Below are 72,089 nucleotides of genomic sequence, written 5' to 3'. Positions count from 1 at the left end.
CATCATAATAACAAATCATTACCATGCTGTCATGAACGTGCGGTGCTGTTACGTGTACGCAAATTGACGTGCTTGATGTGAACGAGCATTTTGGTTAAGTTGCGCATGCGCTATGAGCGCACATACGGGTACTTCTCAGGCATGCCGGGTATTCTGTGACGTTTCACTCTCTCAAAAGTTGGGCCATTTTATCATCATGCACTAATGAGCAACTCTCATAGGAATGAATGAGGCCCCGCCTCCCACGCTGTATCCAGTTCTTATTATACATCCATGCTCTAGGCACATAAAGAGTTCACATCCGGGTGGATCCGCGAGGTTTGCGTTGCATATCAAGGAGATGTGGCTGTAATAGCTGGAAAAGTGAGTAAATATTTCTTGAGGTCCTCTTCAGCTGGATTTATTTTTTAAATATCCCTAAAGTCCCCCAAAATAAAATGGGTGAGGCTGCTTTTATCCACTACGCTACCAAGAAATATCAGAGGCCAACTCAGTGGACATTTTTAAACACCAGCTTTTATTTTTGTTGTACCTATATCTATATGTTTACTTTATTTTATAGGGTTTTATATTGTTGCATCAATTAACTTGGTCTTGTGTCTTATTATGTATTTTTATTATCATACCTTTTACCTCGCCGTGTCTCTTAACCTTTTAAAATGTTATATGTATGTTGTTGCTATTTACCTGTAAAGGTCTTAACATCTGATCTGAGGGGAATTTCTTGTGGTTTATTTTTAACTTGTGATTGTAAAGCACTTTGAGCTACACGTGCTTTATGAAAAGGGCTTTATAAATAAAGCTTTATTATATATTGCAATATATTTAAATTCCAAAAGTTGTGAACCTATTCTTGGTTGTCAGCTTCTGTTATGTGCTACCTAGCATATGACAAGGTGGTTCTAAACGGCCGCTTCTCCGCCTCTGTTACCCTCCATCACCCTCAGCTAACATTCGTTCTTGCAAAACTTTCGAATTGGACTACTGCCCTGCATTGCACATCTTTACTGCACTGCACATTGTTTTTAATTTTAACTTATTTTAGACTTCTGCCTCCGTTGCCGGCTGCCGTTGCCGGCTGCCCTCACCCATCAAAGTGCCGGGTGGCTATTGCTATCTGCTACATCGCCTACTTGTCTGTCTCCGTCCCACGCAACAACCGTGGACTCTCTCTGCCTCCTGTCTTCATCTCTGGGGTACATCTGTCCCGTCCCGCTGTTCACATCCTCCTGCCATGTCGTGGATCTTCCTCGTCTCCACAACAATCCTCCACCTCTGTGCACCTAACCCGCTAGCCGCTATCGCTGCTAACACACTGCTCCCAGCATTCCCACCTGTCATCATGCTGACATACTCCATCTCACAGCTTCTGTCATTCACCAACTCCTCCACCCCGTCTTCCATCTCAGTCATCAGACATCTTGGACTCCTTCGTCGATCCCGCTACATTCACCGAAGCACCCGCCGCAGTTTTGTTTACTTTCAGCACGGACAATCCATAGCATCCATCTGCTCTACCCAACGCACTGTCGCACACCTGACGCGCCATCAGAACGCAACTCCTACTGCTCATCTCTCCCCCGCTCACCTACACTCCCAGCTGCATGAAATACCTGGAGCGGATCCCACTCCCCTCCGCCTCCCAACACATATAACAAGCCATTTCTCCCCACCATCAAGCCCCCCTCCTCTGCTCCACTGCCCCCCCTCTCGTGCCCACCCCCACACTGCTAACCTGGCCAACCTCATACCTCTCCAGCCTGCCACCACCCCTCCAACCCCCCACTTGACCAATTTTGCCCTCCTCAATATCCGGTCAGTTAACAATAAAGCCCACATCCTCCACGAAATAATTCTGGACAAATCCATCGACTTCTTTCTGCTCACTGAAACCTGGCAACAACCCAATGACTTCTTCTCCCTCAACCAAACATCCCCCCCTGGTTTTAATTACATCACTAAACCCCGCCCCTCACGCCGTGGTGGTGGGCTGGCTGTCATATACAACCACAACATCCGGACTACAGAACTCACCCTCCCCTCAGTACCATCCTTCGAATTCCTCGCCTTCAAAGCCCCTCCCTCACTGACAGTTATCCTCATTTACCGCCCCCCCCAAACCACACCCCTCGTTCCTCTCTGATCTCACTGAACTCCTCACCATTGCTTCATCCCTCTCCCCACGTCTGTTACTCCTCGGCGACCTCAACATCCACATGGACTCCCCCACCTGCAAACTCGCTTCTGAATTCTCCTTCCTTCTGGACAATTTCTCAATTACCCAATATGTCACCTTCCCCACCCATGATAAAGGACACATCCTTGACCTTGTCTGCTCCACCAACCTCCCAGTACTCGACCTCCACCCCTGCCCCTTTCCCCTCTCTGACCACAAACTCATACAGTTCACCATTGCCTCCCCCGTCCGCCACCCCCCCCATCCAGGAACATCACCTTCCGTAATTTACGCTCTGTCGATCCCCAGCACCTCTCCGACCTGCTATCCTCTACTCTCCCCCTGGACTCGAACCTCAGCTCACCCGATGAACAACTCAACCACCTTAATTCCACCCTACTCGCCTCCCTCAACAGCCTGGCCCCCCTCAAAAGGAAAAATGTCACTTTTAAAACCTCCTCACCCTGGTTCACCCCTGCACTCCGTAAACTGAAGCAAACCGGCCGCCAGCTTGAACGCCTAACCAAGAAATCATCCCTCACAGTTCACCATGAATCCTACAAACTCCATCTCACTACCTACAGAGACGCCCTCACTGCCGCAAAAACTGCTTACCTCGCCACCATCTTTACCGACCCCTCCCATAACCCCAGGACCCTCTTCTCCACTGTCAACAAGCTCCTCAAACCCCGTGCTGACACCCTCCCTTCCTCCACTTCCACTTTATGCAGTTAATTTATTACTTATCCATACTCGGACGTGAGAGGACGCTGGCGTTGCTTGTTCGCCGCTTCTCCGTCTGCGTTTTAACTTCTCTTGCCTTGAAAAAAAGTGTTCGATTTGACTGCTGGATCATATATAGCCTACTGTTCTGTCATAACTGTGTGATGATCGCGTTGTTCAGTTTTTCATCCGGCTACTCACCATTTCTGTGGATCAGCTGTCTGGGGCTAGCTACCTGTCAGCTGTTAGCATCGACAGCCGCCGAATCCCGTTTTCCCCTGGGTTTTTGGCTCGGACTTCCACCTCTCTCGCCACCTGGATTATCCCTAAACCGGATTGACTGTTGCCTCGAGGGCCGAACTGTCCGTGAGTTAGCTCCAATCATTGCACCGCGGAGTGCTGTTGCCCGAGGCTCGGTAGCTAGCCGGTTAGCTGCTGTGGATATGGTGCTTCAATACTCCGCTCTCCAACTTCGGAGTTTTTTCAGCTCTGCTGCACCAGTCTGCCTGGATGCCATCAGATCATCAGGACTCTTGCAGCGCCCCCGCTACATACACAGATCATCCCGCTACAAATTTATTCACACAAATTCTAGTATTCCTGTGGTACAATCGGCTCTGTACTTCCGTGTTGCCTGTCGACGTCATCTAAACACACGTCACGTGCGCACCAGCTGTCTGAAGCCCCTGGCCTGCTCTGACAGTAGCACTCCTCCTGTCTCCTCTGCAGCCACCTTCATGCTGCTCAATACCCGCTCCCTCAATAATAAAGCATTACTCATCCATGACATCATCATTGATAAGAAACTTGATTTCTTATGTTTAACGGAGACATGGCAGAACCAGCAGGATTTCTTCGCTCTCAACCAAGCTACTCCCCCAGGCTATATTTACCTCCATAAACCTCGCTCCACGGGCCGCGGCGGCGGGCTGGCTGTTATCCACCGAGCAGGTATCCGGGTCAGGGAGATTCCCTCTCCCAATATCACATCATTTGAGTGTATTACATTCTCGCTCTCCGGATCACCTCTACTCCAGGTTGCCCTGATTTACCGCCCCCCCAAAGCTTCCACCAACTTCATGTCCGAGCTGAGTGAGCTTCTGTCCTCTCTCTGCTCTAAATCACCTTCCACCTATCTGCTGGGAGATTTTAACATCCACGTCGACTCCTCCAGCTGTAGCTTTGCCACAGAATTTCTGTCACTTCTGGACTGCCTCAACATAACACAGCATGTCCAGGGCCCCACCCACTCCAAAGGTCACACGCTGGATCTAGTCTGCTCCACTGGTGCCCCCCCCTCTCATCTGCAGCGCCTAGACCTGGCAGTATCAGACCACCATGCCATCATCTTCACCATCCCCATCCCCCTGCCCAAGCAGCGCCCCAGGCGCACAATCACCTTCAGAGACACCAAATCAGTGAGTGCATCAGCCCTATCAGACCTCCTCATAACCCACATGGCCCCGGCTCTCTCCGACACCTCGCCGGACGTGTTGGTGGCCCGCTACAACACTGCCCTCTCTCTCAGCCTGGACTCTCTGGCTCCCCTCAGAAGCCGGACGGTGTCTTTTCTCCGCCCGGCACCATGGTTCACCTCTGATCTTCGCACAATGAAGCAAACTGGTCGTCGGTTGGAGCGGCTTTCCAGACGAACTGGCCTCACCGTCCACCGTATGGCCCTGGTGGACCATGTAAGGTCCTACAAGGAGGCTCTCTCCAAGACCAAGACCGCCTACTACTCCTCCCTCATCACCTCACAACAAAATCACCCCAGATCCTTATTCTCCACCATCAACCGACTGCTCCGCCCCCTCCCTGCCACGCACACTGCTGAAGCTCCTGACCTCTGCTCCAAATTCCTCCACTTTTTTCAGGCTAAGGTGATCTCCATTCATCAACAACTCCTGGTGCCCGCCCCCTCCCCCTCTCTGCACTGGCCCCTGACACAGAAATGCACACTCCCGGCTCAACCCCTCAATCCCCAATGCTCTCTCTCCTCCTTCTCCCCAGTGGATGTTCCACTGGTCTCGAAGCTGGTGACCAATGCTAAGGCCTGCTCCCTTGACCCCATGCCCACGGTGCTGGTCAAGGCCTGCCTTCCCACCCTCTGCCCCATCATAACAGACATCATCAACTCCTCTCTGTCATCTGGTATAGTTCCCTCCTGCTTCAAAACCGCCTCCATCACTCCCATCCTCAAGAAGCCTGGTTTGGACCCTGAGGAGCTGAACAACTACCGACCGATCTCCAACCTTCCTTTCCTTAGCAAAACCTTGGAAAGAGCAGTCGCCGCCCAGCTTCATCAACATCTGTCCAACCATGAGCTCTACGAACCCCTACAGTCAGCCTACAGAGCACATCACAGCACAGAGACCGCATTCCTCAAGATCACTAATGACCTCCTTCTCGCTGCTGACTCCGGACAAATCAGTATTCTCATCCTCCTCGACCTCTCTGCTGCTTTTGACACTGTTTCTCATACAGTCCTCCTGAAATGCCTCTCTAACAACCTTGGCATCACTGGCACAGCTCTGTCATGGTTTCAGTCCTATCTATCAACCAGGTCTCAGTTTGTTAGCATCAGCGGCTCATCCTCCCCCTCGGCCCCAGTCAACCATGGTGTCCCCCAAGGCTCCGTGCTTGGTCCCCTACTTTTCACCATTTACATGCTCCCCCTTGGCCAGATCATACGTCAATTCGGTCTCAATTTCCACTGCTACGCTGACGACACTCAGCTCTATCTCAGCACCTCACCATCCGCCCAGCTCCCTCCACAGTCTTTGGTCAACTGTCTCCACGCCATAAAAACCTGGATGACAGCAAATCTACTCAAACTCAACAGTAAGAAGACTGAGCTCATGGTTGTGGCCCCCAAAGCACTGCTCCGGAAGGTTGGGGATCTCCTCCTCCACATTGACGGCTGTTCCATCTCCCCGTCTCCCGAAGTCCGTAACCTGGGTGTCATCCTTGACTCCACTCTCTCATTTCAGTCACACATCAAATCCGTCACTAAGTCTGCCTTCTATCACCTCAGGAACATCTCCCGTCTACGACCATCACTCTCTGATTCCGTGGCCGAGACCCTCATTCATGCATTCGTCTCCTCCCGGTTGGATTACTGCAACGGAGTCCTGTTCGGGGTTCCCAGTAAAGCCCTGGACAGGCTCCAGTATGTGCAGAACTCGGCTGCCAGGGTGCTCACTCACACCAAGCCCTGGCAGCACATCACCCCCACCCTGATCCACCTACACTGGCTCCCAGTCAAGCACCGTATCACCTATAAACTCCTTCTTCTGACTTACAAATCCCTCCATGCCCTCGCCCCCCAATACCTGTCTGACCTTCTCCGCTACCACACTCCATCCCGGAAGCTAAGATCATCTGGACAGGATCTCCTCTCCACCCCCCGCACCAGGTTGCGGACTTTTGGTGACAGAGCCTTCAGTGTGGCATCCCCCACCCTCTGGAACTCTCTCCCCCCCGAAATCCGCAGCGCCCCAACCCTGGACATTTTCAAAAAAGCCCTCAAAACGCACCTTTTTACCAAGGCTTTCGCCACTGTATAGTTAGTTTAATAGGTTTATTTTTCCGCTACTTCCCCCCCCCCCCCCACCCCCTTAACCTGTCTGCCTTTTTTCCCCTACGACCATCCCCCCCCCCACCCAACCCCATCACCCCCCCCCCCCCCCCCCCCCCCCCCCCCCCCCCCCCCCCCCCCCCCTACCCGACTTGTAAAGCGACCTTGGGTTTCCTGAAAGGCGCTATAAAAATATTATTTATTATTATTATTATTATTATTATTATTAATTCCTCCAGTTTTTCTCTGACAAAATCACTGCCATTAATCTCTCCCTATCCGCTGCATCTGACACACATACATCTCCCCCAGCATCCACCGCCACAATTTCTCCCCCCATCTCCCTGGACCTCCCGAGCCCTCCTCCCCACGGCCGCCTCTCCCAGTTCACTCTGGTTACCCCCCCTGAAATACTCAAACTGATCAGCTCCTCCAAACCCACAACCTGCTCCCTTGACCCTCTACCCACCCCTCTACTGAAGTCCTGTCTCCCCGTCCTCTGCCCCTACCTTGTCAACCTTTTCAACTCCTCCCTGTCCCAAGGAACCGTTCCCTCTGCCTTCAAAACTGCTGCGGTCACTCCCATCCTCAAGAAACCCGGTCTGGATCCCTCCTCCCTCAGTAATTACCGTCCCATCTCCAACCTCCCCTTTCTCTCAAAAACAATAGAACGCATTATCTCCAAACAACTCCACCGCCATCTCCAAACCAACCAGCTTTTTGAACCCCTTGAGTCTGGTTTTCGTCCCCACCACAGCACAGAAACGGCCCTCATCAAAGTCCTCAATGACCTCCTCACCTCTGCTGACACCGGTTCCCTCAACATCCTCATCCTCCTCGACCTGAGTGCAGCCTTCGATACCGTGAGCCACTCCATCCTGCTTACCCGACTCCAGGACATCGGTATCGAAGGTACTGCACTCAGGTGGCTCCAGTCCTACCTCTCCGACAGATCCCACTTCATCTCCCTCAACAACCACTCCTCTGCCACAGCTTCAGTCACCCAAGGTGTTCCCCAAGGTTCAGTACTCGGCCCCCTCCTCTTCATCATCTACATCCTCCCCCTTGGTCAGATTCTCCGCCAATACAACCTGGACTTTCACTGTTACGCCGACGACACCCAGATTTACCTCAGCACCAAATCCCCCAACAACCCCCCCCTCACCCACATCGAATCCTGTGTGACTGCAATAAAATCCTGGATGCAACACAACTTCCTCAAACTCAACAGCAATAAAACTGAACTCCTCCTCATCGGCTCCAAATCCACCCTCAGCAAAACCCCCAACCTGACAGTCACCATTGATGGCACCCCTGTTTCCCCCTCCACCCAGGCACGCAACCTTGGCGTTATATTTGACCCCACCCTCTCCCTCGAGCCCCACATCCGTCAAGTTGTAAAAACCTAATTTTTCCACCTCCCTCTCTCACCCGCCCTGCAGCTGAGCGACTCATTCACGCCTTCATCTCCTCCCGCCTTGACTACTGCAACTCACTCCTCTACGGCATCAGCTCAACATCCCTCAGTAGACTCCAGCGTGTCCAGAACGCAGCCGCCAGACTCCTCACCCACACCAAATCATGGCATCACATCACCCCGGTCCTCAAAGAACTCCACTGGCTCCCCGTTTCACACCGCATCCATTACAAACTTCTGGTCCTCACTTACAAAGCCCTCCACCATCTGCCCCCCCTCTACCTCACTGACCTCCTCATCCTCTACCAACCACCCCGGTCCCTCAGATCCACCTCAGCCGGTTTGCTTTCCATCCCCAAGGCCAAACTCCAGAGCTTCGGGGACAGAGCCTTCTCTGTGGCAGCCCCGAAGCTCTGGAACTCCCTCCCCCAATACCTCCGTGAGTCCGAGTCCCTCACCCTGTTCCAGTCCCGCCTCAAAACCCACCTATTCAACTCTGTATCCATAAGCCCCCCCCCCTCTCAATCAACTTCCTTTTTCTGTTTTGTTTTGTTTCTTTTTTGGCATTGTCTTTGTTTTGTTTGTCTACCCTCTCTCCCAAATGTAAAGCGTCTTTGGGTTCAAGAAAAGCGCTATAGAAATAAAATATATTATTATTATTATTAAATAGTCAACAATCCAATAATATTTTTGTATTTTATTTTTCAGGTATTGCATTCTCAGAGTATTGGGCTGCCGCCAACATGTCCGTGGGTACTGATGAAGAAGGATGGTGCAGTCATCACAGCTAACTGCAACTGCAAGGCTGGTTTGGGATCGACATGTACCCATGTTGCATCTCTCCTTTTCTACATAGAAACATCTATACGGATACGTGATGCCAAGACAGTTACCCAGGAAAAGGCGTCCCCTCTCAAAAGAAACAGAAGTACTAATCAATCTGAATGACAGTGTATATATTTATTTGATTGAACTTGTTTATTTTACATCAAATCTATATAAAGAACATGTAAGTACACGGCACCTCTGTTGTTTCCCCGACTCAGACTGCAAGGAATCTGGGTGTGATCCTAGATAACAACCTGTCCTTCACTGCAAACATCGCTGCTACAACCCGCTGCTGCAGATACACGCTTTACAACATCCGGAGGATACGTCCCCAGCTGACACAGAAAGCGACGCAGGTTCTGGTCCAGGCTCTCGTCATCTCACGACTAGACTACTGCAACTCCCTCCTGGCTGGTCTACCTGCATGTGCCATCCGACCTCTGCAGCTCATCCAGAATGCAGCTGCTCGTCTGGTCTTCAACCTTCCTAAATTCTCCCATACCACTCCGCTCCTCCACTCCCTTCACTGGCTTCCGGTAACTGCTAGACTTGCGTACCATGCTGCGAATGGATCTGGCCCTTCCTACATCCAGGACATGGGTAAACTGTACACCCCAGCACGTGCACTCCGCTCTGCATCAGCCAAACAGCTCGCTGCACCCTCACTGCGAGGGGGACCCAAATTCCCATCAGCAAAAACACGTGGGTTTGCTATCCTGGCTCCAAAATGGTGGAATGAGCTCCCCATTGACATCAGGACAGCAGATAGCTTACACACCTTCCGGCGCAGACTGAAAACTCATTTATTTCGACTCCACTTCGAGCGATAGAATTACTAAGAAAGCCCTTATATACTAATAAAGGACTGGCTTACCTAAAGCCAGTTGAGTAGCACTTGAAATGTTTTTGCTCTATGAAACCTGATGTACTTATATGATTCTGTTTTCTTCAAGGTTGTATTTTGTTGGTCGAATGCACTTATTGTAAGTCGCTTTGGATAAAAGCGTCAGCTAAATGCAATGTAATGTAAGTGTAACAATCAAAACAAGTTGTGCAAAATGACACAAAAATCATCATTATTTAAACTGACACTCAAAGAGCAAAACCTCAGCTCAAATATCCAAAACTCTAAACACATGTTCAGTTCTGCACCCAATTTGCAATTCAACTTTCCACTTTTTGAAAAGTAAAAGTATAACAACAGTATATTTGTGTTTCTGCACATATTTTGGAGACTTGAACAATCTTTATTTGCAGAATTCTCTATATCAAACGCCATAAAACAGTGTGCTTGAGCACGATGGTGTGTAGTTGGTTTTACAAAATGTCTTGTACTATGAATGAAGTGTGTGCCATTTGGTGCAAAAGTTTGGTTTTGGTAAGTGTTTCTGTAGTTCTGGGTGCAGTGCTTAAGTCTGCAGTATATATGAGGTGTTTTGCACTCTGTGTGTATGGTTTTGTAAATTGTGTTTAGTGTTTTGAGAAAATAAGCCCTGCTTTAAAAAAATGTGTTTTAGCATTGAAAATAACTGTAATATGAACACAATGTTAATCTATCTCTGATATGTGAGGTGATCTCTGCAGCTTACAGTTAAAGAAGCATGTACTTGCTTTTCACTGGGTAAATTGAAAACCTGTAATAAATATAATACTTTGCCCTTTCAATTGTTTTTTTCAAAATGTATTTACCCAAGCTTAATCAGTCTGAGTTGCAGTGCCAGTCTCTGGTTTAATCAGTCCTTCTTCTTCCCCAGTGGCTCCCAGGACTGGTGTGGGCTCTTCTAAAGATGGTATATCAGATACCATGCTGTAGAGATCAAGTAGTGCGATGGATGACCTTTTTCTGGCGCGTTTATAACTGGCATGTGTAGCAGGGGAAGGTGCTGTAATTTTCTCGTGGCCCAATTTGACAGACGGTGCCCAGTCAGGATGATTTTTGTCAAAAAGTGCCACTTGTAGGTCAGTTATATCCTGGGTGAACTGTTAATTAATACAAATGTGACCTCTTTTGACAGGACAAGTCAGACTTTAGATATATTTAAAATGCTGGTGTCAAGACATTGGAACATGACAAATAATTGAGGAAACCAAAAGCCTCTGAAAACTGGTGCCAGGGACTGTACAGCCTTTACTGTTTACATATAATCAAATGGCCAGTAGGGGGAGGAATTAATTACAGACTGGTGTGAAGATGACCAAGGGATGACTTTACTTTGTAGATACTCCACAATCTGATATGTCGATCGATGACAGACTCCAGGATTCCTATTTCCTTGTTAAGATGCATGTCTTAGTACGTGGGTTATATGTTCATTTTGAATGTTTGTATGTAAAACCCGACACTTACCTGACGTGAAATGATCCCCACAAACGCGAGTATAGTTGTGGTTGGATGGTTTGAGATCCTCCCGTCCGATCCTATTGAGCAATATTTCCTGGCGACGCTTTGAAAGTTCATGTGTTGCTTCACCCTGGTGTGTTATAATAACCGCCGGCAGCCTGTAAAATGACTTCGGCCCTTGTTTCGATCACCTCTGTTGCCGCAGCCAACAATGGCACAGAAGTTAACCATTGTATGTCCGGTAAAAAACAAACATTGAACAGGTATGACATATTACGGTGTCTGTTTTGGTACTCCAGTATGGCCGTTGCGCTGACTTCACGGGTAACGTGACGTCATATGCAAAGCCTCTATTGAGAAGCCTCTAAGGAAACCACGAGAGGCAGGGAAATGAGTTTTAAGAGCAATGGGACGTCCTTTCCTCCGGAGCGTCACGCGAAGCGACGTCCGTTTGTGATGACGCCGCACAGCTGTTCGTCTGACAGCAGCTCTGTCCCCGTTATTTTCACAAACACCCCCGCCACACATTTACTAGTGGCGGCGCTAGGGGGTGGCTACTTGGGCTCAAGCCCCGGATGTTTTCTGAAAAGCCCCGGATGTTTCACTTTTTTTTTTTTAATTAAAAAAAGATTTTTTTTTTTTTTTAAATGTCTCGGGAGTAATGTGCAGTACCGGAGTCCACCAGAGAGGCAGCCGCTGCGGAACATTAGCCTGCGTACTGCGTAGCCTTCCCTGCCCTGAAGAACAAGTGATCATTCCTAGTGCCTGACGAGTTTTAAGCTAATAACCTATAAAGTTATGGATATTAGAAAGTTATTTTCATCGAAGCAGGCGCCACAAGCTGCAGCAGCAGCAGCTGACAACAATGTCATCACCAGCAGTGAAGAAATGGATGATGGTTCAGGTTTGTGAATCTAATGGTGATATCTGCACTCTGGCTGACTGAGTAAGAAGTGAAAAAGAGTGATGTACTGTAACGTTAATCTTATAGCTAGTAAACATGGAGTAACCAAGGTAAGGCAAGGCAAGTTTATTTATATAGCACCTTTCAACGCAAGGCAATTCAAGGTGCTTTACAAAAATGAAAGACATTCAGACAAAGGCATTTAAAAATAGTAAAAGATAATAAAAGAAACATTAAGAGAAAAAATACATGAATAAAAAGTACATGAATAAAAAGTTACAGTGCAGTTTAAGATATGAATAGTTCACACGGAAGTTCCACTTTACTGATGAACACAACAGCTCAGTTTCAATTAAAAGCAGCGACAAAAAGATAAACCACACTAAGTCAATACCCTTATATGTTAGTACTGTATGTATACAGAACATGACTACAAATTATTCTAAGATGTAACGTTAACCCTTCATACCTCAGTCTACTTTTAAGACACTAAAATAACGTATTCCAATTTTTATTTTGTTTTCGCGCGTGGAATTATACCGGCTCTCGTTTCAGTACACATAACAACGGAACCATAGCAACGGAACTGACAGGCAACGGAACTGACAGGCAACAGTCAGAAACGTGACTCTTATGCTACGTTCACACCGGACGCGATGCGACATTTGGGGGCGGCGCGATTACATGTAAAGTCAATGCAGAGACACGATCAGACGCGAATTCGCTCCGACGGCACGCATGAAGCGGTGGACGCGGCAATTGAATTGAGGCGATTGAAGGGGGCCGCGTCAAACGCGAGAGTTACATTTTTTCAACTCGAGCGTCAAATTCACGTGACGCGTTCTCGCGGAAGCCAATCAGCGGTGAGGATCTCAGCCTGCCGTCACTGACGTTCAACCAGAAAACATCAGCCATTAGCTGTTAGCAGTTAGCACACAGAGATCACAGCTCCTCATATCTGTTCAGAAACTGTACAAAAGTTAAACAAGAACAAACCACAGACTGTCTGTGTCATGGCGAATACAGTCACTGGTTTATTTATGTCTGTAGGCCGTTGTTATGAGTGTGGAGTGAGCATATACAACGTTAGCTTAGCCTGGTCGACCCGATCTTCATTCAGAAAACAAGCATTTTAAAAGGTTTTTCGCCTGCCGTCTTGTCTGGCAGCCGCGGTGAAACTCGAGCGACTAGAGCGATGCGATAGGAGCGTTTAGAGCGAAGCGAATATTCGCATCGCGTCCGGTGTGAACGTAGCATTACACTCTTTACGTCACAAACAAAGATGGTGGATGAGAATAGATCTATAAAACGATAAGCAATGCGCCAGAATCAAGGTGAGACTATCCGCATCCTTTAAAACTCTACGCACATTCGTTTCACCGAAATAAGTAAACGACTGTATTTGAGTGAGTTAAGGCATTAGTTTGCTTCATTAAAGGGTGTTAATGAATAAGTGTTCTCCAGTGCCTTTTGTCCGCTTTAAAGGGGACCTATCATGCAAAATGCACTTTTGTACGTCTTATATACATGAATATGTGTCCCCGGTGTTCCAGGGAACTCACCAAGTGTCAGAAAACACAACCCTCTCTCTTTTCCTCCATACCCAAATCTCTAAAAACGGGGCTGCAACGGATCTGATACAGACTGATCCAGATTTGAATTATTTTCTACGTCACAGAAGTGGTGCTCCGCTTAGTGGTCAATTCTCCACCTATCAGGGGAATGTGGGGTTGGGCCATTGCTGCTCGAAAGCGCTGGAGACACTGTAGTACATATGCCAGGCCTGTAAGTGGCGCTGTAGTCTGCCACAAAAGCAGTAAAGAAGACTTCCCGCGCATGGTTGCCATGGTTGCCCTTCTGTTTATTCTCCGCTGTGGCTCTTTTTCTCCCTCCCCGAGGCAAGCGTTTGCTCCCGCTGCTGTAATTCAATGCAATCCCTCCCTCGCTGTAATTCTCTCCGGTAGTTCACCAGCAGATGAAAACACCCACCTCTCCGCCTCTTCCAAGGAATGAGGGGACCGTGTGGCAGAGTTTCAGTTAGATTTTTTTTCGCCGGTCAACATGTCTGTTAAAGTTTAAATCTTCCGGACAAAATTAGAAAAGGTAGGGTTGGCAGTGGTCTGTGCATCTGATCATCAGATCAAGGGGGGTGCTGGGGAACTCCAGTTCGAAACCCACTCCTGCCGCCACTGCGTCAGGCCGTTGTGTCCTTGGGCAAGACACTTCACCCAGATTTGCTCCTGTGGGTAATGTCCACAGTACATGTATGATATCAATGTGTACTTGTAAAAGCGCCTCGATGACTTCGAGGCGTGAAGATGGACGGTGTGGCGCAGTGCGCTGTGCAATGATCATCAGATCAAGGGGTGAAACCCGCCGCTGCTGCGACACTTCACCTGAACTTGCTCCTGTGGGTATTGTCCACAGTGACCATTGCATGTATGAAAAATATGTGTAATGTGTATTTGTAAAGCACTTTGAGCATCTGGAAAAGCGCTATAATAAATGTAAGGAATTATTATTATTATTATTAATGTTGCTCTCAAAGTGCACTAGATTGATGCTTTTAACTTCAATATTTAAAAAAAAATCTTCCCGGGGGAGCATGCCCCCGGACCCCCCTAGAGGAGGCGAAGAGACCCACCTAAAGGATGTTTGGTCCACCCCCCACTTGGAAAAAAATAGCACTTTACCCCTGCACCCCCCCACCCCCCCAACAACTCCTGGGGCCTCATGTATAACGCCGTGCGTAGGTAGTAGAAATCCGAAAAATAGGTCCATACATTTTCCGCCACTTCCCGATTCACCAAACATTGCGTACCGGCAAGGAAAGTGCGTATGGCACTTCCTACGCCGGTTTCCCTTTATAAATCACAACGGACTCGAAATGCGGTGCAGCTTTTGCGGGCTTCACGTAACGCCCATATTTGCCTATAAATAGTCAAAGAAACGCCCATTCATTCATTCATTCTGACTGACTTTATGAAGAAGATAGCACAGAACAGCTAAAAAAGACATCTCACGCCGTGTCAGATGTGGGTTATTTTGGGGAGGTGGAGATAAATCATATTGTTTAGTGGATGCAGTTTGAACCAGAGTAGCAGCATGGAGGTCGGATCGTCACCAAAATAAATAAATAAATGGCCCGAAAAATGTTAATGACAAAAACAATACACTTGGCCTTCCTCAGGCAGTGTGTTTGTGCCGGGGACAGGAGACACCCCCTTGATGAGAGACTGTAAGAAGTGATCGGGGAATCCCTCCGGAGTGGAGTCATGACGACTGGATCTGAATTATGTTTTTGTATTTGGTGGTTTGTGTCCCAGCTGTCGATCAGCTGTGCGCAGTGTCTCCACTGCAGCCTGTGCGTCTCAACCCCCTCCCCCCCCTGCAGCAACTCTATATCCACCAGTTAAAGGAAATACAACTAATGTGTTGTGTTATATCAGCTGTATAATTTACCACACATGGTGTTCTTAGCTTCCATACCTCCTGTGTTTTACGAGCGACTTATCAAGTCTTGGCAAACGGCATAAAACACGATTAAACGTGATAGTATATAAAACCATGCTCGTATCTACAACCTATAGAAATGCAAAACTGCATCATTTATGAGAAAACATTTCATAACATTAACACAACATATTCGAGATGGTTTTCAATAACATATCCGTATTTATTTATTTCTCCAAGTTATGTTTTTGTGTGCACTGAGGAGTCTCAAACAGGCGTTTGTTTAATCATTTTAAGAATGGCTTTAATCAATGTTTGAAAATGAATTCTTCATGTAATGTCAATTTCCTTTTCCTGTGTCCTATATATTTTTGCCGTTACTTTCACAGAAGGCTTGAAAAGTGATCCAGACGCAGACACAAACAGATGATTTTCCGGTCCTTAGTTGTGGTTTATGATGATGTTTATTCGTCTTTACATACCAGGGTTAATTTAGCGTTCTAGTGATTCTATGAGCATCTGCCGGGCTGGTGGAATCGGTATGCTCTTCTCCTACTGTGTCCCCTCCTCTCCTGTCACCTATGACCTCCTTATATACACCTGGTGCAGCTAAACCCCGCCACCCAGTGTTCATAAATAATATTGCACTATACATATAACTTAAATAAACTGACACACCAACATCACCCACAAAATGGCTCCTACACACCGGCCCCTAATTGGCTTTAGTATGGGAAAAAAGACAATTACCAATAAATAATAAAGGAGCTATACAAAAGGTGTGTATGTGTTAGCATGTAATTCTTAAAGTATTTGTAGTTTCTTTTCTTCTCTTCTTCTCCCTTATTTTAAGGGTCATCGGTCTTTGCTGTTCTTTATGTCTCAGCTTCCTGGAGCAGACATATCTTTGTTATTGGTCTCACTAAGATGTTGCTCTTGGTTTGAAGTCGAACTGTGCGCACAATACCTTGTGCGTCTGGTTTTGTCTCCAGTATTCTGCCCATTAACCAGGAGCCACGTGGAGCAGTAGAATCAGCCACTACAACAATGTCACCTGGAGCAAAGCTTCTTTTTTCCTTTAACTACCGTTGTCTATTTTGGATTAGAGGCAGGTATTCCTGTGTCCACCTTTTCCAAAAGAGATCTGCCATATATTGCACTTGTCTCCATCTGCGTTTGATGTACAAGTCTTCCTTTACAAAGAGTCCAGGTGGTAGTTTTGGCTTGGTTTTCATCAGAAGAAGATGGTTAGGCGTGAGGGCCTCTAGGTCCATCGGATCGTCAGAAGATTTTGTAATTGGTCGATCATTCAGAATCGCTTCGACTTCACAAAGAAAGGTTTGCAATCCTTCGTCGTCCAGAACTTGTTGCTTTAGAACAGAACACAGCACATTTCGAACCATACGGATCAATCGTTCCCAAACACCGCCGTGATGGCTTCCTGCTGGGGGGTTAAAATACCACCTTATCCCTCGCTGAAGCATAGCACTCTGAATTCTGTCTTGATTCAAACCATTGAGTGATTCCTTTAGCTCTCTATTTGCGCCGACAAAATTTGTGCCATTGTCTGACCTTAAAGAGGAAACTTGACCTCGTCGACAAATAAATCGTCGTAGTGCATGGATGCAGGAGTCTGTGTCAAGTGCGTATGCAACTTCAAGATGTACTGCTCTGCTTGCCATGCAAGTGAAGATTACGCAGTATCTTTTGACAAGACTTCGTCCTCTCTTGATTACTTAAAAAACAATGATTTATTTGAAGCTTTTCAGTCTGGCTTTAGAACACATCATAGCACAGAGACAGCTCTGGTTAAAGTCACAAATGACATTCTAATAGCCTCTGACAAGGGACGTGTCTCTATTCTTGTTTTGCTCGATCTCAGTGCTGCATTTGATACTATCGACCATGATATCTTATTGCAAAGACTAGAGCACTTAGTTGGCATACAGGGAATTGCTTTAGACTGGTTTAGGTCCTATCTATCTGAACGCTCTCAGTTTGTACGTGTCAATGATGAATCTTCCACGCAAACCAAGTTAGCCATGGAGTGCCACAGGGCTCAGTGCTTGGACCTATTTTGTTCACATTATATATGCTTCCGTTAGGCAATATTATAAGGAATCATTCTGTAAACTTTCATTGTTATGCGGATGATACTCAACTATATTTATCAATCAAGCCTGATGAAATTAATCATCTAAATAAAATTCAAGACTGCCTTAAGGACTTAAAAACGTGGATGACCTTAAACTTTTTGATGTTAAACACGACCAAAACTGAAGTTATTGTACTTGGCCCGAAGAATCTACGAAACAAATTATCTAAGGATATACTAACTATGGATGGCATTAATTTGGCCTCCAGTGAGACTGTAAGGAATCTTGGTGTTATATTTGATCAGGATTTATCCTTTAACGCCCACATAAAATCAATTTCAAGGACCGCCTACTTCCATCTACGTAACATTGCAAAAATCAGGCATATCTTGCCTCAAAACGATGCAGAGAAACTAGTCCATGCATTTGTTACTTCAAGTCTGGATTATTGTAACTCTTTATTATCAGGGTGTACCAAGAAGTCAGTCAAGTCGCTTCAGCTGATTCAAAATGCTGCGGCTCGTGTACTAACCAGAGTTAGGAAAAGGGACCACATTACTCCTGTTCTGGCTGCCTTACACTGGCTCCCTATAGAACACAGGATAGAATTTAAAATTCTTCTTCTCGCCTACAAAGCCCTTAATGGGCAGGCGCCATCTTACCTTAAAGAACTCATTATACCCTACTGTCCTACTAGGGCATTGCGTTCCAAGAATGCAGGGTTGTTGGTTGTTCCTAGAGTCTCTAAAAGTACAATGGGAGCCAGAGCCTTTTCTTATCAAGCTCCACATTTGTGGAATCAGCTTCCAGTTTGTGTTCGGGCGGCAGACACCCTATCCGTTTTTAAGAGTGCGCTTAAGACCTTCCTTTTTGATAAAGCTTATAGTTAGGGCTGATTAGATCCAGCCCCTAGTTTTGCTGATATAGGCTTAGTTTGTCGGGGGGACATCTTACTTCTTCCTTCTCTCTGTCTATACCTGTGTACTCTCATGTTCCGATTAACCCAGCTTCCCCAAATGTCTTTCTTTTTGGTGTCTATATACGCCGGGATCCGGAGTCATGGATGATCCTGCGCTCCTCTGTCCTGGATCGCGAGCCCTGGATCTTGAGTCGTGGCTGTGGTCCTGGATCATAGGTCCTGGATGGATATCCTCGTGGATTCATCTTACTATTATACACACATGCATTTCCAAACATTTGGACTACCTATGTTGCAAATGTATTATCTTTTCAATTTACACACGGCATCTATTGCACGTCTGTCCGTCCTGGGAGAGGGATCCCTCCTCTGTTGCTCTCCCTGAGGTTTTCTCCCATTTTCCCCTTTAAACTGTGGGTTTTCTCCGGAAGTTTTTCCTTGTACGATGTGAGGGTCTAAGGACAGAGGGTGTCGTATTGTCATACTGATATTTTGTACAAACTGTAAGTCCACTGAGACAAATGTAACATTTGTGATATTGGGCTATATAATAAACATTGATTGATTGATTGATTGATCTCAATAGGACCGAAGTAGTCTACTCCTGTATTTGTGAAGGGAGGTGTATCTGGTAGAATCCTTTCCAAGGGCAAGTCTGCCATTTTTTGTTCTCCAAGTTTTCCACGATGCCGTTTACACACAGTACAGTTTGATATAATCTTTCTTGCCGCAGAGTTAGCTTTGATTATCCAGTACTTTTTACGGAGTCGAGACAGCATCTGATTCCTTCCTCCATGTCCAAGGTCTTCATGAATATCTCGTAACAATAGTGTGGATATGTGAAGATCCTTTGAGAGAATGATCGGATGTTTGGGCTCTTCAGGCATTGCTAGTCGTTTCAAGCGACCACCCAGTCTCAGGAGTCCATGATCCAATATTGGATCCAGTTTGTACAAGCAACTGCTTCCTTTCACATTATGTTTACCAGCTTCTAGTAAAGATAGTTCTTCTTTGAACCGTTGCCTTTGACTAAAAGAAATGACTGCATTTTCTGCTAGAACAAGATCTTCAGGACATAAACATTGTCTGCGGAGTGTTCCTTTAAAAGGCCTGTATCTTCCTTTCGACCTTTTCCTTTAATCTTCTAGGATCCTTTTCAGAGCCATTCACAGTAGTCTGAATCTCCTTTCTCCTTTGAATCAGCTTCAAGAGTGTCGTTTTTACTTTAAGAAGCCAGGCTACAGCAGTCTTCAGTTTTCTCCATGATGAGAAGTGGTTTATCAGAGAGTTTGTGGGGCTCAATGAATCTTTGACAATGACGTTCATTGTGATGTCCTGCTTTATTTCTGGATCATTGCCAGGGATATCTGAATCCACATGAGAGTTTGTCCATTCTCTGTCTGGCTTGGAGAGAAACTCAGGTCCCTTGATCCATCTCCTACAGTTTAAGAATTGGTCTGCCTTTAGTCCTCTAGAGGCTTCATCTGCAGGATTTTCCTTTGTTCCAATATACCTCCATTGTGATACATCCGTGGCATCCCTTATAAGAGAGATCCTGTTTGCTACAAATGTTTGAAAGCGTTTGTTTTCGTTTTTTATGTATTTTAGCACGGTAGTGCTATCAGTCCAGAAGACGGATTGGTCCAGTTGCAGCTGTAATTCGTTCTTCAGCATTGTGTCGATTTTGACAGCCAGGACTGCTGCTGTAAGTTCCATTCTGGGAATTGTAACTTGTTTCAATGGTGACACTCTGGATTTTCCTGTTATGAATGAAACATGCACTTCTTTGTTATCATTCTCCAGTCTTAGATATGAAACAGTGCCGTAGCCGCTTTCACTAGCATCAGAAAAGTGGTGCAGTTGTGCATGTCTGACATGACCAAAGCTTGTTGGCTTCATGCACCGGTCCACTTGAAACTCTGCCATCTTATTGATGTCTGCTAGCCATCCTGACCATTGCTGAACTAAAGCTTGTGGTATGTTTTCATCCCATCCAAGTTTCTTCCTACAAATCTCCTGCATGATCAGTTTGGCTGGTAGGGTGAATGGTGCCAGAAATCCTAAGGGGTCGTATATAGAGCCGACAACAGACAAGATGCCACGTCTTGTATATGGTCGTTCTTGTGCAGCATTTTTTAACTTGAACACATCCGTTTCAACACACCAGTGCAATCCCAGTGCTCTTTCCATTGGTAGCTTGTCCCTATCCAAGTCCAAGTCCTTGGTCTCTTTGGTTCTGCTTTGTTGTGGAATGGATGCTAATACTGCACGGCTGTTGCTGATCCACTTTGACAGCATAAATCCTCCCTTTCGACAGAGAGCAATCAGGTCTCCTACCATTTTTACTGCTTCTGACTCAGAGGGCATGGATTTTAGGCAATCATCCACGTAGAAGTTATTTTTAACTGTGTCTACCACATCTGCTGTAAAGTTATCTTTGTTGTCCTCAGCAGTCTTTCTCAATGTGAAGTTTGCACAACTGGGTGATGATACTGCTCCAAAAAGATGTACCTTCATCCGGTATTCAGCAAGATCCCGTTGCACATCACCGTTGGGCCACCACAGGAATTGCAGATAGTCAATATGCCCCTTTGACACCTTAACCTGATGCTTTGCTTTGATGTCAGCCATTAAGGCAACTGGTTCTTGTCTAAATCTGATAAGGACTCCAATGAGTGAGTTTGTTAGATGTGGACCCTGAAGCAGTTGGCAGTTAAGTGATGTTCCTTTGAAGACAGCACCACAGTCAAAGACCACCCTTAATGTTCCTTTCTTCGAGTGATATACCCCATGGTGAGGTATATACCAACGCTTGTTATCACTTGGCTTTAGCTGGTTTACTGGTACCATTTCAGCATAATCGTTGTTGATCATTTCCGTCAGAAAGGAAGTGTATTCATCGTGAAATTTCTCATTTTTTCCAAACTTGCGTTTCAGGCCTTGGATACGCTGCTCAGCGACGCATCGGTTATTTGGCATGCTAGGATTTTCTTGTCTAAATGGTAAGTCTAGGCAGTAGTGTCCATCTGTGGTTTTTGCAGAGTGATTCATAATGTTCAGGAATTGTTTGTCTTCTCTGGACATTTCCTCTGTTTCCTTACTTGTATTTTCATTGAAGTCATGATTGTATTGTTTGACCAATAGCTCCTCTAGGTGTACAATGGATATCCGATTGACAGTAGCAACAGGGTGGCCATTAGCATCTCTGCTGTCGTTGCTTCCTTTTAGGGGACCATAGAAGACCCACCCCAGTAGGGTCTTTACAGCGTACGGTCCTTCTCCTTGGCTATTGATCAGCTCCCAAGGTTCCAATACCTTAGGAGAATTTGTCCCAATGAGTAGGTCAATGCCAGAAGCAATTTCATTAATTTTGATGTCCTTTAAGTAAGGCCATTTTTCCAGATCTTCTTGTAGAGGAATATTGTGCTTGGAAACAGGCATGGTTTTATGTGTAAACACATCGGATAGTTGAAGGAAATTGTTTTCGTCCAGACTCGATATTTCCAACCCTGAGATATGATGACTAGACACAATCTTTCTCTGATTCATTGTCTTTAGGAGAATGTTAGTCCTTTGTCCTGTAAGGCTTAGCCTCCTCATTAAACTTTCTGAGCAAAAGGTGGATGAACTTCCATGGTCCAGAAATGCATAAGTTTGTAACACTTTGTCCCCTTTGTGGCTCTTTACTTGTACTGGTACAATGGAGAAGATGGAGTTTTCATCACCGGCCCCAATGTGACCACATGTATGAGGTGAGATGACACTATTACTTTCCATTGGCTTCCCTGGCTGTTTTGTGTGTTCTGCTTCCTCTCTTTTGCCTTTTTGTTCAATGTGGAGTATTTCAGGATGACTTTGATTGCACACATAACATGTCAAACGACTGTGGCAGTGTTTGCTCATGTGTCCTATTTTTAGGCATCCAAAACACACCCCTTTTCCTTTCAAAAAGTCAATTTTTTCTCTGTGTGTTTTCTTCAGGATGTGTGGACACTGCTCCAATGAGTGACCACTTCTTCTGCAGAACAAACACAAATGTAGGGAGTTGTGGCTTGATGGAGGTATTTTCATTCCATTCGTTGTTACATGTTCTAGCACTAGTGTTCTTGGGCAGGTAATAATTGTTGCAAAACTACTTGCTCTTAGGCTTGGTTTTCCCTTTGAAAAGGTAGAGATAACAGTTTTGATAGCTGCAGTTGGTTTATCATCCTGTATGCTTCCAAACAGAGGATCTGACAGTATCTTCACTTGCCTCTCTATGAAGCTAACAAGGTCAGGAAATGTAGCTCGATGCCCACGCTCTTCCTGTAGCTGACATGCTCTATTCCTCCACTTGTCTCTGAATTTGTAGGGTAGTTTCTGAAGTATGTGTTTCATGTTTGAAACAACATTCATTTCATCCATATAGGTGAGATGTTCCATTGCATTGCAACAACCTCTTAGGAACAAAGAGAAGGCTTGCAGTGCTTTCACATCTTCGGCTTTGATCATTGTCCAGGTAAATGCTTTGTTCATGTATGCAGTGGCGATCTTATGTTCATTACCAAAGTGCTCTTTAAGCAGCTGTTTTGCCCTTTGATAACCTTGAGCTGGAGGCAGATGTTGGCAGCTGCGCACTAGGTCCTGTGGTTGTCCTCTAGTGTATTGCTCTAGGTAATGCAGGCAGTCACTTTCATCATTAGTTTTCCGCTCTACTCCTCTTTCAAATGCACAGATGAAAGCTTCAAACTGCAATGGGTCACCGTCATAAACAGGAATGTCTCTTGGATGTAAAGTAGAAGTGAGATGTTGTTGAGCCAGCATAGCAGTGTTGTCATTTTGCCTCTGGATTAAGTTATAGATGTCACCTTGATTACCATTGTTGATTACAGGTGGTGTGATGTCAACATGTCCCTGCACATGTGTCTGTATACTTTGTCTGGGAATAGAGGTTTGGGCTTGATGAGGCAAGAATTCAGTGGCCTGTACGTTAAATCTTGCTGTAGGGTTTCTGTAGTAAGAGCTCATCCCATCTGATGCTCTAGAGGTGTGTCTTGATCCCATGCTGAGCACGTTTAGCCTGGCATTGGCTTCTGCCAGCTTAGTTTGTATATCCAGTTGTTCCTTTTTCCATTTCACCTGTTCTTCCAACTGTTGTTCCAACTGTTGTTCCAACTGTTGTTTCTGGTGTTTTAATTGTTCCCCTTCTACATCAAGCTCATGTTGTTTGTTCAGTGCTGCCGCCCTTTCGATTAAAGCCGCCCTTTCTGCCTGGGCTTTAATTCGAGCAGAAGAGGTAGATGATGCGTGTGATGAACCAGGTTTGTATTTTGACTGAGGGTGTGATGCCTTTGAAATGCTGTCATCAGGTCCGATGTCATCTGAGCTGACACTTTGTTCTATGGCACTTCCCACAATAGAGTGTCTAATTGCCTGTCCACTCTCAGATAACCACACATTTGCATCTTGTATAAATCCATCAAATATATGCATCTTTTCTTGCAGCCACTGCCTTTGCTTTCCCATTTCTTCTTCAGGCAGTTGAAGGTCAGTTAATGATTTGTGATTTTCTTTTAGTTCATCACACAACTTCTTAAATTCAACCAGTTTCAACTGTATTTCCTTTGCATTGTCTTCTGAGCTCATAAGCTCTTTCAGTACTTCCATTAACTTCTTTACTTGTTTGTAACTGAAGTTTCTTGCTTTTTGGCAGTTTGCAATAAACAATTCCAATCCTTTGGCAGTGTGAGTGATAATCCTTTTTTCTCTCACAGATTGCAGTCCAACAGCGCCATCTTGTGACGTGACGTCAGATGTCACAGACATGATTAATGTTCACTGTCCCTTTAAGTTTCGTTCTCAGGAATTGTCCGTTAGCTGACAGCGCGCTGTTTCAAACAGCTGACAATGCTGCAGCACCACATCCATTTACTAAGCCATTGTCCAATACAGCTTAATATCTCCAAAACAATCTACTTATCATGCTGCACGGTGCACATACCCGGCCGCTTTCCCGGTCCTCTCTCAGCCTCTTCGGTCCTCGCAGGTGGGAACAATCTCCAGCTGATTGTGGCGTGTGCAGCTGATCCGTGATGAGAAGTCGATGGTGCAATAATCCAATTATTTGTTTTCCCCGAAAACGATCCTTAATCCAATTTGAAGTGAATCCAATTGTCCAGTTTCACTCAAAAGTACGATTCCACTTAATGTAATGGCAATTTCCTTTTCCTGTGTCCTATATATTTTTGCCGTTACTTTCACAGAAGGCTTGAAAAGTGATCCAGACGCAGACACAAACAGATGATTTTCCGGTCCTTAGTTGTGGTTTATGATGTTTATTCGTCTTTACATACCAGGGTTAATTTAGCGTTCTAGTGATTCTATGAGCATCTGCCGGGCTGGTGGAATCGGTATGCTCTTCTCCTACTGTGTCCCCTCCTCTCCTGTCACCTATGACCTCCTTATATACACCCGGTGCAGCTAAACCCCGCCACCCAGTGTTCATAAATAATATTGCACTATACATATAACTTAAATAAACTGACACACCAACATCACCCACAAAATGGCTCCTACACTTCATATATGATAAATGAGAGGTAACATTTTATTTATGGTATTATTTCCACATATTTCTCTCCATTCTTCCTTCTGCCAACGGTGTCGCAGTTTCTCGTCTCTCTCGTTGTTGTGCTTAGTGCGTACGCATGGGTTAGAGTTTGCGTGGAGGACCGCACGTTTTCCCATCAAGTTAGTATTTTATAAATTGCAAACATTGCGTAGAAACTGGCGTACGCCATTTTTTGAGCGTATATCGCTTTATAAATGAGGCCCCTGGTCTAAGCCCCGGATCTCCTACAATCCTAGATCCGCCACTGACACAAACATTTGTAGGCCTATCATCTGTTCATAAAATAAGAACTCATTCTCAAAAAAGATAAACGCCATTCTTAAAATGTATAAACGAACAATAGTTAGATTAATATTGATTAGAGTGCACAATAGAAATACAATAATTGAGAGAAGAAAAAGAGATATGTTATCTATCAAAACCCAGTTAGATTAACATTCATTGGATTGCACACTTTGTTTGTTTGTGTGGATATCACATTAACATTTTAATAGCACTTAATGACTGACTGAATGGAAATGACAATAAATGAAAATGTAAAACGAAAAAAGTGATCATGAAAATGTTTCCAATAAATGAATAAAATGATTTTTGACCACTTTGTTGTTCAGATATATCACATATTTGTAACTAAATGAAACATGAATTGAAACAAAACACAGTATAAACTGAGGAGTGACCCCGTGAGGTTCATGTGTTTTCTTCACTCCGCTGGGAAACTGCTCTCATGTCAAGAAGCATCAGATCAGTGCATGCGCTGCATCGTCCAATCAGTGAGCGATACACAGTAACGGGGCGAGTATTTGAGGATTTCATCGTAGGCTGCTTCTCAGGTCGACTATTTTAATTTCCTCGCTCCTCGGTCCTCGGTCTCACCGGAAGTTGATTTGCCTGCGCCATCTTGAGTACCGTCCCATGGCTCTTATTTCTGCCGGAGGACCGAGGATCGAGGAGCGAGGAGCGAGGAGCGATCATGGAGGAGCGATAACCGAGGAACCACCAGACCATCCTCCGATGAAATCCTCAGATACTCACCCCGCCCCCTTACTGTGTATCGCTCACTGATTGGACGAGGCAGTGCATGCACTGATCTGATGCTTCTTGACATGAGAGCAGAGTGAAGAAAATACATGAACCTCACGGGAGTCACTCCTCAGTTTATACCGTGTTTTGTTTCAATTCCTGTTTCATTTAGTTACACATATGTGATATATCTGAACAACAAAGTGGTCAAAAATCATTTAATTCATTTTTTGGAAACATTTTCATGATCGCTTTTTTCGTTTTACATTTTCATTTATTGTCATTTCCATTCAGTCAGTCATTAAGTGTTATTGAAATGTTAATGTGCTACATATCCAAACAAACAAACAAAGTGTGCAATCCAATGAATGTTAATCTAACTGGGTTTTGATAGATAACATATCTCTTTTTCTTCTCTCAATTATTTTATTTCTTTTGTGCACTCTAATCAATATTAATCAAACTATTGTTCGTTTATACATTTTAAGAATGGCGTTTATCTTTTTTGAGAATGAGTTCTTATTTTATTTTATTTATTGGGGTCTACAACAGATGATACAAATGTTTGTGTCAGTAAATGTGTGCTAACAGAGGCGGGGGTGTGTGTGAAAATAACGGGGACAGAGCTACTAGGCTTGTTTGAGACGCGTTGCGGCTCGCCTCGAAAGTAGACGAGAATAGCCGATCGCAGCCGGGGGAGGTCTCAAAAAGCTCGCCTGAAGTCCATGCTCGGGCTGCTTCTCAGGTCGATTAAATTAAATCCTTGCTTCCCTCACTTGCGTCGTTTCCCTGCGTTTAGTCCCTCCCACCAGGGAAGCATGGAGGGACGCAAGGAAACCACGAGAAGCAGGGAAATGAGTTTTAAGAGCAATGGGACGTCCTTTCCTCCGGAGCGTCACGTGAAGCGACGTCCGTTTGTGATGACGCTACACAGCTGGTCGTCTGGCAGCAGCCAGCTCTGTACCCGTTATTTCCACAAACACCCCCGCCTCTGTTAGTACACATTTACTGACATAAACATTAGTATCATCTGTTGTAGATCCAAATACATGAAATAAAATAAGAAGTCATTCTCAAAAAAGATAAACGCCATTCTTAAAATGTATTTAAACGAACAATAGTTTGTTTAATATTGATTAGAGTGCACAATAGGAATACAACTATTCATAGAACAAAAACAGATATGTTATCTATCAAAACCCAGTTAGATTAACATTCATTGGATTGCACACTTTGTTTGTTTGTGTGGAGCAAATTCATATTTTAAATAGTACTTAATGACTGACTGAATGGAAATGACAATAAATGAAAATGTAAAACGAAAAAAGCGATCATGAAAATGTTTCCAAAAAATGAATAAAATGATTTTTGACCACTTTGTTGTTCAGATATATCATATATTTGTAACTAAATGAGACATGAATTGAAACAAAACACGGTATAAACTGAGGAGTGAGTCCCGTGAGGTTCATGTATTTTCTTCACTCCGCTGGGAAACTGCTCTCATGTCAAGAAGCATCAGATCAGTGCATGCACTGCCTCGTCCAATCAGTGAGCGATACACAGTAAGGGGGCGGGGTGAGTGTCTGAGGATTTCATCGGAGGATGGTCTGGTGGTTCCTCGGTTATCGCTCCTCCATGATCGCTCCTCGCTCCTCGATCCTCGATCCTCGGTCCTCCGGCAGAAATAAGAGCCATGGGACGGTACTCAAGATGGCGCAGGCAAATCAACTTCCGGTGAGACCGAGGACCGAGGAGCGAGGAAATGAAAATAGTCGACCTGAGAAGCATCCTCGGAGTCGGCTTCGTCTTCTTCTTCTTCTCTCGGTTTTTTGGCGGATTGCAAACAACTTTAAGATGCATACCGCCACCTCCGGAGTCGGCTTGACTCGGTTTGCATTTATAAAGAATGCACACATGTGTTTAATCGTTAATGTCAGATATGTACTAAATAAATACATTTGTTCCTGCTCAAGATTAGATTCAACTTTATTGTTATTGCACATATTACAGGTACTGAGACAACGAAATGCAGTGTAGCTTCTAACCAGGTGCAACAAGCAGTAAAGTGAAAAGTAATGTACACAATCTACAGAATAACATATAGAATGAATTGAATGATGAATAAACAGTGAGGGGTATGAATACACTAGATATCAGCCTGTGAGCAGTATGAACAGTGTGTATGAATATGCTAAGATATATAAAGTATGAAAACGGTAAGCAGTGCAAGTATAGTACAAAATATATGGATATTAATTTAATGATGATAAATATTGTGGAACAATGATGAAAAATGTGAATGGAAGTGGCGACGTAAAACTGACACAAAACAACAACAACATTTTGCCGAGCCAATTGGAGAGTTTCATCAGCAGCACGTGGTAAAAACCACCAATGAGCGCTCAGCTCGAGATACCAGCGAGTCGTTTCCCATCAAGCATTTAGCTTCCGCAGCCCGTAGAGAGGAGGCTTGTTTGAGACAAGCAAGACCTGCGCAGACCTGCGCAGTTGCGATCAACGTCTTGCTAGTGCGTTGCATGATGGTTATTCATTTTGTCCGACTTGCTCTGGAGGCCCGCCCACATGAGACTTTGAAATTTCGCGGGACAAAGACGCCTGCAGCCTTGAGAGCGAGGCGAGGCGAGTTGGCGCAGTTGCTCTCCACGGGCTGCGGAAGCGAAATGCTTGATGGGAAACGGCTAGCTGGTATCTCGAGCTGAGCGCTCATTGGTGGTTTTTACCACGTGCTGCTGATGAAACTCTCCAATTGGCTGGCAAAATGTTGTTGTTGTTTTGTGTCAGTTTTACGTCGCCACTTCCATTCACATTTTTCATCATTGTTCCACAATATTTATCATCATGAAATGAATATCTATATATTTTATACTATACTTGCACTGCTTACCGTTTTCATACTTTATATATCTTAGCATATTCATACACACTGTTCATACTGCTCACAGGCTGATATCTAGTGTATTCATAGCCCTCACTGTTTATTCATCATTCAATTCATTCTATATGTTATTCTGTAGATTGTGTACATTACTTTTCACTTTACTGCTTGTTGCACCTGGTTAGAAGCTAAACTGCATTTCGTTGTCTCAGTACCTGTAATATGTGCAATAACAATAAAGTTGAATCTAATCTGGAGCAGGAACAAATGTATTTACTTAGTACATATCTGACATTAACGATTAAACACATGTGTGCATTCTTTATAAATGCAAACCGAGTCAAGCCGACTCCGGAGGTGGCGGTATGCACCTTCAAGCTGTTTGCAATCCGCCAAAAAACCGAGAGAAGAAGAAGAAGACGAAGCCGACTCCGAGCATGGACTCCGAGCTGTCCGACTTCAGGCGAGCTTTTTGAGACCTCCCCCGGCTGCGATCGGCTATTCTCGTCTACTTTTGAGGCGAGCCGCAACGCGTCTCAAACAAGCCTAGGAACTGCGCCGCCTCGCTCTCAAGGCTGCGGGCGTCTTTGTCCCGCGAGATTTCAACGTCTCATGTAGGCGAGCCTCCAGAGCAAGTCGGACAAAATGACTAACCATCATGCAACGCACGAGCAAGACGTTGATCGAAATTGCGCAGGTTTCGCTTGTCTCAAACAAGCCTGCTGTCAGACGATCAGCTGTGCAGCGTCATCACAAACGGACGTCGCTTCACGTGACGCTCCGGAGGAAAGGACGTCCCATTGCTCTTAAAACTCATTTCCCTGCTTCTCGTGGTTTCCTTTCGTCCCTCCATGCTTCCCTGGTGGGAGGGACTAAACGCAGGGAAACGACGCAAGTGAGGGAAGCAAGGATTTCATTTAATCGACCTGAGAAGCAGCCGTAGGATGGTCTGGTGGTTCCTCGGTTATCGCTCCTCCATTATCGCTCCTCCATTATCGCTCCTCGATCCTCGGTCCTCCGGCAGAAATAAGAGCCATGGGACGGTACTCAAGATGGCGCAGACAAATCAACTTCCGGTGAGACCGAGGAGCGAGGAAATGAAAATAGTCGACCTGAGACGGGGCCTCTGTCTGTTACTTTAGATGAAAATAAGGAGCTACTCCGAACGCCCCTCTGAGAGATATTTTCTTTAAAGGTCCCATGTCATGGCCATTTCTACTGATCATAATTCCATTGTTGAGGTCTACTAGAATAGATTTACATTGTTCAATGTTCCAAACTCACATTGGTTTCTCATACAGCATCTCTGTATAGTATGTGTATTCACTCTCTGTCCTACACGCCTTGTTGGAGCTCCTGCCCCCCCCTCCCTGTTAGCCCAGTGTGCTCTGATTGGTCAGCTCGCCCACTCTGTTCTGATGAGTCTACCACCGTTACAGCGGAACATCAGTGATTATGTGTTACCATGGCGTTTGTTAGCAACCAGAAAATGACACCAGTAATGACTAACAGATGAGAATGCTGCGTGGGGTCTGGGTGCCGTGTTAGCGGGATGTTGCGGGGCTCGCTGCTGGAGCGGACAGTGTGAGCTGGCTTGCTGGTGTTGTTTCCTGGTTTCTGCGTGGGGTCTGCGGGACGGCGAGGCCCGGCCCGGCCCGAGCTCGGCCGGAGCACGCACACACACACACACACACACACACACACACACACACACACACACACACACACACACACACACACACACACACACACACACACACACACACACACACACCCGCAGCCTGGCTGTGGGTCTGTGTGTGTGCTCGGACCTGGCCCAAAACAGTATTATTAAGGATCTCAGAGGCAAGTGTGCACAAATATCCTTCTCTTACACACCTCTTGACAACAAGTGTTCACGTTCTGCTCCTCTTTATCCTCCTCCTTTATGCAGTTTCACTTTGTGTCACTAGGTGGCAGTATTAGACAAAAGGTTATAGCCTACATTAAATTAAGTACACGCAGAGGCCTTGACACCTGCTGTAATGCACTAGTGATTACCATAAATGTACACAATCTTCAACAAATAACGCCATTACAGATCAGTGAATAGACCCACCTGTCTTTTAGTCACAATATTATGTCATCTACTTCCTGCTACAATGTTCCTTTCTGGACCACGTGAAACTATGTGGACTTACATAAGTGCTGACCATTGATCATAACATATAGTATAAGACTGTTAATGATCAGCTAAATAAGAGCATGTCTCTGCTTCCTGTTGGCTTTTTGGTTTAAAGAATTACAGTCATTTTCATTGCTCGGCTCTTACGTGTACTTTCATTCTCTGTCAGTGTAACAACAATAATATGATGGAAGATTAAAACAAGGCACTCATTTGTAAATGTATTGAAAATGAAATATAAATATATCAAGCTAGTGTTTGTGAATTTGGCCTGCTCAACCAAAGTACATTATTACTTTTCAATTTACCATTTAAGAAAAACGCTGTGAAGGCTACTACAGTTAACCTTTATTACTATGATGATATCCCATTGTCCTCATTAACTGAAAACGCGTGCCAGTCAGTGGTGATCGTTTTCAGCCCAATCACAACCTTAAAATCGATAAATGCAATACAACTTACCCAAAGCATAACCTCCCCAGAAAATAGTTTAAAACGGTAAAACCATACATTTCATACGCCATACAAAACACATCGTTTTTTGCTGGTATATTTTTTATTCTGGAGTTCCAATAGGCTTTGAAAATAATTAGGCATAACTTTAGACATCACATAAGGTGGACAGAAAGTGGGCTAGCTCTGCTCTCTTTTCTTTCTTTGGGTCCTTCTTCAACATTGTATTCACCATTAGCTTTGTTATTTCCCACTTGTATAACTTCACATGTGCATTTTTCATTCAGTTTCATCTCTATTTTCTTAAACAAGATATTAGGGTTGTTTTTTCACTTGTATTGTCATTACACACTACAGGTAGCCTACTATGTGACGAAATGGTTTCTCTGCATTTGACCAATCTTAGTGTTAGGAGCAGTGGGCTGCCATTATGAACGGCACCCGTTTGAATTATTATATCATTAAAGTTATCTACACAACTTAATTTCTTAACCTAAGAAAAAACAGATCGATTGTTGCATGCTAACGTTTATAGGCCATGCAGCTTTATTAGGGGAGGACATAGAAGGGGTGCATTTACAAATAAAATGTATAGAAAAAACTACACCCAAAGCTTAATTTGGGCATTTTAAGTAAAGCCCATTAAGAAAGCTATTCACTTTTGAAAAAACTCACTGCTCGATAATAATTTGAAATGATATCAATAATTAAGAGCATACATCTTACTTGGTTACATTATTCCTCATTTTAATTGTGTCTGTTTTATTCGCAATGGCAATACTGGGCACTTTATTTGTACAATTTCACTCAAACCCCTCAAAGTCATGACAAATTGTTTGAAAAATCCTTGATTTGATTTAATCCTGCTCCAAATGATACTTGATTACTGTCTGTGTATACATTGTATGTCTGATTTTGTAGCCTAACTGCGCAGTAGATGATAATCATTTCGGAAACGTAATAATTTCCTTGTTCGAAAACACGACGCGGTGTTTTACGAGCAGAACTTGAAGATATCACCAGGGAACCTGTCATTCAGCGGTCCGCATTGGTCACCTGACCAAACTCCAGGTCACGTGACTGATATTCCATCCTCGCCATTTTGCAATGTGGGAGAAAGGGAGGCCACTTTTTATGGCTGACGAATAATTCAAAGCAGTTTTATGTGTTGAGGACAAAGAGCATCGAGCCTTTCCGTGTCAGTGAGTATATCTTTATTAAAAACAGAGCCACGCGCTTCTGCGTCACACATTAACTGAAAACACAGTAAAAATGTCCTTGTACTTGTGGGTGTTGGTGCTAGCAACGTGTGTGGACTCGTGTGTGTGTGTGTGTTTGTGTTTGAACAGCAGGCTATGAAGCTAACTGTGAAGCTAATAGTGTTTCCTGTTTACTTAAATGTATTTGTTCATGTTGAACTGGCTTGATTGTCGTAGCAGCATTAGCATGTCAGCTAACAGTAGTACATTTAGCCTAGTTGCTACTCGAGGTTTCTGTAGGAGCTGTCCCCCTCATTCTACAGGGGACTGAGAGTGGATGAAATATTTTTAGATTCTGACATAACAGGTGCTCATCTGAAACCGGCTGAACCTCATGAGAGTCCAGAGAGGCTAAACTGACCACAAAGTGAACCATATGAACCACCGCCTAGCTGCTATCTCCACAAGTGACACACTTTGTTATCTGACTATAAGTTGTTAATTTAGTAGGTTTAAGATGCGTTGATGAGGGCGTTTCCAATAAAAGTGCTATTCAGAGGTGGAATAAGTACATATGTTGGTCTTAAGTAAAAGTAAAATATACCAGAGTGTATGAATACTCTGTTAAAAGTAAAAGTCCTGTATTCAAAATGTTACTCAAGTAAAAGTACCAAAGTATTGATCTCTAAATAAACTTAAAAAAGTAAAAGTACTACTCGTTATGCAGATTGCCCCATTTCAGAATCATATGTAGTGTATATTTTCATTATAATCCTTGATGTATTCATTTGTTTATCAAACTTGTACATGTGGAACTTGTATTACTGCTAGGTAGCATGTGAATGTATTCCAGGTGTAACTAAGGTCTTACTTAAGAGTTGATTATATGTTTTTTATATTTATTAATCCATATCTGTAAAGTAACTATGTAGGTACTATGTAAGAGTAGTGGAGTAAAAGTACAATATTTACCTCTGAATTGTAGTGGAGTAGAATTACAATGTAGCATAAAATGCAAATACTAATTTGACTTAAGTACAGTACATTTACTCAAGTACTTGTGTAGCTTCGCTCACATATTTCTGAATGAAGCTGGAGGATAGCTTCATAACAACTATTGCATGTGGTTACCCTTCTCTGAATGTGTATCCTTTTTACTGTTTTGATCATCATACAGAAGCAGAAGTAGGAAAAGAGGAAGGCAGTTTGAGGTTAAAAAGTGAGGAGGAGGGAAGTTTTGGATTCACAGATAAAAGGAATTTAACCACAGGAGTTGTGACACTTTCCCTCAAGCTGAGATGTAAACAAATGCACATGTTTGCAAGGACAGCGTTTATATTAAATGAGTTAAGCTATCACGCTTATCAAGTCTTTTGTGTTACTTCCCTTTTATAAACTCCCTCACTAAATACTGTAAAATAGAAAAATGAAGAAAAAAGACATCTTATTTTCTAGGGCTGTACCCGAATATCCGAATATTCATTCGTTGTAGTACTATTCGGGTTTCAATTTCGTTATTCGTTTTTTTTATTGAATTGATTAAAATCTTCAATATCAACGTAAGAGCTTGTGCCTCTTCGGGGGGTGCTAACACTTAACCATACACTTTATCGTTTACTTTCTCCATCTTTATATGTAGATATGACTTTTCTCCGTTAATTTCCGTCACGTTGTTTCCATAGCAACGACAACTTCCTGTCAACAGCGCTAACTCTCCTTCAAAATAAAAGCATGTCCATAAAATATAGGAAGGCAAGCCAAATTACACTTAAAGTGTCAGAAAACACAACCCTCTCTCTTTTCCTCCATACCCACATTTCTAAAAACGGGGCTGCAACGGATCTGATACAGACTGATACAGATTTGAAAGTTCTCTGACGTCAGGAACGAGGAGCGCCGCCTATATGGCCAACTCTCCACCTATCAGGGGAATGTGGGGTTGGGCCACGGCCGGCCATTGCCACTCGAAAGCGCTGGAGACGCTGTAGTACATATGTCAGGCCTGTAGGTGGCGCTGTAGTCTGCCACAAAAGCAGCGAAGAAGACTTCTCACAGATTCAGCCCCTGCAAAAACAGGGCTAAAAAAGAGCAAATGGAGCGAAATGAGTCATGGCTAAAATGCATGATCTGTTTGGTATTTTGAAAAAAAAACTTTGCAGACATGTTTTATATAGGTATGGCCCTACAATATATTATTCAAATATAGCATCATAGGTCCACTTTAAGACATATACAACTGCAACGAAAGTAACAAACACAATGCAATATCCTTTTCAATTTCAAAGAACATAAATTGGGTTATATACATTAACAAATAACTATAAAACAACAATACGGTAGAATAACAAAATGAATGCAGTGAATAAACCGAAATACACGTGTTGAAGCGGTTCGCTGCTGATTACTACTACTACCCCCCCCTTAATAGAAAGGTCAATACTAGAAATAGAGTCACTGTTAGACTCTAGCTAGATTTTGAAATGCTTTACTTTCACTGTAGAAAACGTTTGATACAAAGAGCCGCACAAAGAGTGCTTTGATAAACATAAAAAGTGTGAAACATGAAATCACATGATCAGTTCTCAAAATACACAGTCTTCCATGCTTATAAGCAAGCATACAGTTTGCTAACATGCAACATGTGTTTGCAAACGTTTCTCCCTATTTCATCAGCCTGGCCTTAGGGTGCAGTACAGCAACATAACACATTATGTAAATGCATGGCATTAGAAAACATGCTCGCAATGCCTTTTACTTAAATTCCTTTTAAAATGTTGCAACGCACAGTAGTGTAAGTTGTGGTAGAAGCAGAACAGAAACGTAGTGAATATGAATGTAAAATACGTTTTCAAAAGTCACCATGACTACTTGATTTGAAATACTGAATTCTTTAATTGCAAAGTTAAGATAAGGGTTGACAACATATAGTTTAAAATGTGAATGTGAGCCAAAGCAATTTTTTGTCAAGTCAATATTAACCCTTGTGAGTTACAAACTCTTATTGTTCGTCGTTTCTATAGATGCTTGACAATATCTAATATTATGAAATGAATCCATAAGAAAATGTGTAACTGTTTCGCTAATCATAATTCAAATAATAACAATAATTATTTGATCTACCAAGCATCCACACATACTTAAATGTTAAGGCTTGCAAAAATGGTCGATTATTAATTTATCGTAAACTGATAACTTTGAAAAGCAAGCAATTTGAAGATGTCATTGTCACTACGACAAACTGTGAGGAGGACTTTCCTTTCTTAGAATGTTATCCCATACTAAAACAAAGTAATCATTTACGTTACGTAGACAGATAATCGATTTAAAAATCATCTGGATAATTTGGTCCACGTTACCTACGTCTTAAAAATCATTGACATTGTTTGTGAGTTTAAATAATGTGTTCATACATTTCAGTATATCAATCTGTTTAAATCCAGTGCACAATCTATAACTCCAAGCAGTTAACAATGTCTTTCTCCCCTGCTGTCTGCCAGGTCATGGAGGAGGTCATCACACACTCCTCCTCCACCACCTGTTCCTCCTCTGCTCCGTCAGCACTGGGATCTCTCTCTCAGCCCGTAGCCCAGCATGCTGTGGAGGAAGACGCCTCCCAGAGTCTTCAGCAGAAACGAGCGGCAGATTCTCTAATCCAGGTCATCGAGAAGCTCAGCAAAATCGTGGAGAAGCGGCCCCAGCGTCGCTGCACCATGGCGGGACAGAAAAGAGGGGGAGGAGGTGAGGAGGGGGCGAGAGGGAGCAGAGGTGGCTCTCCTGTAAAGAAAGTTAAGAGAAACTGTAAGGTGCAGGATAACGCAGAAGAGGTGCGAATAGAAGGTGACCATAACAACAACATCACATTAATGGAGGCGTCAAACAACCCCAACAGTGGCGACCACAAACGGACGGTGACCTGCTATCAGTGCAGCCTGTGCCCCTACCTCTCCCAGACACTGCCTATGCTGAAAGAGCACCTTAAGCACCACAACGAGCAGCACAGTGACCTCATCCTCATGTGCTCCGAGTGTCGCTTCACCTGTAGAGACCAGGGGCAGCTGGAGGCCCACGTCAGGCTGCACTTCGACAACGGAGGAAACCTGACGAGCAATTTGTCTGATACCTACAGCGAGGGCAAGGAGGAGGTTTTAAGAACGCAGGATGGGGACTGGAACGATAGTAGCCCATTGGACGGTTCAAAAGAGCTCCCGCAGAAGAAGAAGTGGTATAGCTTCGAGGAGTATGGGCTGTATCGCTGTCTGATCTGCAGCTATGTTTGCAGTCAGCAGAGAATGCTCAAAACTCACGCCTGGAAGCATGCCGGCTTGGTGGATTGTTCTTATCCAATCTTCGAGGGTGAAGATAGCAATACCTCAAGGAAAGAGTCCCAGCCTGCACCTAACAGTGCTGCAACCAGAGAGGAAATAGTCTTTCTTTCACCAGTTCCTCAAGATAAAAGCCTCCAAAAGCTGCCCACTGCCTTCAAGCTCCAGCTCTGCGAGCCAATGAATGCTGAGAATAAACATGACGCCTTGAATCGTCCAGTTTCCGATCTCAAAGAAAGTTTGAAAATGGAAGAGGAGGAAAGCGTGTACCCTATCAAAGAGGAGCAGGTGACGACGGAGGCAGACGCCAAGGTGGAGATCGATAATCACCACAACAGCGCTTTCGTCACGGACAGCTTACTGTCATCGGCACAGAAGATCATCAACAGCAGTCCCAACAGTGCCGGACACATCAACGTGATCGTGGAACGCCTTCCTTCAGCTGAGGATTCCGTCATGGCGACCAACCCGCTTCTTCTTAGCCCGCACGTGGACAGGGAGAATAACTCATTGGATGCGAATGAGGAGCGGGGCCATGTGGGAGCTGCAAAGGGTGAAGTAGTGTCTAGCTGCATTCTGGGTAGCACTCCTGACAGCATACCTTTAGTAGCAGATTTTAAACCGTCTATTGCTGTGGGTAGCGACTCTCCACGGGATGAAAACATTCCCCCAGCTGGTCGAAAGAGGACACATTCTGAGTCTCTGCGCCTGCACTCTCTGGCGGCTGAGGTCCTGGTAGCTATGCCTATGAGGACCACCGAGCCCCCCCCCTTCAGCACAAAGGTAAGTCTTAGGACCAGCACAGCCCAGACACAGAGGACTTCTGACGCGGAGACGACCGCAGCTCTGTTGGACTTAGAGCTTCACGGCGAGGCCAGAGAAGAAGAATTGGGGTCCTTGTGCCTGGGGGAGGGAGACGAGGAGGGCCCTGCCACTAAAGCGGGAATCAGCCTGTCATTGCTAACCGTCATCGAGAGACTCCGAGAACGCTCGGACGAGAACGCCTCCGACGAGGATATCTTAAAGGAGCTTCAGGACAACGCTCAGTTCCATAACGGAGCTGTGGAGAGTGTGGGGACAGGAAACGGAGCGGGGAGCTACATGTGTAGCATTCCCGGAATGGACGGGTTGGTGGCAAGTTCTGACGGGGGACTGGTGGACTACATCCCCGGAAATGAAAGGCCGTACAGGTGCCGCCTGTGTCGCTACAGCAGCGGCAATAAGGGGTACATCAAACAGCACCTCCGGGTGCACAGGCAGAGACAGCCCTATCAGTGTCCCATCTGCGAGCACATCGCCTTAGACAGCAAGGACCTGGAGAGCCACATGATACACCACTGCAAGACCAGGATGTACCAGTGCAAGCAGTGCCCAGATGCCTTCCACTACAAGGTGAGGAGACAACGTTCACACAGCTTTTCATTTGTACGATTGTTTAATAGTATATTATAATGTTTAGCGTTATAGAAGCCATTGAAACAGCTGATGTTGTACTCTGAATTGGCCTCCCAGGTCTTCATTATAGTAAAATAGAAAGAGATGCCCTATCCTGTCTGGGGACATTCTTTATGTATTCCCAGATTTTTTTTTAACGCTGGCTTAGGGTAGAAGGGTGTAGATATTTCCAAAAACCTGCAGTTTGTACATTTACTCATTTAATTTCCATGTCTTAATGAGTTTGGGCTTTTGGTTAAAGGAAAGAAACAGATTTGATGGGTTTTAGGAACTTATTTTGGTCATTTTACCACAATAATTTGACCTTCTACACATCATGCAGAATACTAATATAGCGTAAAAAAAATAATCTGAAAAATATAAGTGTAATGGCATTTTGAGCAGATTCTAACTTCTAGCTTATCGCCGTCGCTCTGCGCTCGTATAACACGTACTGCTCTTCTTACGAAAGCATAATGCCAACCCTCTGGTTCCCATTCAGGTTGACACTGTCAGCTTTTGGTAGCAGTTGAAGTGCTTCCAACCACTCCCATGTTTGCTTGTGATGTCAGAGGAGAGAGCCGTGCACTCTGAATGTCGTATATAGCACTGATTGCCAAGCAGTGGTAAATCTGCAGATACCAGGTGGAACAATAATATGTAGACGACATCCATTTTTTTTAACATTTTGATGGATATTTTACTGTAACCTTTTCTGTTTGTTAATATATTTATTTCATCATATATTTTTTATTTATTTTATATTTTTTATTACATTTTATATTTTATTTCACTCTAAAATGCAGCAACTGTCACTAAACCAACATTTCCCCTGGGATAAATTTAAAAAAAAAAGTATTCTGATTGATTTTAAACCAGGGAAAGGCCATATTGTGTTTCTAAAATCAATCTGATTATTGATATATTGCTGTGTAAGGACTATTCAATAGAAGACATTAGTTTGTCACGTTACAGAGGCAAAATCAAATGTTTTCGATAAATGGGGAAACCATTATGAATGATCATGTTTTGTCTGTATTTAATTTTCCTCGTCTCAAGTGGCCAGCCTCATAAGTTTGCAGTTGGGTAGTTGACGGCATGTACTGCCATCTCATGCTGGATATGTGTGTTTCCCTTTCCTAGAGTCAGTTAAGGAGCCATGAGAGGGAGCAGCACAGCTTCAGCGAGGACATGTCCGGCCTCACCCCCGTCACTGAAACTGTCTCCATGGTGGAGGATGCTGAGCGGGTCACAGATGATGGTAAGATCTGCTTTCCTAACCCCATTATGTGTTAGGATGGTAAGAAATGATTACAATATATTTCAATCATTTCATGACACAAACCAGTTTGCTCTCCAATGCGACTTTTCCTTGTGTTGCCACATGCTTCATTTCATTTTTAAATGAATTGTCCTCTCTTACAGAATGTGGTGTGCAGAATATGTATAAGTGTGATGTGTGCGACTACACCAGCTCCACTTATGTCGGCGTGAGGAACCACCGTCGGATTCATAACTCTGACAAGCCTTATCGGTGAGTTGTTAAAATGCACCACTAAATGCAAGTAATAAAAAAACATGAACAGTTATGAAATGTCTACATTTCCTGAAGGTAGTCTTAAATGTTTAAAGGTCCCATGACATGGCCATTTCTACTGATCATAATTCCATTGTTGAGGTCTACTAGAATAGATTTACATTGTTCAATGTTCCAAACTCACAATGGTTTCTCATACAGCATCTCTGTATAGTATGTGTATTCACTCTCTGTCCTACACGCCTTGTTGGAGCTCCTGCCCCCCTCCCTGTGAGCCCAGTGTGCTCTGATGTGTTTATGTGTTACAATGGCGTTTGTAAGCAACCAGAAAATGACACCAGTAATGACAAACAGATGAGAATGCTGCGTGAGGTCTGGCTGCCGTGTTGGTGGGACGTTGCGGGGCTCGCTGCTCGCCCTTTGAGGCTCGAGGAGCGGACAGTGTGAGCTGGATTACTGGTGTCGTTTCCTGGTTGCTGCGTGGGATTTGCAAGACAGCGAGACACCGCAGAACTCAGCCTGAACACACACACACACACACACACACACACACTCACAACAGCCTGAGAAAAGATAAGGCTGAGTGAGTGTGTGTGAGGAGCTCCACAAATTGGTCCATTTGGTCGTCGTTACGTCACTGTACCCAGGAAGTAAAAAATGGAAAAAGAGAAATCTCCAACGAGGCGTTCTGGGGCAGCATAGACAGGTATTTTCTGTGTTAGAGTTTTACTCGCTACAGGGTGTACTTTGAGGGTTTGTGACTCTGCAGACCGTTTACATGTAGAACAACCTTCATAACACACAAGGGGACGGGTAATAACCAGAAAAGCATGACATGGGACTTTTAAACTCAGGAGTAAACTAAAAGCATTTAAAGGTTACCATTGCTTGTCAACCGAAGTAGGATAATTGTTCATTTAGAATTTAAGAATGAGTTTTTGTAACAAAGGTTAGTGAGAGACAATACATTTAACATTGTGATTTTTCCATGTAATTTAAAGCAATGACATACAACATGCCCTTAAAAAACATGCCAATTCTATTGGCTAGTGCTCCAACACATTTTACAAGATATGCTAAGGGGTGGGACTTATCAGACACAGCTCTAAGCGGTTGACCAATCACAACAGAGCCGGCCAGCTAACCAATCAGATCAGACTGGGCTCTGGTTTCAGACAGAGGGTGAAAAGAGGTGCTGCAGCACAGGCAGTATGAGAAAATAAAGAGCTTTGTGAACATTAAAGCATGGAGACATGTCCCAGGAGAGACACTAAATACAAATATGAATCTGAAAATGACAAGAATATGTCCTCTTTGAAATGCATTTGTATTTACTTTATCACAGTTCTGGCTGTGATGCATATGATATTATGACCTATTGTGCCACCTCCTGGTCACTGGCCTGTACAACAATATACAAACTTAGACAACATTTAATTAGATCCTAGGACACAGCTAGAGCACAACAGGCAAACTAACAGCTTTGCCATCCATCCTAATCTTGAGGTGGCGCCTTTATATTTGGCGTTTAGACATGTCTTAACTCAAGGAATATATATTTATGACCAGCCTAATGAAATATGCATCGAGGGGGAGAGTTTGGCAGAACTGACAGTGAAGCTGTTTTGTAATGACAGTTTGTTTTCTCGGCCAATCTTTTAATTAAACCTTCAGTATTGTAAGACATCAATTCGGGTGGTTATGAGTTGGTTGGTGGTCTTGGGACTTTTTGCTTCTGTAACAACTTTCTACTCTTTGCCGTACTTGCATGAACAGTTGTTGTTTAGACTAATCACGCACCAGCCTCTGACCTTCAAGACTTTAGGTTTTTGGTGCGGGTTGAGAAGATAGTCTGTTCGAGTTTAACCAGTTTTCTGGGTTGAAAGCTGCAGTGGAAACACGAAAAAGGGTTCACCGGTTCCAAACCTGCCCTGTTACCACCTTGGTGGAAAAGGGGTATCAAGACACAAAGACACTAGTATGGACAAGAACACACATTGAAAAGCCACCGTCCTCCCTCTGTAACACTAACTAGACTAATGTATTTCAATCTCAAATCAATGGAGACACCCAGGTGGAGCAGCCTTCCCTTATTTGGAGCCACACTGACTTTAATCCCACAACCAGAAAATGTAGAAAATAATATGTAGTAAAACAACATAGAATCAATTGAGGGAGAGTTGATTGCAAGACAGCATACCTCCATTATTTATACAGCTTCAAATAACTCTACATTCACAAGCTACACGATGACTCCATGAATGTTTTACCCTTTGCTAATCGAAAACGGCGAGGGAATGGAGAATGTTTTGGCGTTCGGAGAATCTGTGCGTTTGAATATGTCGGAACTGGTTTGAAATTGAAGCTGCCATCATAAATCAGTCCCAGAGTTGAGTCATGCGTACACAGCTGTTTATAGGCAGATTATGTGTGTGTGTGCAAGAGAAATAACACTATGTAAATTATTAAGTACCCATGTAACAAGAACATGAACATTATAAATAATTTATCAAATACTCAAAATTCATGCACTCGATGATTTTCAGTTTTTTCACTGGAGTAAAGCATACAGTATATAGGGAGTTATCAGTTTTGTATATATTAGTTTTAATTTTGTGATTTGAAATTGGTCTTCATAGTATCAAAACTTCCTAAATATCACAAATACAATGAGCTCTTATGTGTTTTACTTAACAATATACTTAAACCTGCGCTCCATTTATTGTTGCTACAGGACATAGTACCGTGTTATTACAATATTTATTTATGTAATATTCAAATCTGCAGTTGGCATTAGTTCCAATAGATGTTATTGTAGCTTCGACCTTGTGTGACTTTTATTCTCCCTTTCTTTTTGAGTTTGATACAACAAAGTGTTTTTGCACTCATTCTCTGAATTATTGTTTAAATATGTTAATGATATTTGCTGAAATTACCCATGACATTTAGCTACTGTATAAGGATGGCACATTAGTGGTGAAGACATTATTATGTGTTTTTAGTGGGGCTGATTGCGTATTTTTTGGGGACTGATTGCATTTTTTAATCTGTTGCAAATTAGTTATGAACTTTACATACATCTGTGTTAATTATCCTGCACACATTATCCTGCCTCTTTAGACTACACTCTGAGTTCTGCTGTCCAGTTTGATTTCTCTTCCGCATATTAGAAGTACATTTCATGATGTTTTTAAAAATGTTGGCTCTATCGTTAATTGATCCTGTTGGTTCCTGTGTAGTAGTCTTTGTTAGTGAATATTGCATTTTTATATTTTAGCTCCTGTTTTAGGCAGAGTAAGATAACCAAGTAGTTGTCAGTCTGTCTGAGATGCACTTGTCATTTCAGAAATGTCCATTAGATGGCAGTACACACCTGCTGATGCTGAGCGAAGCACAGAGCTCCCTGTACACTCAGACACACTCAAAGTATATAATACAGGCAATAATACAAGCCTATGGATTCCATATTAAATGATAAACTGGGTCTACAGAATAGTGTAGTTATCAAATGCTGTTTTAATTGAATAAATGAATTAAAAGCGTGGTATTTTTGATTGCCAAATCAGGTGTCCACCAACTGCATTTAAAGAATGAAAGTAATGTAAATGAATGAATTAAAGGCCACGATAATGCACTGGAAGATAAGCTATAGTTTTACTTGAAACTTACCCCTAGATTCCACCGGGTCCGTCTGCGTCGTGTTACGGCCGTGTTACGGCCACCAGACGCGCCGCGTTACGGCTCAGAAGCGTCCCAGAAGCGTCTCGACGCTGGGCTCCGCTCAAAATAGGATGCAAGTATATTTTCAACACGTTGCAGAGGCGCCGGGCAGGAAGTGGAATGGTCAGAGCATCCAGCCCATCCCCAAAATAAAATGTTGCAGACCCTATCCCTCCGTAGTCTTTCAAGTAGGAGGAGAAATGCCAACATTCTCCTCCGGTTTACAGGCACTGTGTAAATTATTTATGATGATGAATGCATTTTTTTACCACTAAAATACAGCAACACATCTTTGATTCATGTCGTTTATAACTGGGATATTACAATTATTATTAACTTTGTCTGTACAAAGTAGCCTGTCCAGGAAATATGCCCAAATCAACAAAAACTGCGAGCCGGCAGGCAAGACGCTCCGCTTCTGAAATGCTTCTGAAACGCGCCCGGTAGGGTATGACGCCGGAGGAGCCCGGACCAAAACCGTGGCGCAGCCGTGACGCGACGCAGACAGACCCGATGGAATCGAGGGGTTAGATCAGGGGTGCCCACACTTTTTTGGCTGGTGAGCTACTTTTGAAATGACCAGCTCACCGAGGTCTACCAACCAAAATAATATCCCAAATTGCAAGGGTTGCTGAATAACACGTTTTATTTATACATGGGATAACTACAATAGGGCTGCAACAAACGACTCATTTGATAATCGATTAATCTATCGATTAATGAAACGATTAATCAACTATTCGGACTATTACTGTATGCCTTGCACAATTTCTCAAGCGTTCTTATTTAGCCATCAACTTTTAGATTTAGCTTGAGGTTGTTTTAGGCATGTGGAAACAATGAAGACAATAAAGATTAATACTTGATTCAAAAATACATATATTATTAAATTAACTTAACATATTGTGAACAAAATTAACATTGCTTTTTATTTAAATAAAATAAATAATATTTCACATCAAAAGAAACAACAATGTTTTAACAAATCGTATTAAATAATCTGATGACAGACTGTAAACAGAATAGCTGAAACTTTAACTAAATAAATAACTCAGTTTCCTCTAATCATTAACCCATGTTTGTATCATTGAGTTAACTGCGTGTGTTGCTGCTAGCATAACACCTGACGTGGAAACGTTACTCGTGGATGGGGGGGCTACAGAGCTACAAGAAAGACAGTCGAACCCGGTGCATTCCTGCGTCTGAATGTGGAGCACTTTTGATAAATGTTTAGACAAATTGCTCATGTTACCGCCCTTACATGCTAAACACTTATTGCACTTTTGGTAACGAGCATTGTCCGCCTCAAGACGGGTAACATTTAACCACACCTTGGAGCGCTTCTCTCCGCCATCCCAGCCGTGTGTTGCTGCATGTAGCAGCTGCGTGTGTGTAAACTGCCCCGCCCCCTCGCGCACAGACGGGGGAGAGAGATCTCGTCTCGATTGGAAAGATAAAAAATACACCGACCATAGACGCATTTGTTTGTCTTTTTGCATGTTAGAAACGAGTTGGCGACACTAAGACTGCGAGATAATGTTTGTGTAGCAATAATACATGACCTTTCTCTTTCTCAACTCGCTACTCGGAGGGAAGTCGCTGTCATATGCCTTGTGAACACTCCGATAATGCCTCTCCACGTTACCTTTCTTTGGCAGAGCGACGCTTGCTTTACAAATAAGGCAAATAACCTTTGAATGTGACATCACAACAACATATTCTTCCTCCCATTCTGGGTGGAAGTGGTATGTCTTTAGCTTCTTGCTCGGTCCCGCACTCATTTTGTTGTTTGTCTTTTGTCTCTTTAACTTAATTTGAGTTTTCCCGGCACTTGACTGATTTTGTATTGCTTTGCATTCTGGGTTAACAGACTGGAAAGCGATAGGTCGCTTTTTCTATCAATCAAGTAAACTCCTGAATTAAGTGGCAGGGGGGCCAAGGGAGGAGGGATCAAAACCTGTTTTGTCTATTTTAACGGAGTTGGGTTTTTTTATGAATGATTCGCGATCTACCAGCATTTCCCCCGCGGTCGACGTACTGGGAACCTCTGGGTTAGACTGAGGGAAAATTTGTGTTTTAATGTGTAAGAATAACTTCCTGTTTGAGGGTTGAAGAAATTCCTGTTGGAGACAACGCCCACTCTCCACTTGTTGGTTTGGAACAGCCCTTTATGGGCAGACCCTCCACTTCAACGCAAAAACAGTACTCGCAGAGTCAAAGTGAGTAAATTAAGTTTTAGGTACCAGATTGAATCGGGCCTCTATCACACACTGCTTTTCTCCCTCCAACTCTTGTTAGAACTTCCCCATTGTGTTCACACAAAAGTGTTAGCTGGGCGTTTGTGTCTAAGGCTGGAGCCACACGAGGACAATAACGCAAACGGACCGCAATTGTTATCAAAAAAGTCTTCCGTCCACACGCAATAGGCACCAGAAACGTGTCCGTTCACACAAGACCGCTCGAAAACGCTGGAGACGCTGTAGTACATATGCCAGGCCTGTAAGTGGCGCTGTAGTCCTGCCACAAAAGCAGCAAAGAAGACTTCCCTCACATGGTTGCCATGGTTGCCCTTCTGTATATTCTCCGCTGTAGACGCTCTGGCTCTTTTTCTCCCTCCCCGAGGCAAGCGTTTGCTCCTGCTGTAAATCTCTCCGGTAGTCCACCAGCACCACCAGCACTCTTCCAAGGGACGAGCGGACCGTGCAGCAGAGTTTCAGTTCGATTTTGTTTCGCCGGTCAACATGTCCGTTAAAGTTTAAATCTTCCGAAAAAAATTAGAAAAGTGCCGGTCAAAGGTCTTTGTTATTTATTGAGCTTTAAAACAAATGAGTAACGACTCTATATAATAATAAAAAACGGAGCCTCTCTTTCCCTCCCCGTCTTCTGACAGCCCAGCAGCTGATCTCTGAGCAGGAGAGGTGGGGAGAGGTGGGGAGAGGCGGGGCTATTGCATCAGTTATCAGGAATTGATCGTATAGGCGTAAACACGGAGACGTTTGCCCCCCCAGAGCGTTTCGTATGCAGATCCTACCCACCTTGCGTTTCCATGTCGGCCTCGTGTGGCTGAACCGTCTATCTCAGGCGTTCCCAACCCCCGGTCTGCGAAATAGCTGATGTTTTTTTCTCCAAATTTTCAATTTCCAAACTAAGTCAAGCAAAATAAAATAAATTTCAAAAATAAAACTATAAGTTGCAAACAAATCATTTGTGTAATCATGTAAAACTATAAGTATTTTTTCTTTGTTTTAACATAGATTTTTGTTTGCAGTTCTTGTTTCTTCTTTCTCAAGGATCAGACTTTTGCTCTCGCTGCAGCTCTCTTGTTTGCGCTCCCTCATTTTTTGTTTGAGATTTTGACACAAACATCCCAGGTGGGCGGGACTTTCAAGGGTGCGTCCTCATTGGCTACTCAGTTTTTGAGTGACAGCCCACTACACCACAGATCATACAGTGCAACTCATGCAGCAAACTCCGGAGTCCACTCGGCCACGTTAGTGTCGGTGTCTCCTGGGGAGTTTTCATGAACATATCGGACTTATTTTATGGATTGCAGTGCATTACACTTGTGATGTGTAGTTTATACTTTATTCCAACTTTAAATATTTTAATACCTGAACACACTGCTGCTGTTAAATAATTTCCCAATTTGTCTATTTATGTTATAGATTAAAAAAACACATCTATGTATTTTTAAGCTAAAGGTGATACACAATATAAACTGTACTATTATTTTTCAAAGACATGTTACATTTCAAAAGCATATATTGCTATGTTTAGGACAAACAATTAAAGACTGCTTTAATTGAACAAATTCTGCAATATAAAAGTGGCAGATTTGCTTTATTAAATAGACCAGACCGGTTGCATACCAACACAATTGGGAACATGCTCACACTATGTTGGTCTGAAGAGCTGAAGCATCCATACACAATGGATAAAACCGGTGTTGTTTCATTCTATATCCTGTGAGAAAATGATATACATTTATCATTCAAAATTTGACATACTATTCCTAGCCTGAGGAAGATATGAATAATCGACAGATTTGAATGGAATCTCTAACATTTTCATGTAGAATAAAGACAAAAGAGTGATTATACAAATTACATTTATTGAAATTTGAACCAGAAGATGAAGTCTCAAAGAATGTTTTAAATAAAAGGACATAAAACAAAAAGGTGGATAATAATAAAATCTATTAAATGTATAAAGCCATTTGGTCAAATGAAATGACACTGAGCCAGTGATAACAGCAACGCCCAGCGTGGATGAAGCTGGTGCTTCATGCCCCCCCTCCGTGCTGTCCCCTCAGAGGAAGTGGGAAAACGGGATAAGACCTCTGGACGCCACGCTGTCTCAATGATCCACACTGTTAATATGAGAGGAAAATAAATGTTTTAGGAAATGAAAAATATGAAGTTAAAGTAAAACACAGCTCAGGGGCATCATGGACGGTAGGTTTTCCTACAAAGTTAACTCAGCCTCCATTGATTTTCATATCAAATTAGCGTGTTCATAAAATAAGCTATCATGGCTTATACTTGCATATCTAAACAGAATCATGAAAGCCTGTTGGTAGAGTCAGGCACACGAGTCCGTTTGAGTGTGTGCGCCGGTGTCTGAATGCTCACTCACTGCTAGCTATGTAGCTAACTGTTAGGCTACTTAGCTTGCATTGTTATAGATCTAAACAAGGCCGGACTGGGACAATAAGTCAGGCCGGGAATTATACACCCAGTCAGGCCACTACCAGTTTTTTGTGCCATTTTGCTGGATTTATTTGTCAATATTTACAGCGTTGCTGCCCGTAGTGATAGCCCTCTAAATCTACTACCCACAAATAAACATATGGACATGGGTTACTATTTAAAAAAAATTGCAAATCTATTTAGGAACCTATGTGAGGGGTGGACCTCAAATCCTATAGGGGGGTCCGGGGGCATGCTCCCCCGGTAAGATTTGTTTTAATGTTGGACTTAAATGCATCAATCTGGTGCACTTTGAGGGGGAAATAAAGAGACTACACCCATATGAAACAGAACTGTATACATTTAAATAATCATAAAATCATAAGAACATGGCCATAATCAATAACATACCATATCCAATATGGAAAAACATTGAAACTTGTTTATTTATTTGTTTTTGGTTCATTTATAGTTGTGAGTGTGTCTGTGCTCCTGAACCAGCCTCTCCTGTCTCCCCCCCTCTCCCCCCTGCTCCTCTTTGAGGCAGCAGCAAAGACTAGTTTTAGCTCAACAAGTTTTAATAGTTTATCTTACCTTTTTTCACCTAGTTAACGTTTTTTTTTTTTATTATTCATGCATATTTTACTAATCACTCCCCCCTCAAATGGAAATATGTGTTTACATAAATGGTGACCAAACCGTTTGAGACCCACTGGGAAGCCAGCTCACACTGTCCGCTCCAGCAGCGAGCCGCGCAACATCCCGCTAACACGGCACCCAGACCCCACGCAGCATTCTCATCTGTTTGTCATTACTGGTGTCATTTTCTGGTTGCTAACAAACGCCATGGTAACACATAATCACTGATGTTCCGCTGTAACGGTGGTAGACTCATCAGAACAGAGTGGGCGAGCTGACCAATCAGAGCACACTGGGCTCACAGGGAGGGGGGGGGGAGCAGGAGCTCCAACAAGGCGTGTAGGACAGAGGATGAACATACTATACAGAGATGCTGTATGAGAAACCAATGTGAGTTTGGAACATTGAACAATGTAAATCTATTCTAGTAGACCTCAACAATGGAATTATGATCAGTAGAAATGGCCATGACATGGGACCTTTAAAGAAAATATCTCTCAGAGGGGCGTTCGGAGTAGCTCCTTATTTTCATCTAAAGTAACAGACCCACTGGGATAACTTAGACTAAGTTAACTATCTAAACACTCAGAGTCCTTTACCTCACCTGAGCTGTAGTTATCAGTCTCTCAGTCTGACAGCAGAGGACTCTCCTCCACCTTGTTGTTGAAAAAGCTCCTTATATCCGTTAGCGCAGCTAGCTAGCACCAGATGCTAACAACAATACACGTAACCGGTGCGCGCGCTTTCTCTCTCGCTCGCGCCACACATAACACACACCCTCCCGAGCTTGAATGACACACAGAGACCAATCGAGGGCATTAGTATGATCTGTATGAAAGTGGCCATGTGGGCAGGCCACATCATGTCGGCAGCCAGTCACCCTCTGTGAGGCAGAGTCAGACCCACATTTGCGCAGCGTTGCGTTCACAATACATAGGCCTACATAAAAAAAAGTCCTCAGGCCAGCAGGCCACTTAGCAGGCCCGGTCCTCCCGATGGCCAGTCCGGGCCTGGATCTAAAGGTAGCACAAGCTAACTTTCATAGCACAGCTTTACTTCTCACTTAACACAATAAAGAAACAGACCGTATAGCACAAACAACACAAATGATCAATACTTACATATATTTTCACTTGTAGTCTTATAATAATTGAAATGCTGGATCTTCTGGGGGTCTTCTGTCCACGCTCAGCTAGCTACCGCACCGGCCTGCACTGTACAATCGCTGGAGGACTGGGCTGTCACTCAAAAGCTGAGTAGCCAATGGGGACGCACCCCTGAAAGTCCCGCCCACCTGGGAGGTTTGTGTCAGAATCTCAAACAAAAAATGAGGGAGCGCAAAAGAGAAAGCTGCAGCGAGAGCAAAAGTCTGATCATTGAGAAAGAAGAAACAAGAACTGAAAACAAAAACCTATGTTAAAACAAAGAAAAAAGACTTATAGTTTACATGATTACACAAATGATTTGTTTGCAACTTATAGTTTTATTTTTGAAATGTATTTTATTTTGCTTGACTCAGTTTTTTTCTTCTTTTAAACTCATAGTTTTGCTTTATTCTGAGAAAGTGTTGCTTTATCTTTATGATACAAAACTAATCCCATAGAAAATGGCAGTGCATACATTATTTGAGATATATTTCGAACTCGGACTTCATTTTAAGGACATTGCGGCCAGGGGTGTAGAGCTATTTTTTTAATTTGTAAAACCTCCTTCATTTCATGAAATGGCTGCAGCATCAGGAGGCAGCCTCTGAGAAGTGCAGCACCAGCGCGTACACACCGCCTTTACTGTGTCCCCCACTGCAGGCTGCTACGTTTCAACCACACAGAATGAAGGAAATGTCCGGTCACAAAGGCGCATGATGTGTATGTGCTCTGCTCGGCTCCGCTGTGTGCGTGTGTGTGTGTGTGTGTGTGTGTGTGTGTGTGTGTATGTTCGGTGTGTTTTTATGTGTGTCCAACAACGGGATTTGTTTTCAAATTACCATGAACAGTAATTGTCAAACAAGCCCAGGGGTCTCACTAGGGATGGGTATCGTTTGAAATTTATCGATTCCGATTTCGATTCCGGTTCTGCTTATCGATTCCGGTTCTTATCGATTCCCCGTTTCGATTCCAAAATTGTAAAATAAAGAGGTCAAACGTTTAGATAACAAAAATATATGTATTCTTAAAAGCTTTAACTGAAATAGTTACTAAAAAATATACATGCAATACAAATGTATTGCACAATAGCTGTGCTTTATTTTAACTGAGCTATGCCTGTGGCAAGCTATTAACAGGCATGACACTTTGCCTTTTATTTTTATTTTTTAGTGTAGTGGAGCCTCACTTCAGAGTGTTTACCGCGACCTATCTTTGGTGTTATGAAGTGACTGAGCTCGTGAAATGTCTACGGGAGGGCGGGGGAGCATCGCTGCGGGGCAACTGTGGACCTCTGTCGCCTGTCAGCGCAATTTATATGATGCCGTTAAAAAAAATTAAGGGCGGTGCCGGCCGTCAGCGTACCGAGCCGGCCGTCAACGGCCCGCTGACGACCGGCCGTTCTGTGATTCTCCAGGTCCGCCCTGTATTCCACCGGGTCACCGCAGCACCGCGGTGCAGACGGACCCGCTGGAATACAGGGTCTACCGCGTTTAGGAACCGTTAAGCAGAACCGAAATTGTGTATTTTGTATGGGTACCCGGTACCCGGCATTTTCTTATCGGTTCTCATCTGGAACCGAGTTTCGGTTCCCAACCCTAGGTCTCACTGACATTTCAGTTATATCAATGTGTACAGTGGTCCTAATTTGTTTTAATTGTATTCTGGTTTTAAACTTTGTTAATATGTTTTGGATGCATATTGTTCTATTATTTGTAGGGATGCTCCGATCGCCAATTTCGGGGCCGATCGCCGGAATCAGTATCGGCCGATGCCGATCCGATCGAGTGGGCGGGGCCTAAATGGAAGATTTAAACATCACTTTAAATCTTCCATTTAAAGTGATGTTTAAACTCAGTTAATGGGGCTCATTCACTGGAGCTTCCACAAACAACAATCAACTTAATTATTACATTCAAATGATGTACATTATTCAAGTTTACATTCACTTTGGATAATAACACGGGAGAAATGAGAAAAATCCATAAAAAAATGTCATCTGTAGAAGCCGTAGTACTGTAAAAAGCACGACCAATCATCTGAGCCAGCCCTGTCAGCCTTCCATCTGTGCACAAACTTATCTCGTGCCCTCATTGGTCATGTGCGCGTTCGTGTGTGTTGGAGGAGGGGCTCTGTAAGGAAGTGGCAGATTTGTTCCGGCTGTGTATTTTCAAATTCTAGCGCACTCGAGCTGGTTTCTCCAAAATGACCTACCCCACCTTTAACCACAGAACACTAACCAAAAACATGTTATTAAAACCGTTGACCTCCAGACGGGGGAGCCCGGAAGTGCTCCAATTCTAACTCATTCCCAGGTTTAGAACTCATTCCTGCAATACTATTAGTGTCGAGGGGTAATGAAAGGGCTATTATTCCACATTCTATCTAGTTGTAAACAGCCATAAATAAAGTTTAAGCTGTTGGTACCTGGTAACAGTGCGTTACGATTATGTTCCACTGCACTGAAGCTCCATTGGTATTCATTCCTCTCCACCGCGGAAATCAAATGCCAAAACATTTCCATTTAAAGTGCTCGCTGTGTTGTGTAACTGTGCTGTAAAAATGCCAGAATCTTTGCTCTTTTTAGCGTGAGACAAACTCACTTACCAGGTTGTAAGAATCATAAGCTTTCACTCCCTTAATGCATTAAGATGTAAAAAGAGAATATCACATTCTACTGAAAATGTGTCTGACACTGTTTGGGCTGTTTGTATATGCCTATAATAATTACATCATTTCCAGTGATGTGTTTTAGTGATGGTGCAGTAAGTAAATACTGCAAACACTACGCGGTTTAACTTTGCACACTGCACAAGTGTTCACATTTGACATGAATTATGATGTGTCTTTAATCTGATTGAAATGTAATAAAACTCAAACGTAACAACATGGAACACAAATACATTTTTTATGAGGTCGAAGCAATTCACTTGTATTTAAAATGATCCACAGTACAATAAAAACATTAGAAAAAGGATAACGTAATCAAACATATTTCTGTATGTGTATATATATTAGGCATTGATCCCATTTAGTCTCAAATAAAATTAATCCAACAATGACTATTGAAACACAATGCTGCAAGTCTGTTTGCAATTACTTGATTTTTATTGTTTTTGTTGGTTAAATGCATGTTTTTATTGTTCCAGCCCCAGTAACTCTCCCATGATTAGGTGCAACTTTTTGTTTTCTCTGACTTCTTTTACGCAGTAAGTGGCCGCGAGTTGAGTGTGATGAGTTCTCTGCAGACCTTGTGCATTATGTGTCTCGAAGCAACTAAAAAAGCCAGTTTCTTCCCCCAACTGAGACGCACAAAGTGGAAAACGTTTCGGATCTATTGTTTTCCTTTAAGTGCCATTCCTTCTGTCTTGCCTAAATCCCTTCTCTCCCTTTCAGGCTATGAGTGTAAAAGCAACACCATGACCTCAGAGGGCGTCCTGTTAAACTCCATGTTCTCTCATCTCTCCTTTCTCCAGGTGCTGTAGCTGTGATTTTGCCACCACCAACATGAACAGTCTGAAGAGCCACATGAGGAGACACCCCCAGGAGCACCAGGCCGTGCAGCTGCTGGAGCAGTACAGGTGAGAGAATCCAGCACACAGAGGCGTGATAAGAGCCCCTGCAGGACCCCCGAGGTGAGAATGAAGTGCCCAGCCCAGAGAAGCTGAGGTTATCAGAGTCTCTGTGGGGCTCCAGCTGCGTGTGAGCACTTTGTGTCGCATGGTCCCAGCAGCCTGTGAAGGAATGGGCTTCTATTTGGCAGGGAAGAAAGTGATGGGGATTAAATACTCTCTCTGTCATCCTTAAAATGTACCTTGACCAAGCCCCTGATTGGTGATTTCCACTTCACTAAAACACTCATCCGTACCTGCAGGTGTAGAATGCCATTAGAAAATACACTCTGTTAAGGGCACTCATGAAGTAAGAGGACTTGAGTGTTAAAAGTGGGCCAAATTGAAGCAGTAAGTTCAGACTTACCTGTAAAAGTAATTCAACTTTTGGAAACCGTCAATATTTGGTTTATCCAATCTAACCCTATCGCTTTTACAGGTGCTCAAAGTCGCTTTACAGAGATAGTGACAAGAAAAGAACAACAAATAAATATAGTTACATTTAAAATCAAGCAATACAAAAACAATCACACATTAAAAGCCCGATTGAAGAGGTGAGTTTTTTTGAAGGTGGTGAGGTCAGTGCAGTTTCTGATGGGTTGGGGGAGTGAGTTCCAGTGGGAGGGGGCAGCGACGGAGAAGGCTCTGTCTGTCCCCCCAGGTCTGGTGCTTGATGCGGGTGGGGAAGGATAGTAGGGCTGCACGATTTTGGGAAAGAATCTAATTGCGATTTTTCTAACAAATATTGCGATTCGATTTGGGTTATTTGTTTTTAAGCGACCCAACGGATGTTTATTAGAAAAAATGCGGCCATATCTCCGGCTAGGAAGGTCGCATCAACGTACTCCCGTCTCTAGCACCCCCGCAATCCGAGCTACGAGTGAAAGAACTAAACTTACATGAAACTTCCGTTGGGTTGCTTTAAAGTCAAGCTTCAGTTTAAGACTCACCCTGTAATAGATGTAACACATGTGATGGAGCATTACTAACCTGACTCAGACGCTTTGTTTCACCAAACCATCTAGGAAAGCTCCATTGGAAGCCATTTGGAAAAGGGCAGGCACTTTCAAAAATACTTTGCAGGTGATTGGATCAATCTGTCTATCACCTTCTATCATAGGCCACTTCTGATTGGGTAACAATGGCTGGTACATGTGGAGCACAGCACTTCTGATTGGTGTGGATGACTGACACACAAGAAGAAAAAAAAAAAAAATGTAAACATTATTTTTTTTTAAATCGCAGGCTTTGCGATTTGATAATCGCATCATTTAAAATCGTGATTTCGATTTAAAATCGATTAATCGTTCAGCCCTAATGGATAGGAGGTTGGCTTCTGATGAGCGGAGGCAGCGGGAGGAGGTGTGGTGCACCACCACACCTCAGCAGGACTGTGAGGTACAACAAGAAAAAGCAAAAAGAAATCCCAAATGCATAATTCCTTTGTTTTTTATTTATTTTGAACAGTAGTGCACATTTCAGTTTAAAAATAAGGAACTCTAACATTTTTAATAATTAACTTTATTACACAGTTAAAAACAAACCACAAACAGTACCACACACACTCGGATAGCTGTATTATCTATAATGGTTGATGTCAAACAAAAAGGTTCAATAAGCTGTAAAACAAAAAATAATGTCTTGAAAATATTACAAAATAAATAATAAGATAGTGTTTCAATCACAATCAATAAAAGCCGGGGTCCTCTACTATTGCATAAGGGCGCGGCATAGCCGTTGAAAAACATATGCCAAAAGCTTCCGTTATTAGGGCCCGAGCACGGAGCGCTAGGACCCAACGGCGTCCTAGCACGAAATGCGAGGAACCTATTGTTATCCTAGGAATTCTTCTTATTATTATTCCATATTTGTATATTGTTTTTGGGGGCTTTAGGGCGCTCCAGAAGTTGACATTTTTAATTAGCATAATGTTCAAAACAGTGAAATATTCACCTACATTTAAATTTCACACCAAACTTCGTATACAGCATCGGTGGAGTGTCAGACATATTACCGTAGAAAATGAGCATGTTCAGACGATAAATATTGCCGCCATGAATCAAAACGTACTCGCAAAAAGGCGGGGCTTAGAAATAAATGCTCATAACTCGTTGTTTTTTTAAAAACTGCCCCCTATTGTGTGGTAGTCACATATAGTTTCTCAGAACTTCACAAATGTTGGCACAGACATTCCTCATGGAATTGCGGACATATTTCTAATTAGCTTCCATTAGCCCCGCCCCCGACAAAGTCGGCCCTTTTGAAACATTTGCATTTTTGATAGCTCAATCGTGGAGGTTGTAAGCTAACGGAGAATATACCATTTTTGACGATTTACATGTCGCAAATTACTCAACTACTCTCATATAGTTTTTCCGATATTCACGAAACGCTGTATACACATTGCTTTCATGATTGTACACATATTTCAAATTGCTTTTAATTAGCCCCGCCCCCCAGAAAGTTGGCCATTTTGAAATATGTGCGTTTTTCATCCATTTTAAGGACATTTTTGCAAACTCCTCCTAGGGGAATGATCGGAAAAATTCCAATCCAGGACAACTTCAGCCCCTATCCAATATGATGCTACATTTTTAAGCCAAATTTCGATAGCTCAATCGTGGATGTCTTAAGCTAACGGAGAATATACCATTTTTGACAATTTACATGTCACAAATTAATCCAAACTACTCGCATACAGTTTTACTGATATTCACGAAACGCTGTATATACATTGCTCTTATGAATCTGGACTTATTTCAAATTGCCTTCCATAAGCCCCGCCCCCCAGAAAGTCGGCAATTTTCAAATATGTGCGTTTTTCATGCATTTTAAGCACATTCCTAGGGAATGTTCGTAAAAATTCCAATCCAGGACAAATTAAGAGCATATCCAATGTCATGCTACATTGAGAAGGAATAGTACTTCGCTTGAACGGAGAGCTCGTAGACTAACGGAGAATGTACAATTTTTGACCATTTATGTCAGGTAAGCTACTGAGACCTGCCTGTCTGCCTGGTACATCAACTCTCACACACACACTCACTCACTCACTCACTCACCTACTGTTAGTCCAACAACGCCCTTAGCTGGCGGCATATTCATTACAACAGACACCTATACACTCCACAACACACACCTACTCACTGTACAACACACACATATATAAAGCGTACGCTCAAAAGATGGCGTACGCCAATTTCTAAGCAATCTTTGCGATTTATAAAAAAGAAACTTGGCGGGAAAATTTGCGATCCTCCACGGACACTCTGACCCATCCGTACGCGGTACGCACAAAAACGGAAGAGATGAGAAACTGCGACACCGTTGGCAGAAGGAAGAATGGAGAGAAATGTGGAAATAATACCATAAATAAAATGTTACCTCTCATTTATCATATGAAGAATTAATTTTCATACATTGATTAAAGCCAATCTTAAAATGATTAAACAAACGCCTGTTTGCGACTCCTCAGTGCACACAAAAACATAACTTGGAGAAATAAATAAATACGGATATGTTATTTAAAACCACCTCGAATATGTTGTGTTAATGTTATGAAATGTTTTCTCATAAATGATGCGGTAAGCAGAAGGATAGCATTACTTTAAACTGACACCGTTTTGCATTTCTATAGGTTGTATAGATACGAGCATGGTTTATACTATCATGTTTTGTGCCGTTTGCTAAGACTTGATAAGTCGCTCATAAAACACAGGAGGTATGGAAACTAAGAACACCATATTTGGTAAATTGTACAGCTGATGTAACACAACACATTAGTTTTATTTCCTTTAACTGGTGGATAGAGTTGCTGCGGGGGGTTGAGATGCAGTGGAGACGCTGCGCACAGCTGATCGACAGCTGGAACACAAACCACGAAATAAAAAATAAAAATTCTGATCCAGTCGTCATGACTCCACTCCGGAGGGATTCCCCGATTATTTCTTACAGTTTCTCATTGAGGGGGGGTCTCCTGTCCCCGGCACATCACACTGACACACTGCCTGAGGAAGGTTATATGTTTTTTGTAATTAATTTTTTTCGGACCACTTAGTTATTTCAAGCTTTAATGTTGAAGCTCGAAATCGAGAAATGTTTTGTTTTCAGCGGTAGCTGAAGTTGCTCAGCAAAAGCTCAAGAAACAGCAGCAGATAATACAGCGACATGTAGAAGGCCCTCTCTGGAGCCACAGTTTATGATGTCCTGGCTTGACAACTGTTTTTTTAGCTACCAAAACCAATAAAAAGGTTTTGTTTATGGCGATTATACACTTACAATTCAGTCTAATTACTTCACTCGTCTACAGTAAATCCTCTTTCCTCCCTCCACTCTCTGTCAGGCTCAGTACTCCGTGTGGAGTCTTGAGTCAGGATGAATTCTCCTCCTAGAAGGATTAATTTTGACTTAATAAAATCAGGAAGCAAATTGAATTAACTTCCCCTCTCACTCTGTGGCTCTCTCTCCCCTCTGCTCCAGGTGCTCCCTGTGTGGCTATGTGTGCAGTCACCCCCCCTCCCTCAAATCCCACATGTGGAAGCACGCCGGAGACCAGAACTACAACTACGAGCAGGTCAACAAAGCCATCAACGAGGCCATCTCCCAGAGCAGCCGGTAAACACCAGACTACCATAGTACCATACTACCAGACTACCATACTACCAGACTACCACAGTACCGTACTACCATACTACCACACTACCAGACTACCATACTACCAGACTACCATAGTACCAGACTACCATACTACCAGACTACCATACTACCAGACTACCACAGTACCGTACTACCATACTACCACACTACCAGACTACCATACTACCAGACTACCACAGTACCGTACTACCATACTACCACACTACCAGACTACCATACTACCAGACTACCATACTACCAGACTACCATAGTACCATACTACCATAGTACCATACCACCATACTACCTGCTACAGCCGTGGCTGTACTCTGAGTTTCTCTCAGGTTCATCTCTGTGACTCAGCAGACATCTACCCTGGAAAACACTTCTTCATGTGTCCTTTCTATATGTATACATATTACAATGAATTTGAGCCCTTGATAAAAGCCAATATTTGGATTTCATATACACTTTTACTTTCAAGCTCTACAAAAATAAATGTAAGAGTATTTTTTATGAATTGAATTTATGCTTTTTAAACAACTTTTAAGCTAATTTAATACAAATTATTACATTAGTTGGCCATTTTACCCTAGTAAGTGGTTTCCCTCTAGGCTCATGATTGTTCTGACACCATTAATAATAATAATAATAATTATTATTATTATTATTATTATATTGCACAGTTGGAAAACTATTTATTTTTTCTTGATTTTTTATTTGTGTACAGCATGTACTACATTTGATTGTTTAATTGTAAATGTTCTCTATTATTTTTTGCTGATATTCTTATTTAGTAAGCATCCAAATATTATCATGTTGTTGTTTTATCACAAAGCCCAATGTTATGTTAAGTAAAATAACATTGAGGCACCTTTAAAAGTGTGTTTGGCAGAAAGAGCAGTGACTGTCATCTGTCACTCTGCGTCAGAGGGATAATAGATTTTTGGCTGCAAGTTACTTTTATATATCCAACAGATGTCAACAAAAATGGGCAGTGTGCTTTTATGAAACTTTCCTTAAAGGGATAGTGGAAATCCGCGAATTTTGGGTTTAACTTATGTATTTTTATTAAAAAAAAGCATAATAAACAATTTTTTTTAATTTCATCCGCCTAGTTTCATTTTATTTTCAATTTGACTGCGCCCTCTCAATGAAACGAAATACTTCGGGAATCGTCGGGAATCTTCGGGTGATGACGAGAGCAGAGGAAGACGGGCACAAACAATGGCGGACATTCAATAGCATTTGCATGTGAATAGCCGACCTTTATTATGGTGAATAGATGTTTTGTATGGCTGTAGTGCGACAGCAAATGCAGAGAATGGCGTATCGACGCATGCGTTTCCAAGAAACCCAGCCATTCGTCGTCAGTGGGTGAAATTTGTTCAGATAACACGGGCAAACTTCACGGAGCCGAAGCTGACGAGTAATTCGGCAGTCGTGTGCTCCCGTCATTTTACTGACGATTGTTTCGAGATTCCTCGGTCTCTAGCTCAAATTGAAAGTGGAATACATAAGAAGTGAGTATTTTATTATGTTTTCTTGTTGATTTAATGCATCATTAGCCTGTACCATGTTGTACAACGCCATTTATCCGGTACACAGTGTCGAATGTGTACACTACAGTCATCATATAGACTATGATAGACTAACAGTACTGTGAGTACAGCCTACACTTGACAGGCAGCCTGGCTATCCTAGGATGTTGTTTACTTTCTCTTTTCTGGCTGATAGCTCCAGGAATTCGAGGTCTTACAGTGATGACATTACACCTGTGGAGTCTCAGCTTTAAATCGTATATCTTGTTTGTGCAGTTAAGATAGTAATAAGGGCATTTCTACCGTGTGTTGTGTGTAAAAAAGCGTTAGCATTAGTTAGCATTGTTTCGCTCAATGCTAATTCAAAGGCTTGGTATTACTCTTGTGTTTTTTCTAGCTAACAATTGTTCTTATTGTCAGTTAGCGGAGTTTCTTACCTTTAAAAGGGTATGAAACATTAATAGTTTCATAAATGTTAAGAAGCCCTGAGACATGTGAGAGAAAAAAAACTGTGGGAGGGGTCCACTGGGGGGACCTTCGGGCTTAACTGGTTAACAATGATTAATATTTGTAAAGGCTACAGGTGATCTTAAGATGCGTGAGCTATGCTTAGGGACCTACCAGTCAAGATTATTTGTGCGTAGGGGTGCATCATCTGGCGCCTGGTCCTGGTCATCCTCGCCATTGCCCATGCCGTGAACCATCACCTCGGGCTCGGGCTCGAACAAATAAGGACGTAATGGTCCATCGTCTGGCTCAATATTGTCACCATCGTCGCTTACTGAACCGGATTCAGATTCAGTTCCTAAAACGACATTTTCGTAGGAAAGCCGAGAGGATGTTTCTGACTCGCTATCATCACTGGATACCTCGTACAATCCTTCTTCTTTGTCTGGTATATTTGCCCTTCCACGTTCATTCTGCATAGACGCCATGGTTTGTTATCGTATCGTCTTCCTAAGTTTTCGTCACTTCCGGTTAGGCTGAGAAACATTTCGTTTCTAAAAAACTTCGGGGAAGCTGCAATAAAGTGCTTCTAACATGCGTAAGGCAATTATTTTTTTTTTTAATCAGGTGTGATTGTTTTGGTACGTAATTATGCTTGTATATAAGTTAAAACGAAACTATTTGAGGTTCCATTTCCACTATCCCTTTAATTAGCCAAAAATGTCCTTAAAGTGAGATGTGCAGCAGTCAGTTAATCTCTCTCCCTCTGTTGCTGATTCCTTCATTTCCTCAGAGCTCCTCAGAAGCTACCGGCGGTGATGGAGTCAGCAGCTGAGCGGCCTGCGGGGGCCCCCCCCACAAAGGGCCCCGTGGAGGCATCAGCCGGCCTGGCAATGGACAGCTCAGCTACCCTGCCTACACCTACCACGGACCCCTCACAGTGGCCCGGTGAAGCCCTGAGCCCCCAGAGGAAGGACTCCGCTCTGCTGCAGCAGCGTTCCAGTCAGGCCCCCGGCTCTGGGATGGAGTACTGCGTCCTCCTGTTCTGCTGCTGTATCTGCGGCTTCGAGTCCACCAGCAAGGAGCGTCTCATGGAGCACATGAAGGAGCACGAGGGCGACATCATCAGCATCATCCTCAACAAGGAGCAGCAAGCACAGGCAGCAGAGTGACAGCTGTCCCCCCCCCCCCCCCCCCCCCCCCCCCTCTCTACAATAACACTGAACTGCTGCCCTCTAAAGTATTTCATGTTTCCTTACCTCAAGGTGGTTATAAGGTGTTAAACATTTCACATCTACTGTTCCACAGAACCGTACGGAAGACGATTAGGGCCACATGAGAAACACACTTTGGGATGTGAGCATTTTGAGTTCTGGCTTTAATCTCAAGACACTGAGAAAGAAGTCAGAATCCTGAGAAAAAAGGTCAGTATTCCGAGATGAAAGACTTTTTTTTTAATCAAAATTGTGACTTTTTACTCAGAATCCTGAGATTAAAGTGAAAGACGGAACTCAACATGTTCTTTTCTTTTGGTCACTTCCCTACATTTCTTTCTCATTTGGCCCTAATTATCTTCCGTAGAACTGTCATTTCTCAGAATGACATTATTTTCTGAGTATAACATCCTTTTAAACGGGATTTCGTACAAATGATAGCTATTTTCTAGGCCGTTTTTTTTACTTTAAGATGTCTGTAGGGAAGTGATTTAAATGTCAAGGGAAACCCGAGCTCTAACCAAGTTTATTTCTCAACATACAGGGACAAAATCATACCTCACAAAACCATACAACCCCTCACCAGAAATGGGAAAACCAATTTCCAGTCTATTTCATATATTGACCACGAGGCAGCTCTCTTATTGCTTTTGTAATATGTAATGTATTTGAACTGACACGGTTGAGGAGCTCCAAACTGAACATGTCTAACAGGCATCTATCGCAGCTTACATAGGATTCAATATTTATCACTTTATTTGTATGCATGTTTCTGTTATGCCAATTCTATAGAGGCAAATGTTTTTTTTGTATGTGTGACTGTAATCTGACTAGTCTGATCATACATATTATTTGTATTATATTTCTATAGAGGAAAAAGGTAAAGTTGTCAAAGAAAAGTAGAAGTATGGCAAATCCTTTTTAATATGTTGCCAGCAATTAATTTGAGATATCTGTAGAAATGTTTTGACATGTCACAAATATATTTTCACATGTAGATATTACATTTAAACACGTCAAAACTGATTTACAGATATCTTTAATTTAATAATATTTTCAATATTCCCCTTAATGCTAGTAAGAATAACAATGACTGATAAAACAAACATTTTCTTTTCACATTTAAACCCTCAGAAATGTTATTTTACATTACATTTTGAATATGTAACACACAAATTACCTAATCATTTCTATCTGTTTTTGGGTAGCACATTTTGTTGCTACTACAGTTTTATTTTTCAATTCCAGAAATCACATTCTTACTAGTTAAAATTACAAACTAGAATGTATGATATTTTGTACACAAAATACATGTCCAAAAGTAACAGTTTTGTTGTTGATATGAATAATTAACATATTTACTAGTAGAAATTACTTATAGATATAATTTATTAGAATTACAACTAGACACAATTACATTATTGATTTGTCGACTTGGAAACATAACCTGTCAAAATGTAGTCTACTATTCAGTTTGAATAGAAGTCAACGGTAAACTAGTTGGAATCAAATTATACATATTTATAATAAAGATTCCCCCCTAATAAGAAATGAGTTGTGGACATAAATAATTCACATTTTGACTGATGAGAAAGTGATTGTAGCTAATAATAAATATAAAAAGGGTTTGCCATGGTGGACGACGATAAAGAACTGGTCTTTGATGGTTGTAGTCTATAGACAGAGGTATTGGGTTAGGGTATGTTGACAAGAGGAATCATCAAAAGGGAAGTTAGCGTATGTTGCGCTGTTATTTAAATGGAATGGTGCCTAGATATTTCAAAGCAGGAATATTTTGTTATTTAATCTCAACCACCTGCTCTTCACGTGTGATTGTGTTGCTAGGATCACTCAGAGGTCTCATTGAAAGTATAATCTGTTTTTTTTTTATAGCCCATGCAATTTATTTTGTATATAATACCATTTTTATAATAACCTCTGCTCTTTTTGTCAGTGTTTTTAAAATACAAACTTTCTAGTGTCAAACACAACATGGAATGACTGCTGTCCTGCTAACAGACATGGATGTACAAAATAAAGTTTGGAGGTGACACGTTTTTTGAAGTTTATTGTCCCATTCTGAGGGTCTAGTAGAGTATAATATAACTCTATACTCGGCACACTGCAATGACGATTAAACAGGAACTTGAACCTTGACCTTGTGTGATGGATGGATACAAAGAATTGGATATAGTGGGTGTTTCTCAATGTCGAGGAAAGCTGCTCCAGAGCCACTATTTCAAGCATACTACGTCATCGAGTGCCGCCGAAGGACTGTTCCAATGTCCAGCATACTTGGAATTCTACCGAGCCCGGCGTACTTCGTTTGGAGAAACACGTGTAGACTCCGCGGTCTTAAAATCCCCACAATACTTTGCGCACGGACCAATTTCCCCAAATCTGTGGCGGAAAATGTAAGGCGGGCCTCTCATATGACGCACACCTGTACACTTGCTAGCCTGTTCCACTCTTCGTTTTCCGAATGCCAGGAAGTATTCTTGCCTGAAGCAAGACTCTCGTAAGACATGCTACCAAGCAAGCGTACTCGACATTGAGAAACACCCAGTGTTAGTGGGGGCCTTGTTCACTCCTATTTAAGTTGCTCAGTGGCCCATGAATCCAAACGTACATGACTGGGAACACCCAGATTTACAAGGATATGTACAGTGGCCGTATGTGTTGTCAAGTTGATGAAGATGTATCTTCATTTGCATGTGTTTTGGCACATTTGACATACAATTCTACATTTCTCTTTGACAATGTAAGTCAATGGGAACAAGTATTTTGACCTCATGGAAGCTGTAGTACCACCGCTTGGCCACAACGCCCATTCCAAAAATCGATTCAAAAATAAATATTGCTGATTAACATACGTCTCTTACCAAATCAAAGTCAATTGAAAGAAGTTTTTCCGAGCCCGATGACGCACTTGTTGACCAACACATCCGGAGTTATTTTTATTAGGAAATCTTTTTTTCCAACCTATAACTAATTTCCACCAATCTAATGTATCATGCAGTCCAGTCTGCGGTCAGTATGTCATCCACACACACACACACACACTAGAGGTTTCTCAATACTCTAAAGAGGCTTCTCAATACTCAAATTTCCCCTCCTCGACTGCTCGACTCCTCGGTCCTCCGGTAGTGACCCGGAAATGAATTTCAGAGCGCCATTTTGAAGGACGTCTCATTTATCTAAATGCACACCGAGGACCGAGCATCGAGCGTCGAGGAGGCTCTCTGGAGGAGCTATAACCGAGGATACACTGATGGTTCCTCCACGGATGCATTTCCGGGAACGGTGGAGGCGTGACGCACGGCCGGACTTATCTCAGCCAATGACATGGCATGCATCCCCTGGATATTATTTTAGAAACTGCTTTCATCGCGTCGCGATGTTTCCAGAGAGAACAGCTGTACGGTCCGTGCAGAAAGCAGAGCAGTGTGTATAATATATATCACTCAGTATAACGGGCCTACTCTCTTTATTTGCTTTAGTTTAGTAGATATCTACAAACAAAGAGTCGATATTTTTCTAAGACCATTGCTTCACATAATAAAATACACAACGGCTTATGCTTTAGGAGCTGTAGGTGTGTGTGGTACAGTGTGTAGGTATGTGTGTGGTACAGTGTGTAGGTGTGTGTTGTACAGTGCGTAAATGCGGCGGACAGACGGGTCTCAGTTGGTTTGGTTTCCTCTGCTTACTTTTAATACTTGTAAATACAACTTTTGGCCAGTAATTTAAATTCCCCATTTCAGCGACCAGAGAGAGGGGGGGATATATCCAGTCTCTGATTGTGTTACGTTATTATGAGAGTGCTCTCATGCTTTAAATTGTATATATTTATATAAATATATTTGTGTGTGTGTGTCCGCATCTGTAGCCTGTTATTGTCTCATTATACCGCACTCTCAATGAATTCAAAGTAAATATGTGGGGGAACAATGTTCAGCTGATCTAACAGAGATACAGCGCTATGACAAAACACTCGACAGCTGATGCAGCTGTTGCCACGTAATAATGAACGGACGTCTCTTTAAAATGACCGCTCAGAGGAGAGGAGTTCTCATTTCTTTAAACGTCTGCTGCTTCCCCTCCTCTCTCCTCGGTTCCCCTCCTCGGTCCTCCGCTCGCATCTCCTGTGGGCCGGTCTAAGTCTCGAGGAGGGGAACCGAGGAGGGGAGTCGAGGAGGGGAAATTTGAGTATTGAGAAGCCTCTTAATTTCCCCTCCTCGACTCCTCGGTCCTCCGGTAGTGACCCGGAAATGGATTTCAGCACGCCATTTTGAAGGTCATCTCATTTCTCTAAATGCACATCGAGGATCGAGGAGGCTCTCTGGAGGAGCTATGATTGAGGATACACTGATGGTTCCTCCGCGGGTGTATTTCCGGGAACGGTGGAAGCGTTACACACGGCCGGACTTATCTCAGCCAATGACAGCTCTGCATGCATCCCCTGGATAGAGAGGCGAAGTCCCTCCCCTTCCGGTGGGACTCATGGGACCTTATTTCCGAAAAAGTTTGTATTGAAGTCAATGGAGAGAGAAAGATTATCTTTCGAGCCGTTTGAATTGTGCCATGAATTACACATATGATGTTTGTCAATCTTAAAAAATGATTTCCATGTCAAAAAAGTCAGTTTGTCGTAAAACTGTTGAAATATAAGACTATGAAAAATACGCAACTAGAAAGACTACAAATCCCAGAATCCCGGTCCCGCATGCTGGCTCTTACGGAACCGACTAACTCCCCTTGTGTGTATGTACAGCTCTCAACGTGCCCAGACTTGGAGTGATTTTCACCTCTTTTAATACTTTTCGCCTCATTCTGAAAGAAAGAAGTGAAATGTTCCAACGTGACGGCCGTCTTGGTGTGTGGTGCGAGACGGGAGATGTAGTTCATTGAGCGGTTTCACACAAAAAAAGTGTTACTTCACAGTTTTACGACACATATTTTAAATTGACAAACATAATTCGCGTCGGGCCGAACCATGCCCCTTAGCTGTGATATAATGAGCATATAACACGGCCTGTCGTGAGCTATTGCTTAATTATACCGCACTTTCAATTAATTAAAAGTAAATATATAAGTCGTCATGAACACAGTTCTGTCCATCAGAAAGAGGGCTGCTGTGCCTCCTGTCATCATTAATGGACGTCTCTTTAAAATGACCGCTCAGAGGAGAGGAGTTCTCATGTCTCTAACCGCCTGCTGCTTCCCCTCCTCAGTCCTCCGCTCGCATCTCCTGTGGGCGGGACTAAGTATCAAGGATAGGAGTCGAGGAGGGGAAATTAGAGTATTGAGAAACCTCTATTGAGACTGAGGAAAATGAAGCTCAGTGTAAGTTCAACCAGGAAGACCGTCTATCCACTATTCCCATGTATCTCCTCTCAATAAGTGATCGGGGGCGTCACTCTCCAGCTTAACCAATCACTCTATTCCCAAGAGCCTATCATAGCGCTCTGCCAAACCTTTTAAGTCTGCTCTCCCCCCTCTGACAGCTGTCATTTCAGGTGACTCTACGCAACCCTCCTCCACCCCTTTTCACCTCCTGTCCCTCTGAATCCAGGGTCAAGCTAAGCCCCTCCTCTTCAGACCGACCCAACTATCCATTCATCACCACCAGTGTCTAGACCCCGGGGGATTTCATCGGATCGGTTCTACCCTCCCGGATGATACTCCTGCGCAACTGGGCCTAATCACCAACATCACCATTACATTAATTTGTGTATCTCTGCAATAAATATATATTCTTACATCAAAACCGTCTCTCCTGATTGAATGAAGGTAATCCATAATTCATGCCCCCCTTCCCCACCTGACATAACAGCTCAGCGTGGCGATAAAACGAAATGAAATCTTTATCTCAAAGACCTGCTTCCTGGCCTGGAGTTCTCATTATAATAGCATATCATTATTGTATGACTTTAAATTAATATACCTGGCAGAATTAGGACAGTTAAAGACATGTTTAAATAATAAAAGCTCCTGGCATGCATGCTAATTCATGTGTACAAACACAGCCTGGCACTTTCCTTTCTGTCATATATATCTTTTTTTTAGAGATTATTCTTTGGGCCACCTTCATTGGAGAAACAGCGGGGAAGATGTGGTCTGCAACGGGACTGAGCCCTAATGGTTACCGGGTGAGCTTTACAGGGGCTCCCCTGCTTACAGTTTATACCCCAACATCCTTGTCCCACTCCCTTACTTAATTTTACTTTTGCAATATGGGGTTACCAAAACATTAGGTTGGTTTTACTTTTCAAATCAAATCGAAGTTTATTTATATTGCCCAATATCACAAAACGTGTTTGAGCCTACAGATTAACAAACATGAATGACAGTGCTAAAAGAAAAAATACAATTACAGGAAAATAATAAAAATACAAGATAGTGTAACATTAAAATATAATGGGATAAAAGACAACAAAAATGCAATCAAATACAATCAAACAATACAACAAAATATTATAAAATGTAGGACCTAGGAGGACATACATACGGAGTCATCGGAAACCAGCTCTGATAAAAACAGGAAGATGGTTCCAAAGAGAGGGAGCTAGCTGAACGCTCTGACTCCTGATCAGGGTTGTACCTGTACTTCAGTCAGACAACTCACGTGTTTCTTTAACATGTTTATTAGAAGCAGCATATAATTGAGTTTGGCATCTAGGCTCGGGTCTCATCACTCTACAGATACACATAACTAACCCCCGAGCCTACAGGTGGAAGCTGGGGTGGTGGTGGGGCTGGCAAGCAGTGATGTACAGTAGCTGCAGCAAAGCAGAGAGAGAGATCTGGCAGGTTAAATAGAGCGGCATATTAAGGAGACTCTGTTTGGTTGGTTGTAGAGTGGCAAGGGGCGTTATGTATGAATGCAGCATAAGTGCTCGAGTTGACTGCCATTACTAGCTCGCAGGCTTCGCCCCATTTCAGTCAGACAACTCACATGTTTCTTTAACATGTTCAGAGGTCGCGTTATCCGAATATTTTCCGTCTATGACGGATTTTTTTTAACAATGACGGACAAATCTGAAAGCAGTCCGTCATTTTGACAGATTAGAACAAACTCGGAACAGCGCCAAAGTTTCCCCGCAGCGAGGCTGCTTATGGGTGTTATGCCGTGTTATGCATGCCCTCCAAACCTAACTAAGTTTTGGCTTTACGCTGTGTACGCTCCCGCGGGGTGCAGCAGCCATGCATAACACGGCGCATGTGAACTGTCCCTCCCCCCCCCGTTGACAGTTCACGAGCATGCTTCTCCCCCCCCCCCCCCTCGTCAGAGTTGTGTAAAGGCCGACGGGTAATTCTGGATTTTGACGGAAGTTTTACGATACTGTCCGTGCAAAATGACGGGCAGCGAAAAAGTCTAGCGCAACCTCTGAGCAGCATATAGTTGAGTTTGGCGTCTAGGCTCGGGCCTCATCACTCCACAGATATACATAGCACGATGAGTGATGATTAAATAACTAACCCCCAAAACTGCGTAGCCCGAGCCTGACGCTGGTGATGTAAGTCTGATAAGTAGAGGGCCTGTCGAGCTGCCACGTGGCCATTCCCCCTAAGCACAGCGGCTTTAAGGGGAATATACTACTTATGCAGCTTTCACACCAGCGCTTTTCCCTTTCTAGCTCCGAGTGGGAGCTTTTCTGGTTCAGCTCCGGTTTCCCTTTTCTGCTCCCGCTCTGTTCACACCGCCCAGAGCTGCCGCTGCTGCGTCATGACGTCACCGTTTACGTGCCTGCTTCATAAAATCCAAACCGCGCGGAAATCCCTCACATCGACAACAACAACAATGGCCGATTGTATTGAAGCGCTGTTCGCTTTGGTTATCCTCTTACGAAACGAAATGGAAGGCATCAGATGACTTTACAAGGAACGACTTTACTTGGAATTTTCCAAACATCACATGCCCCTGCCCCCGCCTCAACGTAAGAGAGACGTAAGCGACGCCGCCTCTTAGCTCAGAAGCTCTTGCCTCGAGACCGACAATTTTTTGGAGCTGGAAGTGAACCGGATACCGGAGCTAAGAGGCGGCGCCTCTGCGGTGTGAACAGGAAAAAACGGTACTTTTCAGGCTCCAGCTCCGAGCCGGAGCTGAAAACGCGTTGGTGTGAAAGGGGCATGAGTGGGACTGCTATGTGTAGGCCTGAGGAATAGCCCAGAGCCGATTCTTCCCCGAGCACAGCGGCTTTGAGAGGAATATACTACCTATACTACCAAATGAAACTTCTATGTGTAGGCCCGGGAACGCCCGAAAAGCCAAAGAATATACTACCGAGAGAGACTGTTATGTGTAGGCCTGGAAGTGACCAGTGCCGACCCCCCCCCCCCCCCCCCAGCATACTACCTATCAAGACTGCTGTGTCTAGGTCTTGAGGCAGCGACAATGAGCTTACCCCCCCAAACATGCAGCTATGAGGGGAATATACTATAATAGAATAAATATAATCTAACCCAGCAACCACCTGGTATGCAAAAACAGAATCCTACAGATATACATCTTTGAATGTTTACTCATCATCGAGTAGTGCAAGAGTTCATGGTTGTTTGTGCTGCAAGGATCTCATTCCTGTGAAGCATGATATAGCGCTGGTGGGCAGAAGATGACCGACGGCCCAGGATACTCAGGGTTGAGGTAGGCGGATATAGAGCTGCAGTTGTGGCTGTGCAGATTCTTAAACAGTGGGAATAGCGATCTGGGGGCAGATCGCAGCTTAGGTAGAGATCACGCAGCTTGGAGGAGAACCCTCGTCGTTGGGTTTGCAGCCATCGAATAAACATGGTCAGAGGGCAATGATGCGAGAAGTTCAGCATGGAAGATAAAGGACAAAGAAAACAGTGTTAGTTTTAGCAATGATTATTCAGGGTTCCTTGACTCCCCAGACAGAACTGTCAGACATTGAATGTTTCAAAACAGTGTGTATATTTGATCTCCAAAGTTAATTCAGTAAGGGAGAGATTATGCTGAGGATTAAAAGGTGAGAGGTCTGTGTATATTCACCACCTGAGAAACCAATAGAAAGCTGTAACAACTGCATCTGACGTTTATCAATGTATAGTGAAACCCCTTTGCCTGAACTTATACATTAACCTTTGCACGGGTGCAAAGTTAAGAGGCAGTCTTTATCATTGCGTGGAGGACGTGCCTTCTTAAGGCCCTTGAGGAGCAAATGAACGAACTCTAGCGTGGCTTAATACTTAGCACTTGAAGATGCAGGATTCAAATGAAAATACAATTAATGCATGAACAACTATTATATCTATTGCATAAGTACACAGAGGAGGTTGGGACAGAAGAAGATAAAGTACCAAGCTGAATTGTATGCTTTGAATCATGCTCTTGGTTGGAGGCAGAATATGGGAAATCCTTGAGGGCTTGACGTGTAGATCCAGAGTCATTTGGTTGAATGAAGGGCATGGCAAGCTGGTGGGGCAAACCACTCATTGTGAAATCCCCCGAACCAGCAGAAGGCGCAGCATCTGTAAGTAACTAGAGAGGATCTGAGGACACCGCAAGGTCATTATAAAAGAATGAACATAACCTTCCACTCGTCGCAGAGGGGCTAAGGACCAAAGATCTGAGCAATAACCATCTCTAAGGTTGCATTCATGCCAAATAGTCCGCGTCTTTACACCAGACGCAAGTGTATTACATAGTTTCATTTGCAGAAGGTTGGGTTTGCGTTCACCCAGGCAACCTCAAACAGACTATGAACTGTAAGCTAAAGTCATTGTACGGAGATGCTTTTCAACAGCATTTTCTACTGTAGCCTGCATCATGGAGCATTGGCAGGTTATTTTCATGCTGCTGTTAATCTGGAGAGTGTATCACTCTGCGGCCGGCGCATGGGATTATAAATCAGACAACGTGCATTCAAACCATTATAACACATATAATGAGAGACGTTATGCAGTGAGGAGGTTTCACCGATGACAGGTGGCTCTGATGAGATTGTACCACTGCCTTTTCTCTGTACACAGGGGACCAGTGAGGTAAGCAGTCACCAGAATGAATGCATGACCCTATAGGTTACTGGATGTTGCACACAGCATAGATAGCAAAACACAGATAGCAAATAGTTTGTTTCCCATGTTTTGATGCAGACTACGTCACACCAGCAATGAACCACTCCAGAGTTTACTAGCGAGCGCCCCGAGACAACCTCTTTTAGGCGGAGCAGAGGTATCGGACTGCTTCAATTAAACCAATCCAACGAACCGTATCAAGGGGTTAAAGCTACAGGGACCGATTCAACAGTACTAAACAAGGCAGGTGTGAACGCGACCTAAGACTATGGTGCCTTAAGGTTTGGACAGAAAGGCTAGAGCTAGAGCTAGTTTCCTTATAAATATAAAACATCTCTT

At 43.3% G+C, this 72,089-nt stretch overlaps 1 protein-coding gene across 2 annotated transcripts; it reads left to right on the top strand.

Moving 5' to 3' along the window:
• The first annotated feature begins 32,659 nt into the window (after positions 1 to 32,659).
• Positions 32,660 to 63,765, top strand: LOC117551615 (zinc finger protein 507-like). Of its 2 annotated transcripts, none has more exons than XM_034224544.1 (7): positions 32,660 to 32,785; positions 36,280 to 38,496; positions 39,682 to 39,799; positions 39,964 to 40,072; positions 53,741 to 53,845; positions 58,355 to 58,489; positions 61,292 to 63,765. In XM_034224544.1, exons 2-7 carry the CDS (start codon positions 36,283 to 36,285, stop codon positions 61,668 to 61,670), a joined length of 3,060 nt encoding a protein of 1,019 aa, XP_034080435.1. In that variant the 5' UTR covers positions 32,660 to 32,785; positions 36,280 to 36,282; the 3' UTR covers positions 61,671 to 63,765. The 2 variants fall into 2 exon arrangements, with proteins under 2 accessions (XP_034080435.1, XP_034080436.1); XM_034224545.1 differs by having other exon boundaries at positions 32,692 to 32,781.
• The last annotated feature ends 8,324 nt before the right edge of the window (positions 63,766 to 72,089 follow it).

The sequence above is a fragment of the Gymnodraco acuticeps genome, unplaced genomic scaffold (assembly GCF_902827175.1).
Source record: "Gymnodraco acuticeps unplaced genomic scaffold, fGymAcu1.1, whole genome shotgun sequence".
In the NCBI taxonomy this organism is placed as follows: Eukaryota; Metazoa; Chordata; class Actinopteri; order Perciformes; family Bathydraconidae; genus Gymnodraco; species Gymnodraco acuticeps.
Note: the sequence above shows the minus strand (reverse complement) of the source record. Positions and strands in the feature narration are given on the sequence as shown.

Bases quoted from the DNA above. Each gene is read 5' to 3' on its own strand.
- LOC117551615 (XM_034224544.1), top strand. From the start codon at position 36,283: ATGGAGGAGGTCATCACACACTCCTCCTCCACCACCTGTTCCTCCTCT. The intron at 38,497-39,681 runs GTGAGGAGACAA...TCCCTTTCCTAG, and splicing joins CAGATGCCTTCCACTACAAG to AGTCAGTTAAGGAGCCATGA. The intron at 58,490-61,291 runs GTAAACACCAGA...TCATTTCCTCAG, and splicing joins GCCATCTCCCAGAGCAGCCG to AGCTCCTCAGAAGCTACCGG.